This window comes from Salvia splendens, chromosome 13 (assembly GCF_004379255.2).
Source record: "Salvia splendens isolate huo1 chromosome 13, SspV2, whole genome shotgun sequence".
Taxonomy (NCBI): Eukaryota; Viridiplantae; Streptophyta; class Magnoliopsida; order Lamiales; family Lamiaceae; genus Salvia; species Salvia splendens.
Genome location: NC_056044.1, coordinates 1,842,147 through 1,913,594, shown reverse-complemented (window position 1 = coordinate 1,913,594; position 71,448 = coordinate 1,842,147). Strand labels below are relative to the sequence as shown.

Here is a 71,448-nt window from a genome sequence, read left to right as displayed (position 1 = left end):
TAATTTACCCTCCTCTTCGAAGTGACTAGGTGCTTTCTATGCTTGTTGATGATTAATAACAATATTTTGATTGGCAGACGGATTGGGAGGGCGGCTTTTATCCACTCACGATGCATTTCAGCGAAGACTATCCTAGCAAACCGCCCAAGTGCAAGTTCCCTCCGAATTTCTTCCACCCTAATATATACCCGTCCGGGACAGTATGTTTGTCAATCCTCAGTGAGGACAGTGTAAGTAGTTCAAACACTATGATTCAACTCTTTTTTCTTTTCTTCTTTAGATAACTTCTGTATTAAACTTACGAAACTGTCTTCCGTTAGGGTTGGAGACCTGCCATCTCGGTGAAGCAAGTTCTAATTGGCATTCAGGACTTACTAGACCAGCCTAATCCAAGCGATCCTGCTCAAACCGATGGCTATCACCTTTTCATGCAGGTGATTTTCCATTCTCACAACGACCATTCATTCGTTTTCTAAATCCTGCACCATCGTTGCTACATTGTACCGTCTCTGAAATGTCGTTGTGTATGTGTGCAGCAACCTGAAGAGTACAGGAGTCGGGTTCGCCAACAGGCCAAGCAGTATCCGTCTCCCGTCTAGGGTTAGATTTCTCGTTGATTGTTTTGCAAGAACAAATACTCTTCTACAGGAAGCAAGAACCAAATATCTTTAATTTCTTTTTCTTAATGAAAATTTTCAGTATTTTTACATTCAATATGTGTTGGTCATTCATACACTTTACTCTCCCCATTGATTAAAAAAAATATGCAAATTCACATCTCACATTCACAAAAAGAATCAGGTGGTTACAATAAAAAAAATATATAAAAATATTCTAGTGAATATTTGGAGTAGTATAGCCTGTATAGGGTGATCTTCCAGAACTTTCCAGAACAATTTCAAACAAATCACCCTCAGATTCTTGATCATACTCTTCCATAGCTTTGATGCTATTGACTGTGTTATTATTGCTTCTGGCTGCACTTCTCTGCATCCACAGCGAATCGATCCTCCCCATCGAGAAAAGCTCCTTGCTATCCTCGTACCCGAGGGCAGGGGAGGCTCCCATGAAGCAAGGGTTGGGAGTCCGATGCTGATTCGCAGGCGCGAATCTAAAAGGGCTCTGCCCGAGGTTCACCAGCACCACGACATCCCCACTGGCTGCCAGGGTCGGGTAGAGGGGGGTGCTGTAGTCCTCGCTCTTGCAGTGGATCTCGTGGACTACTTTGGAGTCGACCGTGAAGAAAACCTTCCTCTGTCCCGGGTTGTAGCCGCACCCGACCACCTTGTCCGTCTTTCCCCAGCTTGCGGGTTCGGACTCTGGCACAAGCTTCGTTCCTGAATCGAGTCGAACGTACAATCGTTTAAGATCATAGTTGAATTATTGAGTTGTTGATGATTCACATATATTTATTTGATTGATGATAAAATTAAACCTACTGTATCAAGATCATATATGAATGGAATAATTATTAGATGGGTCAATGAGGGTTGGTATCTTTAAGTTCAATGTCACCTAACATGAGTCAAAATCAGATTGAAGCAAAATCAAGAATTTGTCTTTTGCATTATTGGAGAATCTTGAGATGCTATTTCTTTATGTCCATTTTTTAAGTTTTGGTTTGTCTTCTATTCTATCATTCTTTGTGTGTGGAAAATGAATGTTTTATCATTCTTTATGTCACAATATTCACTTTTTGGGGGGACAAACTTTTCGTAAAAGACTAATTGGAACAAGTGGAGTATTTGATCAAACAGAACCATGTATTTTAGAATCATTTCAAGTGACCTCTGCCTCTAAAATTGATGCATTTTTTGCTAAATAAGAAAACAAAAAGGAAAAAAAATCTTTTTTAAACAAAACGTTGCTTTGAAAATTATATCTTCTTAACAATGAGAGAAAAACTGTTTTTTTATGATTTAATTTTTTTTGTAGTTTCTCTCAATCATTTTCAAAGCCATGCATCATATTGTTATTAAAAAAAATTCATCTAGAGAAAGAGATTTAATTACCATTTAGAAAAATAGCGCCGGTGGAATTGAAGCCAATCGACGCCGGAAAACTTCCCGGAAACCTCACCGGAATCGGATTCACCCCAGTGAGCCCCACACACACCAAACACCTTCAATTTTCGAGTCGTGTTTCCCAATTATACCCTCCTCCACCTTGCTCCTCCTCTGGCTATGGCCACAATTCAACGAATCCCCACCATTCTTCGCGTTAAAATCCTCATCAATCAGCTTAATCCGATCATCCCCCTCCGATCTCCCTCTCCTCTCCCTCCTCCCCTCACTTCCCCCGTCGCCGCACGCCACCACCGTCACCTCAAAATACGCCTCCTGCGGGAACGACGAATTCCCCAAATTCGGCCCCGGCAGCGGCAGCCCCGCCCTAACTACCTCCACCGCCGACGGATTCAATCGGATTTTCTGCATAAAATCCGCCGATCCCTCGCACACCTCCCACCCGATCTCCACGCCGCGATCTTCGCCGCCGTCAGCGGCGGCGGCGCACGCGCCGAGCAGCGACTTCACCGACGGCGACGACTGCACTGCAGTCGTCGCCGCCGCCGCGAAGGCGAACCGCGGCCACCCGCTCTCCACCGCGTCGGTGACGAGGGCGGGGTGGTCCGCCCAGATGAACGGCGGCGGCGCGCCACGCCGGAAGAGGTAGTAATTCGATTTCCGCGACGCCTCGGCCGGGGCCGATGCGTCGTGGTGAGGGCTCACTTGGTGAAGCCGTGTGATGCCGTTTTGTAAATTCGGCCCTCGTTCGGCTTCGTCGTCGCTCGTTGAGCGATGAAGCCGAACGCACGCTCCTACTGTTATAAATAGTACGAGTGCGACGAGACCGGAGGAGACTGCTATAAGAGCTATGAGCATCTCGAATTTCTATAATTCGATCGCAAGCTTTTTTTGATTTGATTGCGTTTTTGATGGAACGCAAGAGTGGACTATGAAGGGTTCAAGAAAGGCAGCATGGAGAGAGAGAAGTGGTAATATATAATGTGAAATATGCAAAGGTGGAAATATTTGTTGAAAGGGAGGTTTTATTTATTGACATTTAAATTTGAATCCTATTTAATTTATGATTTGTTACAACACATATGCAACATTGAATAATTTATGTGTTAATTAGAACCGACTCCAAATTCTTGGCAAAGACTAAGAGCATCTCCAATGGTAAATAGGTTAGTCATATGCTAGCCACAAACTTCTCATGTCACATCATCACGACTAAAACTTCTCATGTCACATCACCAGGACAAGCAACTAGACAAGCAATAGGCTAGCCACAATTAACAAAATTAAAAAAAAAATAAATAATTAACAATCACATGAAATACGAAATTAAATTTACGACATTGATACGAGAAAATTCAATAATTTCATTTAAATTAAAAAAAAGTACATTAAAAAAATTACATAATTAAAAAAACCCCTCTTCCACACACGAATTACGGAATTACATAATTAAAAATTACAATCGCGCAAATACGGAATTAAATTTACGACACAGATACGGGAAAATGCAATAATTTTATTTAAATTTAAAAAGTAAATTATAAAAAAAATTACATAATTAAAAAAAATCGGCTTGCCGATTCCGAGCCTGCAATGACGGCTAGCGGATCGACTAGCGCCAGCGAATCGGCTAGAGCTCGCCGATCAGCTAGTCTAAATTGTCGCAATGGAGGCTAGCGGATCGGCTAGCGCCCTCGGTCTGCTAGCCTATCCGCTAGCCTCCATTGGAGATGCTCGATTTGTTGACTCAATTGTAGTGTGTATGATATGAGAGAGAGAGGGAGAGAGAGGTGTGTTTGGAAGGTATTTTGAACGACGTGAGGAGACATGAACTAAAAACATATTGGGACAACGTGATCGAAGAGACAAATTAAAGGAATGAAGCACAATGCTTTTACTTGATTAAAGAGAGTGTGGTTTTTGGTCGAGGACAGCTGAGATTTTGTATATCTTTTTATTGTGTTGTTTTTTGCATATCATCATTGCCAAAAAGAAGTCTCTATTCCTAGCTAGAATTGACTTTTTTTCCCTTTGACATTGTTAAAATGTTTTATATACATTGTCTTCATCCATGCAAAACTAGATCTAGATATAAAAACACAGAATAAAATGATATATATGACATTTTTAGGTCGCTGTTAGTTTATTTTTAAGTCATTTTAATTAATGATGCCCTAAAATGATCTAACAATAACATCAAATCCAGATTTTATAAAATGACCTAAAATTGATTAATAATGACCCTCCGTGATTGACCATCAGATCGCATAATCTTAGGGCCACGATTTGAGGTGCATTTCTGGATTTAGATGCATTATTGTTTTTATCAAAATCCTCTATATATATATATAGATGTATTCATTTCCTTTTTGTATCTTTTGTTTTATTGTTCTTTTTAATCTCAGCTCCACGATTTTGTCATCCGACGGTTAGATTGATGTCACGTGTCATTTATATATATATATATATAGAGAGAGAGAGAGAGGCGGTTATAGAAGGGGAAGTCTTGAAAGGGTTATACGTTAAATGAATGAGAAATTAAAGATGATCGAAGTGTATTGGTTGAACCTCCGAATAGGGTCATAAAATTTTGTTGTATAAACAACTAGAAGTAATTTATGATAGAAGATGACAAATACAAGAGTTGAGTTTGAATCTTATAACAATGTCGTCTTCTCTTTATGCAAAAAATAACAATCATTGCCCTAGAATTTATTTAATTTAAAATAGATTGCTTATAGATAAAGTTTTTGATATATAAAACAAAAATTTCTAAGTGGACTACTTTATAAATACGAAATCAGTCAGTTTAATTTAAGAATATATGTAAACCTGGCTTTTAGTTATTCTAATCCTATGGTGAGAACAAAAATGATTAGAATGGAACTTTGAAAGCAACATAGGAACGAAGATAAAATAAAAATATAGAATTGACATTTTATAGAGTAAAAAATAATCATAATACTAGTATATAGTGGGAATATAGTGAGAACGGAATATATTTTGTGATTTGCAAATATGTACATGTACACTAGGCTGATGATAGCAGGATAACTTTATTTAGTCCAATTTTTATATTTATTTTTGTGGATTGGATATTGATTTTTTCAGCCAAGTCCAATATAACCAAACAAATCCTTATTAATTAATTTATTACTAATACATTTCCTATGGAAAAAATAAAGAAGAAAAGAAAAGTATTTGATGTGTTTAGAATTATGAAGTAGCGTTACACTCAAGGTATCGGCAGACCTTTTCTAGATGACTCACAAGAAATAAAAGTCTAGTAGTACTGTAGTAATATTAGCTAGCAAATGGTGCAAAAATTTCACAATATTTCGAACGTGTACATTGCACACCTACTTAGACCAAACCCCCCAAATTCATAGCAATGGGCGTGTAACAAGCGTTAAATAACTATGTTTGGGTCAACTGATCCCATTGTCGGCCTGTATAAGAGAACTCAATTAAATTTGGTTTTTGGAATTTTCATCGTTCTCTTGTCGTGGCAGTTTTGAGCAACAAACTCATCACACATATAATGGGTGAAGAAAGTTGAAAGCTATATCCAAATGTTGTCCAACTCTTTGTAATAAGATTGAGAATGAAGTGATGACAACTCAACCTAAGAAGAAGATCATCAAGCTTTCAAGTTATCAAGATTTCTTTTGACAAATAAAAGATCTTTCCAATATATTAGTATATCGTTTCATTAGGGAAGATATAGTAAATTATCTCGAATTTTCTTTGTTGATTGTTTCTCAAGTCATATCAAGATAGTCGAATTGCCATGGGTTTTGAAATTCTTGTAGCCTTTTAAAGCCATAGAGAAATAATATAAGCATTTTCTCATTCCATATCTTCAAAAATACTCTAAACCCTAGCACTTCCACTAGAGTTCGGCAACTCTTAATCGTACAAGTGGTCTCTCTCTGTAAGTTTGTAACAACTAATGCTTTTGTCATTGCCACCTACATGTGTTGCATCGCCTCTGTCTTACGGCACTATCGATATATCATTGTTTTATCTCTTTAATCCACCATAGTCTTTAACTATTTTATATGATGAATAATGTTTTACTACAAATCAAATTAATATTTCAATTGTGTAAGTTATGGAGTATTTGACACTTTCTTCATTAAAATAATGTTCATATAATTGTATTAATAATTAATTACATTTCAATCTTGTTATAAACAGTCTAAGTCAAAAGTATTGGACCAAAACAGCAAGATAATCCAAAATCCTACTATGAAATATAGTTATAAATTAAAAGGGAAAGGGAAAGGGAAAGGAGAAGAATAAAAAGAGCATAAATCCAAGGGAATTGATGTAAGATGGTTTAACTAATATTTTATTATCTTTTCTTTCTAATTAACTATTTAACATTTGCCCCTTTTCAGTTAACTAATCCTGGCAAAATAGTCGGTACGTTTATAAATTGTTTTCCTCGATATTGAAAGTTACATGTCAACATAGTCCAAAGTTTGTAATATTATTTTTCACTATTTAAATCTCAATATTTGGACATTCTTGTAAATACGACTAGCTTTCAAAATATTCCTATCATAATTTTATAACAAAAATATTTGTGTTCCTCTTAATTTGTGCACTAGTTCGTAACTTTTTTTATACATTCATCGGATTTCAAAACTCAAAATCAATTGATTATCTCTGCAGCACTTTTTCATCTAAATTGTTTTTCCATACTCTTGTTATGTGTATTTTGTTTGAAACTTCTTATTTGTCTTTGAATTATCGTGAGATCACTTTTAATTGATGGAAGAACTTAATAGAGTCTTTAAGAATACATTATTTCTTGCAAAATATTTGCTTTTATCTATATATTGATTTCGTTATTCTTTCAAATATTTATGTTGTAAATTATGTATTGCTATTTTGCCAAACGTTAACCTTTATAGCTTGAGCATTACGGGCTTTATGCATTTTTATACACATATCAAAAGGTTGTTTTTGAACAAAAATAATCACCTTTTTTAATTTTTAACCATGACTCCAACATTAGTCGCCACCGCAATTTATAAAATAACTTACGAAATAATTTTATTTATTTATGCAACACATCTTAATTGATAAGTAGAATACTATATATAGAAAATTGATCGGTTAATCAATAATGGAAGTAGTATTATCAATTTAATAGTGTTTTTTAATAGTTAAATTAACATAAAATTTAAAGATCGCGCGAGACCTTTGGCCTTAGGCATTATTAACCTCTTTCGCTTGACCAACTCAGACACACATTTAATAGTAACTTCTTAGCTTGAAAAAATGTGGTTCTGGTATTTGTATTTCACGGGAAAATGTTCTCGATTTGATTTTGTGGTAGTCAATCATGATCTACTAATGAATTACTAGTACTTAAAAATTTAAATAACACAAGTACATCTAAATTATAATTTTAAAAAAATGAAAAAAGATTTAGTTGAATACTTTATAAATATAAAAAAAAAGTACAGTAATAAGTTGAATTGAAATTCAATGTTAAAAATCAAAATATAGAATATCCTAAGAAATGAAAAATGGAGGATTTCTTCCCTATCTTCACTGCCAACAAACTCCCAAAATCGAGCTCCAAATCCTCCAAAAATGTCGATTCCGATCAATTCCCTTAAACCCCAATTGCAATCGATCGCCTTCCCCACTCGCGCAATCACACACAAACCCATCACTCTAAAACCCCCAATTCCGCTCCGCACCAAACCCTACCAATGGCGCCCCGTGAAATCCTGCTTCTCGAGCCAAGAAATCGACATGGTGAAGACCAAGGACGGAGTCTACGCCGCCAAGGCGAAGAAAGTCGTCATCTTGTGGGACCTCGACAACAAGCCGCCGCGCGGCCCGCCGTACGAGGCGGCGCAGGCCCTGAAATCAATGGCGAAGAAATTCGGCGACGTGATCGACATCGCCGCCTACGCCAACCGCCACGCCTTCATCCACCTGCCCGAGTGGGTCGTCCAGGGCCGCCGCGAGGAGCGCCGCCTCGACGCCCTCGAGCGGAGGGGGCTGTCGACGCCGGCGGAGCCCTACATTTGCTCCGTCTGCGGGAGGAAATGCAAGACCAACATGGATTTGAAGAAGCATTTCCGGCAGCTCCACGAGAGGGAGAGGCAGAAGAAGATGAATCGGATGCGGAGCTTGAAGGGGAAGAAGCGGAGGAATTTCAAGGAGAGGTTTATCGATGGGAACGAGAAGTACAACGAGGCCGCGAGGCGTTTGGTGACGCCTAAAGTCGGGTATGGGCTGGCGCAGGAGCTGAGGCGGGCCGGGGTGTATGTGAAGACGGTGCAGGATAAGCCTCAGGCGGCCGATTGGGCGCTGAAGAGGCAGATGATGCACTCGATGAGCAGGGGGGTGGATTGGATCGTGCTGGTGTCGGATGATTCGGACTTCTCGGAGATGCTGAGGAAGGCGAGAGAGGCGAATTTGGGGACCGTGGTGGTGGGGGATCAGGATAGGGCGTTGGGGAGGCATGCTGATGTTTGGGTGCAGTGGAATAGGGTGGAGAATGGGGAGATTCAAGAGAGTGATTTGGAGTTGAGGAAGAGGGAGTGGAGGGAGTGTGATGATGATGGTGATGAGAGGGGTGAGAGGTTTTCGGTTAGTGACTTTGGTGGGGATTTGGCTTCTGTAGAGCTGGGTTTGGATGAGATCATTGGAGCTATGGGGATAAATGGTGTTAGAGTTTCATCGTTTTCGGAGGGAGAGGAGGAGGAGGATGGTGATTATGATTTTGATGATGAGGGTGATTACCTATTGGATAGTGATGATGAGGGGTTTCAAGATGAAAATGGTGTATGTTTGTGAATAGCAAAACCAGAGCAAAAAGATTGTTTTTTCACACTATTAGCTTGTGTAATTAGGTACTTGGCTGATTGTTGGAAGCACGATTTGGTATCGAGGTCTAATTGATTGCTCTTTGGGATAGCTTGCTGGATTTTGAGTGAGTTATCTAAGAATGACATTGGTGGAGTATCTGATTTTGCTTAGTTGGAATTGGATTCTATTGAGTCTGTGACGGTTCAAAATCTTGGTTTTGAAAGTCATTTTCCACATTATTGTGGCCTTTTGGATACTTTTACACTTATGCATTATTGTGATATGTTTTGCATTCTGTTGATTATATGTTCAAGAACAGACATTGCAATTCTTTAGTTGAAGAAAAGGTCAATGGAAATTCATAAATGATAGTCAAGGTCACAGTGGAATATACTATAATAGTTAAAGGAGTAGTATTCACACATGAGCTTATGATGTACATTTATTGCTTCTTAGAGTTCCATCTCATAAATTGTAAATGGCAAACATGATTTGGTTGAATGAAATAATAAGGTATAGCATATTCCACTGCAAAATATTGCTGTTATTGATACTCTTCATGTAAGTCTTAGATGCATTTTTGTTCAGACTTTCATTATCTTAAAATTGCATCAAGAATAAGTTTTAGAGGCTACTTTCGAAACTAATATATGATGTAACTATGGTATAAATTCTCTGTATTATTTACAGTCTGTTTGCTGATGGTTGATAGCATGAATTTGATGTAGAATCTTGTAAAGCTGAGTGTTTTTTGGTAGAAGAGTCGATGCAACTTGAAGAAAAAGTAGGGCGAATCAGGAATAATACGAACTTGGACTAAAGAAAAAGGTAAGACCTACAGAGGTTGGACATGAAATTATTGACTACATCTGCTCATATGTCTGTGAATTTCAGCATTTTTCTGTTCGTTCGTATTAGTACGAATTGTTGGAGGGAGTCACGCTATCTCATGTTATGCGATTGTGGAGATATGCAAGCAATGGAATCTCAGGAGGTACGCATTTCTGGCTTGTAAATGTTAACACCTATTTGATTGCCTGTCGTTTGAATTCCAGCGCCTATGGCAGAAGATGTTTACGTTGAAATATTCAGTGACTGTTGTTTATCAACTTTGCTGCAATGCTTATATAACTGCTTAGGACAGTAAGTGATCCAGTTCAATTTCATTTCGAGTTAACTCCTGATATGGATATGAGCTATAGAGTTCCCCTGACATGGATATGAGCTAGTTCCCCTCTTGTTGCCTCTTTTGTACTCCCTCCGTTCCGTTCTATAAGAGTGTAGACATTTTTTTCTGGCATGGAGATTAAGAAAAATAAGTGTAATTATTAAAAAATATATAATAAAGTACGAGAGGAAAAAATATAGAGAATAAAATAATAGAGTGAGAAAAGTGAGAGTCAGTGTTACTTTTACTAAAAAAAAAGAAATAACTCTATTACTATGAACGTCCAAAATATATAAAAAAAATTCTTTTTTATGGTTAAATGAATATAAATTTAAAGGTCTCGATCCTTAAAAGAATGATTATGTTATTATGGAACGGAGGGAATAGTCATTTTCTTTTTCAGTTCTTATTTTTTTATCCTTTTCATCTTCAATTGATATTTTGGTTTTGGGTCATCTCAATTCGCACCTTTCCGCCATCCATTATTATTTTTGAAGTGTAAATAGTATTCAAGGAAAACAATTTTATAATACAGTTGGATTAAGCATTTGGGTTCTTAACCATGTCCGCAAATGTATTAGATTTATTTGTGTTTGGTCCCACTATATCAAATCATGTGATATTATTCAATAATTATTATTTTGATTAGACATATTTCTCATGATGTGAAGATAATAGTGCAACAAATATTTATGGTTGGGATGGGCCTCCTTGAATCTTTCAATTCATTGTCTTAATATAAGCAAAGATAAAATCCAACATCTTTCATTTTCTTGATGAGCAAATAAAAGTACAATAAAATTAAAGGGTTTATAGTGTTATGTGTCTCAATTTTCCGTAAATTTAAAAAAATATATCCAATTAATGTTTTTATCAAATGTTTCAGTTTTAAAATGGTTCCATGAAAAAAAATTGCATTGTGTTTATCAAAATGATTCAATTTTTCAGCGTTTTCCATAAAAATTTTACAAAATCCGATGATGGAAAGTTGATTTATCTCGTTATAGTCTTAGGTGGATTTTTTTTCCACCTCATCATATAAAACGATGTTGTTTGAAAAAAAGGAGAGATTAATAGTATTGTGCCTCTAATTTTTTGAATATTTCATAAAATGTCCCCAACTATAAGTGTGTTCTAGAAAGAAGAAAGGCGAAAGTTGGAGATAGATACTATTAGCCCTTTTGATTGTTTGCTAAATACGATGTCGTTTGATGTATTGAAGGTGTGAGAAATTGTGTAGTACTATTACGTATCAAGTCGAAGGTTTTAGTTAAACTGGGAGACAAAAAAAAGAAAAGACTTATTTTGTATCTTAGGTCGCGAATTAAAATCTAGTGTCCGAATTTCTCCCCACGATGAAATTTTTGATTGATCGTTTGAGTGACATCAGATATTAGGTTTGTTGTTCTCGGATCCACGATCATGCTTTTTAGGCTAGTGCTATTATTTTCATGATATGCTATGGCCTCAAAGTTCATTTTTGTTGTGTTTTTTGTTGGTTGTTGCTACGGTTTTTGTTTGCTTTAGATATATTGGACATTGTCGTTGTTTGTTTTATTGTTTGGTGTGGGGTAATATTGTTATCTTTTTTGTTTGGATTTATGCGGTATGACTCTTGACTGCTTGTCATGAACCTTTGCTTAATGTTTGCATGTTCGCGCCTTTTTCTCTTAGTACAAAAATGGATTAGTCAAATAGGTCATGTTCCAAACTAAGTATTATTTTGTAAAGCTTAGACCTTATTAAAACAGTCTTTAAAGTCAAATTAAAATATGATATTTGCTACAATACTATAACATATCGTGAGAAAATATTCGACGTACACACTCATATTGATATAATATAGAATAAATTCACATTCATGAACTTGAATTTACAACTAGATTTTTGACTATGGTCCACAAAAATTGACAGTGAAATTTGCAACTTAGCTTCTTGTGTATTATTAGACCATCAATGTCAACGTTGTATAACAACTTTGTATTAATTTGCCGAATTAGGCTTCATTTACTTCAAAAATTTGTGGATGGGATCAATTTGTGATTAAAAATATAATTGGTCCTTTATTTTTATTTTGCCGACATGAGTACTTGTGTTACGAATTCTTGATGCCATTTGGATATTTTATTCAAATAGTAACATTTTTATGTTTTAATTACTTGAAGAGTCTTGTAACTGCATATAAATATTAGTATAGTAAAACAGAATAAAAATAAAGATCAAAAAGTGATTATTAATTTACTACTGAGTGGGGTAAGATCTGCTCTCGAGACTCAAAAAAGATTTTCCACACATTTGTCAACAATCTATAAATAAATATTAATTACCGCATTAAATCTACAAAACAACGTGCTTATCCTAAACTCAACCTTACTTAAAAGTCTTAAATAGGATAAATTAGCAGAAAAAATATGAAATTTCATTACATATTGCCTAGTTTGATAATTTAAAAATCAGTTATAATTATAAAATTAAGAAAGTTGGATTTATTTACAATTATTTTATAATGGAGTTTTTGCTAAATTGTAAGTACTACTCCACTAGTATGACAATAAAAAATCATATTGAAATGTTACCAGAGATTATTTGTACGAGTTCATGTGATCGTAAAGTCAAATTAAATCAACCTATTTTGGATGTATTCTCTACTTCTCTAGTGAAAATTACATTAGTTTGGGCAATATATATGTATGATAAAAGTGCGTATTTTCATAATATACGAGAGAAAATGCATATATGTTTGATTCAAATATTCTCTTCGTGACATAGACTCACGCTCAAACTTCTATAGTTTGTCACAAACACACTATCAAGAAGACCAAGTCCATATTTTTCTGATAAATAAGAGTGTCCACAATAGTTTGGACATTCTAGGCCAAATCATATTTTTTTGTCCACAACCACAAAAAAGTTGCCCACTCCAATAGTGGACAAGCAACAGTCACAAATCACATTATTTTTTCAATTGTTGGCACAAATCACATTATTTTATCACAAATCAGAATATTTTATCACAAAAAACAGAAAAAAAATAGTTTTCTGGGCAGAGCCGCAGCCCTACCCCCCCCCCCCCCCCCCCCCACCCCCCCCCCCCCCACGCCGACTAGTCGGCCCACACCCGTCACCCCCGTGGTGGCCCTCCATTTCCGCAGCTATAGGGAGCCGTGACTCCCTATTGCGGACATTCTAAATGAACCCATGATTTCTGGTAGACTCGAACCCATGATTTTTGGTTTCATATATTAACATCTCTATCGCTTGACCAACTCATATACATAAGACTAAGTCCATATTTAATTCTTCTTTCGTCCGCTATTAAAGCCCTATAATGCCATTTGAGACGTCCATCATTGAGTGTTTCATTTTATTTTACTATTATTGCTTTTTGATAGGGATGTTAATGGGAACTCGCTCGGATTGGGCCAACACGCTTGAGTTTTTGGGCTATTCGATTATGGATAATTCAAGTAATAATTTTTTTCCATTTTTAAAGTGTCAACCCTTACCCTAAATCATTGGGTTTCGGGCTAATCGCACTAGAAAAATGTAATGATTTTGTAACAAATACTATACAACACTATATTTCTATTGAAAATTTTATATCTATAATAACTTATAGTACAAAAGTGCTTCGATTGATATTAACTCGTAGTTCTCAGACCTCAAATGATATTTTCAAAATTCACGGATCTAAAATGATAGTTTTACAAAGTTCGTGGACCATAAAAAATTTTTGCTCTTTTTTTTATTAGGATCAATGGTGTGATATATGAGTCAATAGATATGCATGCAATAACTTCGTTTCTATCTCATCGTATCCCATTCTGTTTTACGAGCGTTGAAAATAATCGTGAATAGCTAAGGCGATGAGGCTTCTTTTTGTATATTCTTATCTCTCTATCTCTATATCTGAGACGCTTGGATTTTACGAGACTCAATGGACTTATAGAAGCGAAATGCTATCCCGACCTATCCCCACTCAAATAACGACATAATGTTTACTCGTTCAGATAACAATCAACGCGAATCTTTAGAAAATAGAAAATTGCTCTAAATAAAAAGTGGGAAATTTTGCACAATTATATATTACATGCATTCAAATTTTATTTCGGAAAATAAACCATGTATGCCAGGTTGTATCCTGAATCATGTAATCAATGTTAATTACTAATTCTCAATGCTGAATAAATTATATAAGTATGTGATTTATTTTTAAAATCTCATCCTTTATTGATCATGATTCGTACTAATAATAATTGCTACAACTTTTATTGATGCCCAATTAAACATTTAATCTCGGTGCAAAATTAGTCAGTGACTTCTCAACTAATAGTATGATGCATTCTCTCTATCGTTTATTGCCTTCTGGAATTATTTATAATAATTGTGGAATTGCATATTCTAAAAAAAATAAGAAATTATGAAAAGACATCATGGAACCTACGTTCTTTAAAAACAAATAGTAACAAATATTTGTTGGTAGTTTCTTATATTTCTTAATGGAATTGAAATAATTCATTCATATTGTTGGCTGTTTGTATGTGTTGTGTGTGAGAGAGACTGCGGCGAATGCTGATGTAACATGTTATTAAAATCAAGTACTAGTTTTTTTTCAATAATTTCATTTGAACTAAATTCTTTCTCCATATTCATATAAATGACTAATTATACTAATATTTTTTGGTATTTATTTACTAATATATGCATGCACAAATGCATATATATAACGTGTTTTTGAATTTTTTAGCACGCTAAATTCATATATTTGGATCAAACCTCTGAATTGCATTTGAAGGAAACCAAAAAATCATTAAATTTATGTAATCGAATTTAAAAAAATTAGAAATATAAGTACTACTACTAAAATTTCGTGGTTAGATGTCGGCGTAAAAATTATACACTCATCATAATGAAATAAATGGTGTGGCGGCGCCGCCTACCTTCATTCAATTGGATTATAACTTCACACATGGACACATTTTATTCACCATAATTACTCCTTAATTAACATAAATTGTGAATATAATTAACTCACAATTTCTATAATTTTTCTGGTCAAACATCAAATATAAATCAATTTAATCAAATTTGTATTTTTAATTTCATTTTTCTTAAATAATCAAGAATATATAAATATGTGATTCTGAATCTTATTCTAGAATAAATAGTATTATTATAAGTTAGACATAAATTCATTCGAATTCTACGTAAACTGTGATTTGCAAAAATCATAGTTACAATACTGAAGGAAAGTAAATACCGATGTCAATTGTAAATAAGTGCGATTTTCCTTTTTTAGATAAGCCTTTCTTTTTTTCTTTCTTTTTCTCCATTCATTTGAATGCACAATGTGCTTAGTAAGTGATGACTAACTACTACAGTATTTATTTATTTATTTATTTTAGGAGAAAAACTATTCAAATTCGAAACATAAACACATATATATTAAGTGAAAATGTAATTAGATAGGAAAAAAAAGAGGAATACAAATAAGTGACTACTTTTAACAAATCCTATCTATATTAAGTTGTTATAAGGCATCCATAGGCAACATTATCCCATAACCTCACTTTCTCATAATTCCTTTTTATCATACTATTATATATATATATATATATATATTGAATAAAAATAACTTTATTTTTTATTTTCATAAAATTTAAAAATAATGATAATTAACATACGCAACTGCGTTCCACTTAGCATATTTTTGTAACACACTACGTACGCGACTCCCGCACGCAAGTTCGTGCTTGAGCACAAGAATGGGATGGCCAAGCTTAAACGCGGCCACCCATTTTCATTTTCGATTTTCATCTATATACATACATCCACATTTCTCGCACTCTCTACATTCTCTATAATTTATCATTGCTCACTTCAAAATTTCTTATTCCAAGTTACGACCCTTAAGTCCTTCGGTTTTACTTTTAAGCACGTTTCTCACACATTGACTCCTAATGCCCATACGACTACGAAACTACACGCCATCAAGTCGAGCCGAACCCTCCAATACTTCACACTCGTGTTTCGTTACGCATCACCCTTGTTACGTTGTTGATGCCCTGAGTAGCAATAACATAACACAAGTAATAAATCACAAATAAATAAATTTAAAAATAAAAAATAAATAAAGTAAAATATAAATAATAAAAGCTAATATTAATATTAATAAATAAAAAAACATAGTAATCCACGAACCCTCTCCTTCTCCACCTCCATATAAATACCACACATCACCTTACTCCATCATTTCATTCTTCTTCTTCCTCTTCCTCTTCCTCTCATCTTTTCTCTCACTCCCAATCTAACCCTAACCTAATTCAATTTTCCCCCCAAATTCTCCCAAAACCTCAATCCATGGAAGCCGCCGTCTGCTTCTCCCCTTCCTCCACCTCCTCCTCCTCCTCCTCGCCCCCCAACAAGCGCAAGCTCGCCGCCGAGAAGCCCTACCGCGGAATCCGTATGCGCAAGTGGGGGAAATGGGTCGCCGAAATCAGAGAGCCCAACAAGCGCTCCCGAATCTGGCTCGGCTCCTACTCCACCCCAATCGCCGCCGCCCGCGCCTACGACACCGCCGTCTTCCACCTCCGCGGCCCCTCCGGCCGCCTCAATTTCCCCGAATCCGCCCCCGACTACGCCGCCGACCTCCAGAAAGACCTCTCCGCCGCCGCCATCAGGAAAAAAGCCACCGAGGTCGGCGCCAGATTCGACGCTTTGATCGCCTCCGGCCGCGCCCCCGCCGCCCCGATCAAATCGGGCCGGGCCGACCACAAGCCCGATTTGAATGAGTATCCGAGTCCTGAGTCTTCGGAGGAGAATTGAGTTTGTTTTTTTTGGGGATTTTTTATTTTAAAAAAAAGGAGATGTATATCTATAAGGGGAAATTGGATTATAGAGAAAAAAATCTTGCTTGGTTTTAAATGTAGTTTGGTGATTATTGGAGATTAAACTGTCTAATTCTTAGTTGGATTAGCAATGGGAATTAATTTTGTCGTTTTCTCTCTTTGGAAAAATGGGAGTTTATTTTTTGGCCTATTCGATTTAACTGTTTCATTGATTATGATGAATCGTGATAGAGAAAGATAGGTAGAGAAATTGGTCGAATCAATATTTGCCGAATTTATATTACTACTAATTTTGATTCATTTAGAGCTTCTACTCCATCGGTTAATTGATGCGTATTTATTTAATTTTAAGATTAAATTAGTCATTTCTTATTTTAATAAAAGACAAATAATTTAAATTATTTAATGCATCCATTTTATTATCTCTTTTATTTTTTCTACTCCATTTAATTACTAAAACCATTTTTGTGAATGTCAAGTCGAAAATTAGTGAATCATTTATTTATTTTATTCTTTTTTTAATTACTGTATATAACCTTTTTAAATCTCTTGTAGAAAAATGAGTTGATTAATTTGGGATGTAGGATAAATCTCGTGTAAGAACAAATGATTTAATTAATTTCGTGTCAAAAAGAATTGAATTGATTAATTTTGGGGATGTAGGGGATAAATCTTAAGTAACAAAGGTTAATTATCTATAAAATCATAAATTCTGATAAAATTCAGGTTTTTCCATAAATTTTAAAATTCTAAATAATAAAATTTGAAATTTTCTTAATTGTTGGAAGTGAGGCAAAGAGTGAATAATTAGAAAATTAATGAGAGATGACAAATAAAGATTAGTGGTCCTATTATGGTTGGGTTGGAAGGTTTGTGAGGACTGCTCTAGTGGGCGGTGAGTGGTGTATAATGGGCAGGTGGGCGGTGATTCATTTTTTTAATCTTTTTTTTTATGATTTTGTTACATTATTATATTTGCTAATTACACACCTCATGAATGTACTTCATGCTAATTATATTTGCTAATCTAATCTTCTTCTATTTCTTATCAGAACAATCTACTCTCACTTTCTTTCCACGTGAGAATCTATTTTTTTTATTGTTATTTGATGGAAATTATAAATTACTAGTAAATACTCCACTATTTAAGATAACAAAATACTAGTAGAAAGACAGTTATCCTTCTCTGTGATTGGGTGGCTCTCAAATATTGTAAATATATGGGATCAAATGTCAATTATCATTATCCAATAGTCAAATTTTATGTAGTAATAGAACATTTCCTTCTTTTGTAGAAAATACAAATAGAAATGCAGAATTAATGTATACTTAGCTACAATATTCACACATTTATTTGTGCACTTCTATTTTATATACGTAAACTTTCATGTATGTAACAACATGACCTTTTTAAATTTGTAACTTTATAATATTGGTGATACGAAGGTTGAACACATACACATATTCACTAATTTAATTCAATGCTCCAGTATATATCAATTTCACTTTATAGCATAATTATTCGAGCATTCAAATTATAGTATATGAATACTCCACAAATTATTATTAATATTATTTATTAGAGTATAGTCACCGCTATTATAATAATTTTTTAATATGAGATAAAAAAAATAGTTGGTAGAACATTCATTAATCAATATTGCAGCAATGACTTTTGGAAATTATTTTATAATAAGCATTATTTTATTTTCTTATAACATAAAGACTTGGATTATTTAATTATAGTATATAATATTATGCCATGTATTTTATATAAGCATAATCTATAAGTGAATAAAGTTTTGATTTTTATGTTATTATACAATTAACGGCACAAACAATAGTAATTTTTAAGATATTCGAAAATAAACTTAATATATAAAATAAAATAAACAATGGTAATATAAATTAAACAAGTCCAGTGATCATAGATAATAGTAGTATAAATTAATTTGTCAATGTACATGTATTCGTTTTGGGGGACCAATTAAATGCCCGTCACCAATAAAATATGAAAGAAATACAACATTTTTATCAGTCACTAACCATTTATATTTATTCTTTTCTACGTACATAAAACTATCTTGTAGTGTTTTATTATTTCCTGAAGAAATTGTAAAAAAAAAATATATTGAAACAAACTGACAGACGATATTTACTCATTTAAATATTTTAAGAAATGAAGGAATCATGCATCAATAAATTATCAATTGATCATTACCATGAGGACTTTGAAATATATTAATTATCTATTTACCAATTAATTAATTTATAATAAGCTATTCGAGTCCGATTCAATCTTTGAAATTTCTGTTTATTTATTCATTAAAAAAATTTATTAATCCTAATTGAATATAACTAACGTTTACGAAAATAGATAATCATAAATTTCGGCCACAGATGAATTGTGATTTTGGAAAATTTAGGAAAACGACATTAATATTATAAGGTAAAAATTCGAGTATGAACCTACAATCGATCATAATTAACAAAATTTCCCATCACTGATTGTCAAATCGATTCGTTCAATCATGAATATCTCTCTCATTTAGGAATTATTTTAGAGCAATTTGGAGTATTTAAAATCTAACTGTACAAAGTCAAATTCTTGAAAGACTTATTTTAAACATCTACATTATGGCTGTCTCTAAACATCGCTAAAAAAGAAAAAAATATATAAAAAATCTGAAAACTTTTAATTGTTTTAAAATTTTAAATTTAGTAATTTAAAATATAAAATAGATATAAAAATATTTAGGCATGGACCATCACCAACGTACATTTATCTTTATTCATAAATAAATATGTCTAAGATTTTGGACCACATTAAGCGACATGCTTTGTTCAGACGGCATCAATAATAAATTAATAATTGTAAAAGTACTAAATAATCCCATGGTCGGTCCAACAAAATTAATTTAAGCTGCTGGTGACGACAAATAATGTCATAGTCACATTATTAAACGAATATATATAATATAAGTCTGTATATACATATACTCCAAACTATGATATGGACTGTTAAAAAATATCAACGACAAAATTGTAGCAACAGAAAATGTCAACACAACATCAACCGTTGACACTGTGTTGACATTTTCTGTTGCTATTATTTTTTCATCTGTTGACATTTTCTAACGGTCCAGATCATAGTTTTGAATTTATATAATATTTAGAGTTTGCATTTGATTACACTCCTATTAGTATAATAGATACATTTCAGTTTAAAGGGATCACTTTGAGAGAACGAAGAGAAAAACAAATTAATGGTTAGTTGTTTGCTTTAGTACTTCAAAGACATATTAAAACGGTGAATCCATCCTTATAGAGTTTTATTAATGGACGGATGAAAATGACAAAATGAGATATTTATTGATTGACCTTACATATTTTTGAAGATTGATGGGTGTATGTAAAATACTCCTAGAAGTGAAGGAAAGCCGGAGTTGTTGGCATAGTTGGTGAGATCCAAAGCCATTGTCGTTGATGTCTTTTATCCGAATACTACTTACCATATTAAACAATATACCAAAAATAATGTGATAGCGATAATCCATAAAAAAAAAAAAGGTCGACATATTGAAAAACACAAATACGTACAAAAATGAGCAAATCCCATCCATTTTAGATACTTTTATGTACATCCATTTGTTATATTTTTGGCCCGAGCAAAAATCAACTTCCCAAGACACATTAAAACTTTTATAGCACAAATCTTGAAAAGAAATACTAATAGAGGAAAGAGAGTACACTAAATCTAACTACACTAATTGAGAGAGAAAAATAATCAATAATGATTCTACATTTACCTTGTTGATCATTGTGATTAAACTCTGTCCTATTCAAAAAGAAATATCTTACTACATCTGTCTCCTAAAAATAGAAACTATTTTTATTTTGGTCCGTTCTTTATAAATAGAAACTTTTTTAATTTTCTATTTTAGGAAGTGAACCCCACAATCTACTAACACTACTTCAATTACTTTTTCTCTTCTTCTATCTTATGTTACTCAATTTTCTCTTCCTTTCTGTTACTTTATTAATTCTCTTATCTTATTTTACCAATTGTGTATTAAAACCTTTGTCATTTCAAATGTTTCTATTTTTTTGAATACGGAGGTAGTATATCAACTAAAGCTAAAGAAGTTCAATTTTTGACTCTGGTTTGATTTACATGTCTATATGTGAAATGAAACTATACATTATATACAATAATTGTAGCTGTAAAATATTCCAAACTAGCATTTGAAAATATACGTACTTCTCTCATGATTTTTGGGTGATAGTAATAAATTTTTGGGGCGTTCAAGTCAAAGAGCAGAGCTATACTCTCATTAAAAATTGAGGAAATAAAATCTATAAAATGACGAAAAAATAGGTCGGTTGATTTCATTGATTAATGAATGAAAAAACAGCTGTGTGTGTGTGTGTTGCTTAGGTGTTCCTAAGAAGTGGCGACGAAGCCTATGTTATTTAAAGACAAGCTTAAATTGCTTGACGGCTATTTTGACAAACACTATGCCATTTAGTTTTGGCATTATTCAGTGTACCATATAAGTAGGAGCAATAAAATAGGCATTGAATTCAATTCGTACCGATAATAGTTTGTGGTCGAATACTATATATACTTGTCGTTTACTAAAATACAACTTTATTGATGAGGTACCAAATGGATCATGAAATCATATAAATAAGAGAACACATTTTTTTTATTATCTAACTTCCAAAAATGGTGCATCAATCCATGTGAGGAATCATGGGGCTTGAGAAGTACTATAAACTATTGGAGAACTTGCTTCCGAAAATAATATATGATGGTTTGTTTATGGGCCTTTAGCATAAGTTGTAAAGACCATCGGGAATCCGAATCTAAAAAGTCTTTTCTTGGTATTTAGAGCATCCACAGTGGTGCGGATGTCCCGGCGGACATCCCAAAAACACCTCCTGCCACGTCATAAGGACTTCTCACTGCACTGCCATGTCATAAGGATATCCCGCTGCACAGTGGCGGACATCCCCAAGGACATCCCGACGGACTTCCCACAATAATAAAAAATAATAAAATAATCGGGACGTCTGCGCGGACGTCCGTGGAGTCAACGCAATGGAGGACGTCCGTATCCGCGTCACCGCTGCATAATGGCGGACGTCCCGAGGGGAACTACGGCACGCCGGTCGGACGTCCGCGGGCGCCATTGTGGATGCTTGTCGAGCATGACAAATCAAATAAGCAATTGCGCACGTGGTGGGACTACATTTCTCCATGCCGCCTTCCTACAATTCCATAAATGAACTGATAGGCGTATGTGATCTAAAGATATGAGTAACATGCAAATGAAAATCAGAAATAGAAAATGAAAGAGACCAAATAAGCAATTGTGCATGTGGTGGGGCCACATTTCTCCACGCCACCTTTCCATAATTCTGTGAATGAATGTAATCCAAGATATGAGTAAACAATTTCACTCAATTCTCATCTCAGACAAACATATTTCTCCTCCATGATAAACTTCCAATGCCATTCATCCCTTTCTTTACAATTTCTTGCACTTCTTTACTAAAACTTTTAAGGTTTACATCCGACTCCACTTACTTGAATTTTTATTAAAAAGGCCCATGAATAATATTTTTTTTTATTTTTTGATATTATTTTCGATTTTAAAAAAAAAGAAAAAATTGAATTTCCAATGGATATGCCGTTGGCCAATCAGAACAAGCCACGTCGGCTGCTCGCTAGCACGGACGTGCTTGATGCATCGAGCAGCGCCGTACCAGCGGCAAGAGCATAGCGGCGGACGAGCAATTGCTCGGCGCTGTGGATGCTCTAAATCATCGTTATCAATAACTATTTACTGATGGGACAAGAAGCCTTCAGGATGGCTCGTGGTGTTCTAGGAATGAAAATTCCAATTTGAGAATAAATTCTTAGGTCAGAAGGTGATGGTCCACACGTGTAACATTCAAGGTAAGCCTGTTGTCACTGCGACGCACAGATGTTGGAGTCGACGATCAAGTCTCCAAGGCCAACTCGAGCAGCAGCCACAGACGTCGACACGGAACAGCAGAGATCAGATCAATTCTCATCCCAGTGGTGTGAAGTGCTTGGGTTGGCATTTGAAGTATTGGAGGATGAAAACAAGCTGCTGAAGGGCCACAGAAGAGGAACCGAGAACTGTCTCCCTCTTTCGTTCCTATCACCATTGTCTGTCTGTCCATTGCTGCTGTCGTTTCTTGACCCCTCAGAGTCTTCACAAGGAAATTGATGCCTGCAGATGGGGCAAGAGGTATGAAGCTCGAGCCATGGCAGGATACACTTACTGTGGAACTTATGCTTGCAAGGCATCTCCGTAACTACTCATCCAAACAAACGGAGCACTGCAGAGTGTCCTCAATTTTCACAGTGCGTAGAGCTTCAACTGCCTCCTTGCGAGCTGGAGGTGACCCGTACCTATTTGGATCATTCTCTGACAAATGCTGCAGCAACAAGTCGAGCCCTGGTCCAATGAAATAATCCCCCAGGGAGTCAACAGGAGCACGACTTATGGACTCATTTCCCGATCCCTGAACAATGATGGTCTGGTTAAAGGGATTTATGAGAATCATAGGCTCATTATCTCCGCCCGTATTAGTCCCTTGATCAGTCTCTGGCTCAGATAGTATCCCAGCCCGCATGCCTCCTCCTCCTCATAGCCTCCAGTTCACGGTCAAGCTCCTCCTCCCCGTGATGGTGGCGCCTTCCAAACTCTTCATCATTGTCCTTGTCGTTTTCATTTTCATTGTCACTCTCCTCAAACCCCATGCGCCTCATATGGCGCCTACGCCGTTGGTTGCCCATCATACCGAGTAGGATTGGCGTTGAAGATCAGGAGGAGGGCTATCATTTTGTGAAGAGGCCATTTCCTCAACAAAGCCACTTTGGCAGATGGGGCATTTTATTGAATCAATCTCCTAGGTTGGTGTTAGAAAATATAATGCGTAAAATAAAAGATTATTGCGGAAAGTAAAAGACGGAAATAACTTTAAAGACTACATTGTGAATGACTTGAATTCTATTCTCTATATGGTTACACAACTATATATAGACTCTAATTCTAGCTAAACATGGAAAATATATTCTAATTATACTAATATCCTTTTTATTTGATTTTCCATAATCTTCATTGATTTCCTTCTTTATTCTTGTCATATCTTCATCACTTGCTTTCTTGTTCTCCAATTAATTAATTTCCTTATTCCAACACTCCCCCTCAAGTTAAGTATCGAGTTTTTCGACACTTAACTTGCACGATCTTTAATTTGATAAATAATTTATACTCGTATTTAAGAGTTCTTCAATTTCCATTGACAGTTTATGCTCGTATCATAGAGCTTCTTCAATTCATCATTGATAGTTTATACTCGTATCAAAGAGTTCTTCAATTTTTCGTTGACGGTTTTAACTCGTGTCAAGGAGTCAATCTAGACAATTTTAACTCGTGTCAGGGAGCTTGTTTAAACAGTTTTTACTCATATTTAGGAGTCATCTTAGATAGTTTTTACTCGTATCTAGGAGCCACTTAGATAGTTTTAACTCATATCTAGGAGCCATCTTAGACAGTTTTGACTCTTGTCGAGGAGCTAATTCTGACAGTTTTGACTCTTGTCGAGGAGCTCATTTGGACAGTTTTGACTCATGTCGAGGAGCTAAATCAGACAGTTTTGACTCTTGTCGAGGAGTTAATCTAGACAGTTTTTGCTCTTGTCTAGGAGCCATTTTAGACCATTCTCGGTCCCCCTCGTTGCGCAGACGTTGGCCTCGTCTTCGTCATTGGCAATTATCTCATTGATTCGGAGATTGAATCGTTTGGCAGTGGCTGATATCTCCCCCTCGGCCAAACGCTTCATCCATTATAACATGAGTTCGCAGCCTCTCAAGGGTGCCACCTCTTCGGAAGTAGCTTCTCCTCTATTGGTCGGCTTCTGCTCGTTTCTCCTTCACAAACCGTGAACTCCTTATCTTGACTACTGTTATTTTCTCTTCGGTTGCAGTCAGCCTTCTTCTCCGGGGATGGCGACTCCTCCTTCTGATGAGCCGCCTCCTTCTGGTTTCTCGGTACTGTGGGTGGAACTCTCCGGCAGTGGTACTACTCTCCCCCTCAGCCGGATGGTTCATTAAACAGGGTTGATCCCGTTGGTGCTGCAACACAATCGCCTCTTCTCTTGGCAATGTTTTCACGACCTCCACTACCTCCACGGTCTCCTCCCATTAGCGTTTGCCTTTCTAGACGGTCTGCTCGTTCCTTTCCGGTGGTCGATCACGTATTCGCCTTCCTTCTCGTCTTCCCCAGTACCCATAATTTTAGTAGCAATTCTATTTGGCTCCTAATTCTTGTGGATCAACTGCACCAGATGCACTCCTAATTTTAGTAGCAATTTTGTTTGGGTCAACCAGCCACGATGGCTGCTTTCTCGGTTGCTTCTTCTTCTCCGGACCATTTATGCCTGAAGCTATCTTCTCTTCTATGGCATAGGCACTACTCCAATCATCTCGAATAATTATCCGGTTGGGGATAACCTCTCCCCCTCTGCCGGATAATTCTTCGACTGCTTTACCTTTCTGGGGTTGTCTTGCTACCAATCTTTCCTGGCTCCACCGACATATGGGCTGCTCCTTTGGGTCATCTATGGCTTTCACTACCATTATAGATTTGGAGAGGAGTTGTTCGGCCGTATTCTTCCTCTCCCCCTCGGCCGGACAAACTGTGGAATCATTCTCTGTTTTCTTCTCTTGGTTTCAAGCTTTAGTTAATTGAGTGGATTATCAAACACAAGGTCTGCTGCTGCACCTAATTTGAGCTTTGGTCAACCAAACAAATTCCAGAACGATACTCAGCCATCTAGCTTTCAAACAAACAATTCCCTTCTTCTCCTCTACAAAATTGTTCGGCTATTTAGTTCCTCACCTCACAAAAGATCTCGGTATCAGGAGCGACTACACAGTACTCCGCAGGATCAGTCAATAATTTTAAACTCTACACTTCTCATTCCACCCCTAACAAGGAACAGGTCACCTTTTCTCACTAGCCAATAAGCCTCCAAGAAATATGGCTTCAGGTAGGCATCAAATAGATTCCCAGTAACCCCTTCGACTGTGTCATCAATGGGAAGTATGTGGACACGCTTCCCATACTTCACATCAGCATATGGCTAGGCTTCTTTTTTTTGTTTTTTTATAGAGACAGCGAACGATCCCTATGATCGAACCTGCTCTGATACCATGTTAGAAAATATAATGCGTAAAATAAAAGATTATTGCTGAAAGTAAAAGACGGAAAGAACTTTAAAGACTACATTGTGAATGACTTGAATTTTATTCTCTACATGGTTACACAACTATATATAGACTCTAATTCTAGCTAAACATGGAAAATATATTCTAATTATACTAATATCCTTTTTATTTGATTTTCCATAATCTTCATTGATTTCCTTCTTTATTCTTGTCATATCTTCATCACTTGCCTTCTTGTTCTCCAATTAATTAATTTCCTTATTCCAACGGTTAGATTCACATTCTGTGAAACACATATGGCACTGACTCAACTTTATTTTACCCAAATAATACCCGCAAGTGTACGGGGTTATTGTAGCATTTAGCAAACAAGAGTATATCGTATCCCACAGAGACAATTAAGTGTAAACCTAAGTACCATGAACAAATTTCAACTACTATCCAGATGATAAGAAATTTTGGTTTTAAAACTAACAACTAATGAAAACATGTAAATGCAAAGATTAAAATAGAACACTTAAACAAGAAAGCAATTAAGCAAGTTGTGTAAGGTGATGGAGAAATATGCAGAATTCAAGCATCCGATGCACAACTCATAGCCTAACCCAATTGAAACCGATTTACCATTTAAATTCTCCAGAATTGTTGAATCAATCACAATTGTAGATTAAACCCCTCCCGAGGTGAGAAATCTGTAGATTAGGTGTAATAAGTGAAGTCCCCTTCTAAATCTTAGACCTAACTCCCAAAGGTTTGATTAGATTAAATATCTCACTCATAATCTCAACTCTCCCGAGTTTTATTGAATTAAGGCGTGAATTATTCTTCTTTCAAGATTAAATATTTCATCTCCCGATTACTCTAAGAAATCCTACACTCCCAATTGGTGATCAAGCAATTGATAGGAAAAAGCGCAAGAATAATTCAAACAATTACAAGAGCAAGATAAAAACGAAGTCAATTGGATTAAATCTATGAATCAATGCATCTTCACCAAGAATTCTACACAAAGTGTTTAGCTACTCATGTTCAAAGTAAAAAACAAACAAAAACTAAAGAAAACAAAAGAATTCATGATACGGAATACAATTGGCGGATGAATTGAAGCTTGAATCTCCAATCTTCTTCCAAGAGTGCTTCCTAGAGAGAGAGAGGGTGTTTTTGCGGCTTGTAGAGAATGATTTTTCGTTGCCCTAGCTTCTCTCTTTTATTTTTCCTTCAAAAAAATCACGTTTGGGCTAAAAATCGTCAGTCAGACGGACCCGGCCGGGTGGAATTATTGCACATAAAATCCACCCGGTCGGGTAGAAGTCTCTGGACTCTTTATGAACAAAATTGGCCACCCGGCCGGGTGGAATTATTGCACATAAAATTCACCCGGCCGGGTAGCTCCTGGCAGTCCGCGCGGCTTTCGTAGATCGGTCATATCTCTCTCATCCAAACTCCGATTGGGGCGTGTGAGGTACCCACGTGAAGCTCTTTCGATGATGAAGACAATGGTACTCTCAAAATAGGATTCGGACCCCATATTGATAGGCAGATTAACGTTTGAAGTAGACCCTAGTCACGGCTTGGCTCATTTTGACCCTTTTTTACCTATTTTAACTTCAAACACTTGATAAACTCATCAAAGCACCTTTATAGTGAAATATGAACGTAAACTCAAGTAATATGCATTTAAAAACCAATTATCACCACGTTTAACGCCCAATAAAACAGTTAAAATACGAGTTTATCAGGCACCAATATCTTGGTGCCTCAACTTCCTCCATTCTTGTTTCACCAAGACTTGATTTTTTTTTATCAATTGCTAAATTGATTTTCACCAGGAACAAGAAAATGAAAGAATTTTGTTGTTGTTTGAAGCTCTCTCCTCTCCTTTGCGGTTAGTAGGAGTATTATGTAATTTGGTATGGAAAATGGAAGAGAGGAAGAATGTTTGACTTTTCTTTTTGGTTTGCCCAAATCAAGATGACCCATTACTAAAAATGGAAATACCTTTCTCTCTACTTTATATCTTCTCCCTTACTTTCGGCCATCCGCATCCATGTCTCAATACCGTCTCATCCCTTCATTATTCATGGGCCTCACTGCACTTTTTACCCCATCTCTTATCTAAGGGACAACACATGCATCCATCCATCTCTTAACCATCTCATCCATTAACTATTCATTCAATTTCATTTTTTATTTTTATTTCCAACAAATTCAATTAATAAAAACACACTTCATTAAATTTAAGAAAATTACAATTTAAAATCCTAAAAAAAAAATAAAAAGACATAATTTAAAATACTAGAAATTAAAAATTGCACCCTTAAATTATAAAAACTACTCCGCCAGCGAATCATCCCCCGAAGGCGGTGGCGGTGCCCTCAAGCTAGGCGGAGGCGGAATACCAAGTTGATTTGCCAGATACTCAATGCCGGCAAGATGGGCTTGATATTTGGGAGGCGTCATGCGAGAAGTGTCTGCCAGGGGCGGACGCAGAAATAAACAAGAGTAGGGGCTAAATTTTCAAAATTTTATAAAAAATAAATTTTCATGTAATTTAAAATATTATGAGGGGCTTTTATATACCTGTTCAAAATATGAAAAAATTTTAAAATTTTATAATAGAAAAAAATTAAAAATTTGGATTCATTAGGGGCTTAAGCCCTCCCCTCTTTATATGTGGGTCCGCCAATGGTGTCAGCCATCGTGGCGGTGAAGTACATGGACATTAGGCAGGACGGCGGCCCTTGGGTGCCCGCCTGGCTTGATTCGCCTCGGCCCCTCCCCTTCCCTCTAGCCGCCTTCGCCGCCTTGTTCCCTTGCGGCCGACGTCGTGTACCGGAGGAGCCCCCTGCATCAGATGTCGGGAACTCAGCCTCTTGTGAGGCGTTGCCTTCCCCGCCATCACTAGACGAGTATTGGTCACCCGCCGTATGCTTCATGCGTTTTGAGATCGAGCTCGTGCTAGAATCGACACCGCCAACCCACCTATCAAGATGTTTGACCGCCTCCCAAACATCAGAAAATTTGAAATCTTTGCCGGTGTCGGATTTAAAGACTCGCAAAGCTGCTCTCAGAATGTCGGCTCCACTGGCTCCGCTTCCCTCTTGTAGATCCCACAAAATCTTTTGACATCTCTGTCGGCTCGCTCAAAATGAGCGCGAAGCATCTTGTGGTTGTGGCTGAAGGCCCCCTTCGGCCTTTTTGCGTTGTATACTTGAGTGATCTTTTCCCAAAAACACTTGCGGGTTTGTTGATTCCCGAGGATGATATCGTTCGACGTGCTGATCCAAGCGACGAAGAGAACCATCGTCTCCGCTAGTGTGTATGGACGACGACCGCCGTCCTCACCGCCCTCCACCGCCTCTGAAGTGTGTTCCTCCGGAATATCCTCCCTAATTTGGGATAAACCCTGCGTTTGCGTTTGCGTGCTCCTCGGACCGGCGGGACGATAGTATGCATCAACTGAAAAAGATGGTGTTTGGTACGCCGGCGTCGCCGAGCCTTGGGTGGACGGCGACGTACGGGAACCGGAAGCACCCAAAACATTGTACATGCTTCCCCAGTCGAACGCGTTCAAGTCGTAGCCGCCGCCCTCGCCGCCGGAGTTTCCGTCACCGGACATTTTTGCAGAAATCGGAGAGGAAAGAGAGATGGTGTTTGTGAGGGTGTAGTATTTGTGTGTGGAAAAAATGGTGGGGGAATTGGGTTATTTATAGACGAATGTGGGAAAAAAAGAAAAAAAAAGGGTAAAAAACGGCGGATGCTCTTACACTTTTCACTTTACACACAAAATAAAATTGCATAAATTCTCATGCCGCCCAAGGAAGGGGTCATCTTCTTTGGGACGGAGAGAGTACTATTTACAGAAAAAAATATATAGAGGAAAAAGATTGAAGGTATACACGTTATTTAAAGTTGTTAATCAAATTGAAATTTGAGTACAGATAAATTAAGTGATGGTATTTTATTTTTTCAAAGTAATTTTATTTTTCAATCATTGAATTGAAGCATTAGTGGATGTGGTGATGATGAGATACAGTGCACGTGACCACACTGCGCTTCACCCGTGCAGGCGGGAAGTGAACACTACGCAACACACCAATTATTTGCCTCTCTATAGCAGAATATAAATATTTGATCACATTTTACATATCTTATTTATTATAAATATAAAATTTACCTGAATACTTGTGACATACGTTTGCTCACGTATACCTCTCATGTAATTATTAGGTCAACATTTATTTCCAGTATTCTACTTCCTCCATTCCATAAATTTTATTACACTTTACGCGGGTACAAGTTTTAAAAAATAGGAGTATAATTTAAAGTTAGTCGAACGTGACTCTTACCTTTATATAATTTTATAATAAAATATGAGTAATAATAAGTTAGTGGAGTATGAGATCTATTACAAAAAATAATAAAAAATGAAATATGCAAATTTTCTGGAATTGACGAAAAAGAAAAAATTGACAAACTTTCTGGGTGGGACGGAGGTTGTGTTTATTCTTCAATTGAGTTTAAGTTAAGTTACTCGTATTCCTAATACCTTTTGTGACAATACCGAATTACAAAATAATAGTAGTAAAACATTTACCCTTTTAGCAAATCATTCCTTATAATATTTTTTATTTTATTTGCCTATTTTAGTCTCTCTCTATATATTTCTCACTAAATATCATTTACTCTTTCGCTATGTATATAGTTTTTCTTTTTTCTCATTTTGGTGCAAATATCTATTGAAATACTTAAATGTATACAAATAATTTCAGAAAATATGTGATCATTCAGAAAATATTGAGGAAGATTTAGGCATCGGAATGCTAAATGCTGTTAGTGGGAAAATGAAAGGAAAAAGGTTGTAAAAAGATGAAACAATTTGGACTTTGTGAGGTCAAGATTTAACTCTTTGAGTGAGTGCAACAATACCACTAAAGGGGCTGAAATCCCTAGAAAAATCCTTCCCACCTTCATCAAATATTTTTAGAATTTTGAAATAAGTCGAATAAATATGGAATTTCGACTTAGTATTAATTTTGCCAAAAAAATGGAAACGAATTATTGTATTTAAATATGGATGAGTTTTGTATACCCACTTTACTACGTTCGGAAAAAAATAACCAATCATTTTTTATGTTTCAGTTAGTACTCTAAATAATAGGATTAGTACTTCAATCTTGTTCCAATTTCCTTAGAACACCACTTATCAAATGGGAAGTAAAAATAATGAAGTTTGGTTAAATTAAAGTATGACCTCAATTTCAGAAATCAACCAAAACTATGTCGTCTAATTATTATATGTAAAAGATTTTTGGTGAAATATTGACCTAATAGTAGATAGAAATTATATGTAGACGCCATCAACGATTAGTTAAACTATGTCGTCTAATCACACAAAAAATGATGTTGTTTGGTTGAAAAACAATAATGCACATAGGTTTTTTTGTCGTGAGATAATTGCGAACAAATCCAAAGTTCATATTTTTAGGACAGTTCCTATAATTGCGGACTAGCTAAAATTGACCAAACTTCATAATTTTTTTATAGTTTCCATTAACAATTGACTTAATCATTCTCTTTTTGATAGTTTCCATTAACAATTGACTTAATCATTCTCTTTAGATATTAAAAACAAACAAATAAAAGCAAAAGGAATAAATCAAGATGGGTGTAAACACAAAATTGGAATTCAAAAAAGAAAAACCAGAGAAGGTGTAGACTTTATTTGAGTGCCATCCATTCATGAAATTCCTTTCCTTTGGACTGTCATGCATTTGCAAATATACCCTTTCCAACACATAACCCTTTTTGCACCCACTTTTCCTTACACACATGACAAATTTCTTGCAACGTGACATCCTCTTAATTGTTACTACCACACAATCCATTTCTTTTCTCTCATAAATAAAAATAAGAGATTGTGGGGAGAAAAAGGAGGGTAATTCAAAATCAAACGGGGAATAACTTTCAATCAAGGCAATGATTGTTTAGAGGATTCACTTTAATTTGATCATAATTGAAATGGGTCGATGTAAATAAAATTTAGCTATCAACTTCCAAGATTAAAAATGTTTCCCAACGCAAAGGGAAAAACTAGGTTTAGATTTAATAAGGTGGTCATATAACATTTTATTATCCAAAAATATAATAATGATTTTACTATAAATACATGAACCAAGAAAATGTAATTAGCTACATACATATACTTGTGCGGAAGGGGTATATAACCATTTTTATTACTATATACCTGTCTATGGAATACAACATTAACACAAGTTTTAATGCAAAATGATATAATAAAAAAAATAAAGAAAACAATTTATAAAAATATTATTAATGGTTGTATTAAAATTAAAAAATAAAATTATTTTCCGTGGACGAAGATACATATCATTAGAAATTGTAAATGAAATCCACAAATATATATCACCCACATCTCTATTAGTTAATAAATCATGTCATTACTTATGATAGTAATGTATAGAAGTTCTAAAAAGGAGATAATTAAGTGCCCACGGGTGAATCGATATTGATATATCATTAGTTATAAGTAGGCTTTCCATATCCTTACCCACTAGTTATCTTCCAATTAATAATTTTTTCTTATCAAATTAATTGAGAATGGATTATAACAACATTGATTTGTTCAGAATTATTTTGATCATCACTTAATTACTCACTTTTTTGCTAAATTCTCTATGAATAAGAGGTCGGATCTCGAGCATAATGGTGAATTCAAATGGGATCGAAAGATCGACTGACCTGCTGCTATCAACCCGTAAAGATCTACAGTATTAAATTTAATATACTCCGTACAAAGTTATCATTGATTTTACGGTGTGGTAATTTCGCTCAACCCAAGAAACACCATTTTCCAACTCTCTCACTATATGATACTTTAGAATTTTTTTTGTTTAACTACAGGTGTTCTGAACATCGCCTTTGACAGAATCAGATTAATTCTACTTGACCGGATTTGCAGATTAGGCCGAAAGTTTTTAGCTGATGGTGGGGTTTGAATCCCTCAAGATCACTACAGCTCCATGCTAACAATTGCGCTAAGTATCAATGTATAAATATAAATGATGGAAAAATGTGTTTGTTTTAGCAATGATGGATTCCCACCGTTTCTTCCACTGAGTGGGCCTAATCCTATTGATCATGCTATCCAACTTCCAACCCCACTTTATCTTTGACCCATTATTATTTCTATAAATCAAATCATGAAGTGTCTTATTGAACATCTCCCACTAGCTACATATCAAGCTTCATTCTTCAAATTACATGAATATCTAAATTTCAAGTCTAATATTGTGCGAAAAATTGGATACAGAAAATGTTGAAGTTAGGTCTCTCTGTCCCCAATTTCTGAATGTTCAGTCTAAATTGAATACAATCCTAAATGCTGGGGATTAAATTATAAATAACCTTTAATTAAGACATTAATTATGCACAATAAAAAATCAAATTCTAAATACTAAACCATAAACTCCACCAAGAGAACATTACGATTTGAATAATCCAAGCCCCTTGGCCTAGCGGTAAAGGGTGCTGGATACCGCGTCCATCCTGGAGGTCTCGAGTTCGAACCCTGGGTGGCGTAATTTGTCTTTCCTCCTTGTTATAGGAGTTGATTTGTAATTTCCTCCTTCATATATATGATATAAATATATGAAGTTAATTTTTTTTTTTTTTTAAAAAAAACATTACGATTTGAATAGTCTATTTGATGAGCAAAAACCTTTTGGAACGACACATGATTACGAAAAAAAGTTGATTTATTACAATTTTAGCAAATTTTTATTGGGAACTTTATATTCATGTAGTCGGCGAGATGAGTATAAAGTATTTCTCTTTACCAAAACGATTACAAGCAAAATTTGTGAGGTTATATTATTTGAATTAGCAAATTAGAAGTGGATGTTGTTCTAAATTTCAATGAGATAAATATATCGTTACAAGACGTATACACATAATATCAATTAAATTATTTATCATTATAAAGTTGGGATCACCGAAATCAAAATATACCAACTGCATTTTAACAAAGTCTAGATCTTGATTGCATTTAATCCAAAGTTCTTAACTCTAATTACGTAATTAAGTTTGACTTCCATATATTTTCACGTGAAGTGATTAATGTATATCATCGACAAAATAAGTAATCATTTTGCAATAAAGAATTCCTATAACCAGACACAAAGGTCATGCCCATAGAAATGAACGGATTAATATTAATAATTTTATTAACGCGATTTAGCAAAATGTTTGTTCTTTTTTGTAGCAAAACCTTTTCTGCCCGATTAGTCCGTAATTATCGTAACTAATGACACTTCACGTGTCTAATGACTAAAAATAGTATCTACAAATTGGTTTTCTCTTAATTTCTTAAATAATTGTAGAAAAAGGTAACGAAAATCATTATCTTTTGAATAAGTAAAAAATAATTAGTTTCCTATAAACCGACCAAATAAATTAACAAGTTAACAATCTATTAAGAAATCAACACCAATTAAGAATTTTTTTCAGGAAATAAACACATACATGTTATCTTCATCATTGTCATTGCATTGGTAAGTTAAATGCCTTTCTTGTTCGATAATTGATAAGATAATAATCACTATTTTTGAAATTAAATACTTGACACTTGCTATCATCCACTATGAACTACTTTATCAAATAATTTATGTTTGACTCTGTGTAGTACATGAATGTTGAGACCAGATGTCCGAAATCATGCAAGATTTTGTTCTCTAACAATAAAAAAAACATGATTTTATTTATTTTATTTTATTTTATTTTATTTTTCTTTGAATGTGAGTGGTGGAATTAAACTATTTGGGGAACTAACAGTTCCCAATAATTAAAACAGAATGAAAGATATGTGCATACAATTTACAAATACACTACTTTTGGATTTATATGAGTGTTTGTGCACGCATTATTATATTACTATAGTTCCTCACTTTCATTACTCTATTTATTTACTCCACTTATTTTAAATTGAAATATATTTTACTATAAACCAATGCAAGACCATACACACTATATAGAATGATTGTCAGTAGTCAACATATTTTAATTTCGGTTGCCTCCATCTGTTATATACATTAATTCACTAGTAAAAAGGGAATGATAGGTTTTTTTATTTGTTTAATAAGTATATCAGTCATTTTCTTTGTTTCTGATTTTCATTTTTAGGAAGATCAAATATGTTTACAAATTTATTTGGTTTATAAACTGAAGCTACTATAAAATACTAGTTGCTCTTCACAATCAATGTGAGACACTACTCACTAAACTACATACTAGTTGCCCTTCACAATCGTTCACAATCGATGTGAGATACTAGAGTCACTAAACTCATACTAAAGTCTGTAACAATTTACCTCTTTTAAGGTCAGCATCATCATCGGTCACAACTAATTCCTTTGTCAGTTCACTACTCTAAGTTATACATAAGTCAATTATGACAAGCTTTTTTCTTATATCACAATTATGAGATGTTCGGCCTCTCAATGAAAACCTTAATAATTATAGATTAAACAAAAAAATCATCAAAAAAATTTGATTTATAAATCTCAACCTAGTTGTTATTCACACGGCTGATGTGAGACATTAGAAACTGAAAACATATAATTATAATCAAAATAAAACAATTCTATATAGTTTGTGGAGCCAAACTGATTTCAAATTTCAATACTAGAAAGACGGCATTTAACTGTTGAATCACACCACACACATTGGTATCTTGAAAAGGCCACTAGAAAAAAGAAAGAAAGGCATTTGCATTTTCAAGTTATTGGGATTGTGGGTTCACTTTTGCACATTTTCCCTCCAACTTTACACTGATAAAAGTTTGAAAAAAAGAGAAAAAGAAAAGAAAAGACAAATGAGAGAATGTGAAGAGAAAGAGGCACCGAAAAGCATAGTAGAGAACCTCATCATGAAAGCAAAGAAAATTAGAACTTGGATTGGGACTATCCAACCACACGCACATACTATTATATACCATTTCATTCACTCACACGCACGCCTCTTCAATAATGATCTACCCCCAATAATTATCTTAGATGTGTAACTAAAAGATTGAATTCACATATAGTATATGTTAGTAGTATTGAGTTTAGTAGATCAACTAGTGGGCCCCTCTATCATGGACTAGTTTTATGATGAAATCTGATTAGTAGGATTTGGTTGGTTTATCTTCACCTGTGTGACAAGTACTTTTCAACGAATACAATGGACTCACATGTGCAGGATTGTCCACTGTCGAAAATGTGAAGTAATTAATTACATATATCAATTTAAATAGTTAGTGAGTAACTTGTCGAGTTAGTACTTGATTTTAAGATATATGGAACCTCATTAGGATTTTGGTTAATCAATTTTTCACAATATCACATATTCTTGAGTCAATATGATCATATCTAGTATTCGTAAAATCTAACGAGTCAGATCAAGTTGGACTCAGTCGAAATTTCCTGCAATGGGCAAAAACCTAATGAAACAATTTTAAATCTTTCATTTTTTTTACACAAAACATATTCAACTTAAAAAAAAAGGTTTTACTTTTTTTTATCTCTAGACACCAACTTTTTTCTCTTTATAGACATGGAAATCATAAAGTCAACCTCACCTCATCATTTGGTCTTGGTTAATAATCAATCACTCACTCCACTCTCATTTTCTCCTCAACCTTTGCCTTTCTTTCTCAAATCACTACATCACCTTTTCCTATATAACCATCACCCAATTAGCCATCAAAACTCATACCTCAAACATTTTTTCTCCATGGGAATTCAAGCTATGAAGGTGCATCAACTGCCACGTGGACTCATCTGGGACCACGACCCCCCTTCCCTCACCCTCGGCTGCAAGCGCTTCCGCCCCCTCGGCCTCAAGCTCTCTGCCGTCGACGACACGCTCTCCACCACCACCACCACCGCCACCGCCGCATTCGATCTCAAGAGCTTCATCAAACCCGATCAATGTAGTCCAACAAACGCAGACGTTCAAAAGAAAGAGTCATCTCAGGTAATAATATAAACAACTCCCACTTTCATAAATAATTCAATCAATGTATTACGTAATTAATTAAATAAAATTGCATGGCAAATCTCCCACGATTGGTACCTAACTAACACTACTTAATTTACATAATTTAAGAATTTAACACTTTGTATATCATGGCTTAGATAGAGACTATTAATATAAGAGACTAATTTATTTTATGATTTTGACAATATAATTGAAAATCAAGCTCGATAATTTTTTTAATTTTGGCAATAGAATTAAAAATTATCAATCTCAATAATTTTTACTATATGATTTTGGCAGTTACATACACACTTCTATGCAACTAAGCTAATAACCATATACTATCGTCGAATTTTAGGTATTTCGTATCAGTTGTACGAAATTATAAAAGTAGTCGAGAGTTTACCAATATTTTTTTCTGCGTCCGCTAACAATACCCTTATAATTCCTCACTCGAAAGAGTGTTTAATCTCATATTCCGTCACCAACTTGGACAAAATAACCATAATATATTAAATTATGGGATCAAAATATTTTTTAGGATATTCATATCTTGAGCCACCTAATTTGACAAAATATTAAGCAAAAAAAAGGCATTATTTCAAAAAAGCATGTTGAAAACTGAGGCATATATATTGAAATTGTATATATATATAGGTAGAGGCGGCGCAGCCAGGCGGAACGCGGTGGAATCCGACGCAGGAGCAGATCGGAACTCTCGACATGCTCTACCGGAGCGGCATGCGAACTCCCAACGCCCAACAGATCGAGCAGATCACAGCGCAGCTCAGCAAATACGGCAAGATCGAAGGCAAAAACGTGTTTTACTGGTTTCAAAACCACAAAGCGCGCGAGCGTCAGAAGCAAAAGCGCACTAGCCTCGGCCTCTCTCCCCGAACGCCTCCCTTCCCCGCTTCTCCTCTCTTCCTCTCGTCGCCCAATAAGGTGCGTTGGTTGACCTAATTAGTCACAGACTACTGACGTGTACTGATGAAATGAAATATGTTAGTAACATCAATTATATATGTGATGTGTACTGATGAAATGAAATATGTTAGTAACATCAATTATATATGTGATGTGTACTGATGAAATGAAATATGTTAGTAACATCAATTATATATGTGACGTGTACTGATGAAATGAAATATGTTAGTAACATTAATTTTAAATCTGACGTGTACTGATGAAATGAAATATTTAATGCAGGAAGAGGAGAATAATCGTAACAAGAGGAAGTGCGTTTTCGATGAAGTGAACGAGTATTGTAGAGAAGAGGAAGAGCAAGAGGGAGATAGGACATTGAAGCTTTTCCCTTTGCACCCTGAAGGGAGGGCTTCTTTGAGGGATTATTGTTGGGATTGATTAATTAGAGTTAATTTTAACTTAATTTAATCTTTTTTTTTGCTTTTGGTTGATCCTGAGAGAAGATGGTGTCTTTGTAGCTTCTTTATCTGTGATTTTCTTTGAATGTGAAGGGAATATCTTCTCTTTGTTGATCAATTATGAATTGTTTATGATTCGTGTGTGACGATCTAGAAATGTTAAACTTTTGAGTTCAACTATTAACTTTGAAGTTGAATAGTGCTAAAAGTATAATGCAACTGCTAGTGAAGTGACGCACAAAAAATTGAGTATATATATATATACACAGAGCGGAAAATAAAAATGAATAGTATCGTAACATAGAACTATGAGCAAATACCAATTTGTACATATCTAATGGGTATTAGTACTACAATTTAATGGATATGAGAACAGACACATGGCAACCAATTTGTACAGATTATAAACATGGAGGGTGTTTTAGTCAATTAATATTGTCGGTATTTTACCCGATCACAAGGACGGATTTAGGTGGAGTCGTGCATCATCGACCAAGCACACCATCGATCCAAGAGTATTATCATAGAATTTCAGACATTGCAGCAACATCTGCCCCTCCGTTGCCAACTGCGCTACGCCCCTGCGGGCGAATTTCAGACATCAGACTATGACCCTATGGTAGTTCCATTTCCGCTCGACCATTCTCTTTTGTGGTGTTATTTAATACTTGAAAATATTTGATCCCAAATTATTAAATAAATCTAAGACCAATAAAAATTCTTCGTTAAATTGAAGATCAATTCAAATCTCCAATTTAATCTAATACTAGATGACACCCAGTTAAATCGAAAATCTATTCAGGATCTAAATTACTTAAATGAATGAAAATTAATTTGAATTTCAAATTATACGATCAAAATAATTAATCTTTAGTTGCATTAAAGATCAATTATAAATAAATAATGGAAGTTTAATTATAAGTAGATTAACAATATTATTAAATTATAAAATATCATACTATAGTTATGTAATATAACAAACTGTTAACAGAATTATAATTATTGATAATACAATTATCATTGATAATTAATCTATAGTAGTATCACAAATGTTGGATCATATTATACATGTAAAAATTGACACTGCATATTGTGTATACATAAAAAATCGAAATGTTCAATTATAATGTCATAATAATAAACTATTAACTTATACAATGGATGAATATAAAGTACTTACTTTATAAACTAAGGTAGAGGGAAGAGTTGTCTTAAGAGTTTTGATACTTTTAAAGTGAGTTAATTATTAAGTGAACTCATTTAATTTTCAGCTAAAAGATAAATTATGGCTGGCCATAATATGACCATTTAGCATCACTCTAAGGATTAATATATCCACAATTAATTTCTGTTATTCAGTATAGTATCAGCCAAACCTTAAACAATACTAGCTCTGATTCTATTATTGACAGTTCCAAATCGTCGATCAACCGATGGAACAATTTGGTTGGGAATTGAAGCAGACAAATAAAAATGCACCAACTAAATAAGCTGGCCAATAATATTTGTCTTGCTTCCAATAACTGCTATATGAATGATATTAATTATTTTTATTATTTTTAAAATCTTGTTTCTTCCAAAATGATGTAATACTATTATGTTAAATAAGAATTTCAATAAATAGTTGTATTACTAAATGTGTAGAAATAGGCGATTTATTTGATTAAAATAATTGTGTTTATGAGATTAAAATACAACATACCTAGATGGTATGGAGTCTTGCCCTAAAAAAATATTAATTTTGGTCTAATTCTGAGTTCACGAATTTGAAAATAAGCCGCAATTGTTCAACAAACAAATAATTTTGATGAAATTGTATCTAATACAACAGCACAAAAATTACACGTTACAAGCAATTCTTTTTTGCATGGATTAATTGAAAAAAATCTAACTTTATGATTTTTTTAAAAATGGCAGAATCGATTGATCAAATTTTATACTACTACTATTTACTCTTTAACTAATTATGCTTTATGCACCAAGTAGTACTTACATTAAACTACTTAACAAATTAAACAAATCAGAAAATAGTTTTAAAATTACCAAAAAAAAGAAGAAAATACATTAAAAATATTCGGAATATAAATACTGGCAACAGGTATTGTCCGTTACTCCCTCGTTCGCATTGTAAGTGGCTCGTTACTTTTGGGCACGTAGGTAATGGGGATATCTGTGATGGCAGGCACAAGATAACATAATGAACCTTGCATTGGCGAACGGGTGGGGAGAGAAGCACAGGCTATTCGTGAAGTGGAAATACCTCGAAGCAAAGGTATGTTAACGAGGATTCGTTTAGATAAGTGTTATAGCAATTGATGGTTGTTAGGGTGCAGGCTGCAGCATACAACTACCACGGCCTGATTCTGGACGAGGGGAACACGGAGAAGTCTCAAAGAGAGCAACAAGGCCTGTGAAGCTTTTCATGCATCAGCCCCCTTATCTAGGTAGATATAATGTTTCTATTTGCTCAACCAAACACGGAACTCATTTTTAGATAACAATTAAGTCATTTTCAGATCAGTTTAGTTCATAACATTTTTAGATTATTTTAGTTCATACGAGTTCATTCCATTGTATGAGCTGAAAGCCTAAAACATCTTAAAATGGCATAATTGGTATCTAAAAATGCCTTCATGTTTTTAATTTCATCCTTCCATTTTTTATTTAACGGTTAAGATTTGGTGGTTATGGAAATATATGAATCTGTGTAGGAATATGAAGTTTCTGTCTGAAAAGATTCCAAAGGATACTTGTAGCAAAGTGAGAATCAACAAGGATCTTTACTCCCACGACAAGTAAGTCAGCCGCCCCCCTCGTCTCGTCTTTACTCATCAATGACGATGGTGTTTTGTTGTAGGATAATGGAGACAGCGCCGGATTTCACTCTGGCCCTCCCCTCAAGCAGGATGAGTACCAGCTTCCCGAGGTGGATCTTTCGTGGAATCAACAAGAGTAGATGATGATATTGGCATGACCAAAATGGTTGTCAAAATTTATGAATTGTGTGGTGTTTTGCTCTGTAAAATTCACATTTTAGCGTAGATCTCAGTGTGTGCAAGTATGCTACGGTAGCATAATATTTTCAACCATTTTCTCTGCTCAATTCCAGCTTCATAAGTTCGAATTTCACCAACGCCTCTTTCTTTCCTAGATATATAATCTATTTTCATTTCTTTTAATTTCGTCATCTTAAACAAGTTTATTGGTTTTACATCTCATGGATAACATATGGTTTAAGTTAGTAAATAATGTAGGTGTATGATCATCTAAATTGGTGAATATTGAATTTTGTAATCGAAGAAGGTGATTCAATTGCAACTCAATAATAAATAATAAAAAATTGGGTTGGGATAAATTATTGAAAAATTATTAATTTTGGTCTAATTCTGAGTTCACGAATTTGAAAATAAGTCGCAATTGTTCAACGAACATTTAATTTTGATGATATTGTATCTAATACAACAAGTCAACAACACAAAAATTACACATTACAAGCAATTCTTTTTTGAATGGATTAATTGAAAAAAAATCTAAATTTATGATTTTTTTTAAAAATGGCAGAATCAAATTTTTCAAAAATTTTATATTTACTCTTTAAATAATTATGCTTTATGCACAAGTAGTACTTACATTAAACTACTTGACAAATTAAACAAACCAGAAAATAGTTTTAAAATTACCAAAAAAAGAAGAAAATATATTAAAAATATTCGGAATATAAATTGGACTGACCGAAATAGCGAAAATTGAGCGTCGAGAAGATGGAGAGAGAAAGCACGCGCCTCCGCCGCTTCGCCGGAGGAAGATGCGAAGAGAAGGTGCGATTCCCTCATCGATCAACTCCAGCACATACCAAGGAATAAGCTCTCTCCCTCCTCAAAGACCACACTATGCCGTTTAATCAACTCAGAGCTCACTTTTCTCCACCGTATTTCCGCCGCCGCGGCGTCTGATCTCAATTCTCCTCCTCTCAGGTACACAGCACTGCTGTGCCCCTGAGAGCGTCAGGAGGCCAACCGTCCAGCAAAGGCATTTGCAGCAACAACGTGGGGTGGATCCCCTGCGGTGCACAGCACTGCTGTGCCCCTCACAAAACAATTTTTTAATAATAAAAAAAAATATATTTTTTTATTCTCCACTATGTGCACAGCACAGCAGGGGATCCAAATCCCAACAACGTCTGGGTTTGGGGTCGGGTTCTGGTCAGGGTCTGGCTTGGTCTTGGGATCAGGCTTAGGCTTAGGCTTGGGCTTGCCTGGTGGCACCGTCGGAATTGGTGATGGATCTCCATTTTCTAGTCCTAGCGAGGCTCGTGGCCGAGTAGGCATCGCTATTTCAACATCTGGATATATCTTCTTATGGGGTTGTGCCATTGGAGGTGCGCTGCTCTAACTTGTTATGTTGAACTAAATTATGTATTGGTATAATGTGTCTGTCATTAAGATTTGTGGTGTATATATAAGTGCATGTGTGTAGGATAATTGGTCAGCTTTCTTACCTGACAAAACAGAAGGCAGCAAGTGCATGTGTTACTTTTATTATTTTTCATTGGAGGGGAGATAAGAGGGAAGATGTTGCAAGTCAAGTCCAAGTCCAAGTCCAATTGTATGTGTGCGCTTGTATGCAAAAATTAACAACTTGGTAATTTGTAAAAGCTCTAACACATGTTTTTTCCTAATCTGCAAATACAGTTGATCAAACAATCTGTACAAGTCATCATCAGTGTTATGAGGATTGGGGCAAAACTGCACAATCAGTTCAGTTCGGTTACCAATATACTGTTCGGCGATTAGGGACCGATATGCTGTTCGGTGATCTGACGAACTGCAATCATGCTCGGTGATTGGTCGAGTTTGTAGTCGTGCTCAGGGATTAACCGAACTCAATGTTCGGTGTTGAGCTCGGTGCTCAGTGCTCGGTGTTGGTGTTCGGTGTTGGCCGAACTTAAACGTGTTCGGTGTTGGCCGAACTTAAACGAGTTCGGAGTTGACAGTTGTTATTAACTGATGCACGTCGTCGGATGCGACTAGTTAGTTAGCTTTAAATGAAAGCCGTTAGGTTTGAACTAGTTGTTAGATAAGTGTTAGTTAAATAGAGCCGAGCTGTGGAAAAAGAAAAGAGAATTTTTCATCCAAGAGTTTTGTAATCTTCCACACAAATAAAACACAAGATTTCCATTGACTCTCCAAGAATTGTTTTCTTGCTTATTCATTTTCATATCAAGTATTCGTTCTTCTCGTTCCGGAATCGATCTCGTTGTGATAACAAGATTGAGTCGCGTATCTGATACCATTACAAATTGGCGCCGTCTGTGGGAATCGAAGAAGGACGACGAATTCAACAATGTCTACCGCAAAGTTCGACGTTGAGAAATTCACCGGCGAAAATGATTTCGGCCTGTGGAGATTGAAGATGAGAGCTGTTCTGATGCAGCAAGGCGTCTGGGATTATGTGAAATCCAAGACGGACAAGAAAGAGATTCAAGGGATGGATGCGGCGAAATGTCAAGAACTGGAATACAAGGCGTATAGCTCGATTGTCTTGTGCCTCAGCGATAGAGTCTTGAGGGAGGTTCAGAAAGAAGATGATGCCGCGGGAGTGTGGGAGAAATTGGAGAAAATATATATGGAGAAGTCAATCTCCAATAGGTTGCATCTCAAGCAAAGATTGTTCAACTTTAGATTTTCTGACTCCAAGAATCTGGCGGATCAGCTGGAAGATTTTCGAAAGTATATAGATGATCTTGAGGGTGTGGATGATCCCATGAAAGATGAGGATAAAGCTTTGATGTTATTGAATGCTCTGCCTCAGAGTTTTGAGCAATTCAAAGACTCAATACTTCTTGGAAGGGATTCGAAAGTGACTTTGGAGGAGGTATTTTCTGCATTAAAACTGAAGGCAATGCAGAAATGTGTCAGCAAGCCAATCGATCAAGCTGCTGAAAGCCTAAATGTGAAGGCAACTTCAAAGAAACAATTCAAATTCAAGAAACCCCCATCTGACAAGTGGAAGCCAAGATCATCTAAGGAAGGAGATCAAAAGGAATCTAGAAGCTGCTTCTGGTGTAAGAAACCAGGACACATCAAGCAAAATTGTTTTGCTTGGAAGAAAAAGCAATCTGAAAATCACAAAGGAGATGGTACAGCAGCTATCACTGAGGAAATTGAAGAGGCAAGAGCTCTCAATGTGGTAGAGGATAGCCCATTATCAAGGCTATGGATCATGGACTCAGGCTGCAGTTTCCATATGTCCTCCAATCTCGACTGGTTCCAAGATTTAAAGGAATCTGAAGGCTCGGTGTTGCTGGGAGATGACCATGTGTGTGATGTAAGGGGTGTTGGGAGCATATGTTTGAGGATGGACAATGGAATTTTCAGAACTCTCACTGATGTGAGATACATCCCATCCATTAAAAGGAATCTTATATCCTTGGGTCTTCTTGAGAAGAATGGCTATGAATTGACTCTCTTTGGTGGAGAGATGCTTGTCAAAAAGGATGGCCAAATGATCATGAAGGCTGTCAGAAACAATGTGCTCTATTATCTGAAAGCTGAGGCAGTTGCTGGAACAGCTAACAACACACAAAAGACCATCAATTGGCATGCTAGGCTGGGCCATGTGGGGGACACTGGGCTGATGCAGCTGGTAAAGCAAGGCATTATTCAGATGGCTAATTCAGAGATACAAAGAGCCATTGGATCGTGTGAAGAATGCATTCTTGGCAAAAACAAGAAGCTGCCATATGGAGTGGGCAAACATAACTCAACACAACCTCTCCAATATGTTCACAGTGACATATGGGGCCCTGCACCAGTAAATAGCATTGGAGGAGGCAGGTATTTCTTATCATTTGTTGATGATTTTTCAAGAAAGGTTTGGATAATGATCATGAAAGAAAAGTCAGAGACCTTCAAGAAATTTCAGGAGTGGTGTACTGCAGTTGAGCTAGAAAAGGGGAAGCCTTTGAGATGCCTAAGAACTGACAATGGGCTGGAATTTTTGTCCCATGAGTTTGATGAGTTTTGCAAGAGAAAAGGAATTAAAAGGCATAGAACGGTGCCACACAACCCACAACAAAATGGGGTCGCCGAGAGAATAAATAGAACCATTCTTGAAAGGGTAAGATGCATGTTGATAGCATCTGGAATGTCAAAACCATTTTGGGCAGAAGCAGCCTCCACAGCTGTTGTTTTAATCAACAAATGCCCCTCTGCTGCCATTGAAAATCAGACTCTGGATAGTAGATGGTATGGATCTTATGGAGACTATTCAAAATTAAGACCATTTGGGTGTAGAGCATATGCTCACATCAAACAAGGAAAGCTGGAACCAAGGGCTCTCAGATGTGTGATGATAGGCTATCAGGTTGGAGTTAAAGGTTACAGATTATGGTGCTGTGAGGAAGGGAATAAGAAGGTTGTCATCAGTAGGGATGTTATTTTCAGGGAATCTGAAATGCCTTTCTTCATGAAGCAAGTTCAGACTGTTGAGTTTGAGGTGGAGGGTCAGAGGGAATCCTCATCTGATGCTGTAAGAAGTCCACCAGATACTGTGAGAAATTCACAAGAAACCAGTGTTGGTGGATCCTCTGAACATGAAAGTAACATCAAGACTCCACAGAGACTGGTTGCAAGAGACAGAACCAGAAGAAGGATCAAGCTCCCTTCCAGATTTCAGGATTTTGATATGATGCACTATGCACTGGCCATAGCTGAGGAGATGGACTATCATGAGCCTTCAAATTACAAGGAAGCAATAAGGAGTCCGGAGAAGGATCAGTGGCTATTAGCCATGCAGGAGGAGATTGATAGCTTGTACAAAAATCACACATGGATTTTGGTGTTGAGGCCAACTGATCAGAAAACAGTTGGTTGTAAATGGATTTTTAAGAAGAAAATTGAGGCCTTCAACAACAATCAAATCAGATTTAAAGCCAGGTTGGTGGCCAAAGGCTTTACACAAAAGGAGGGAGTAGATTATAATGAAATATTCTCCCCTGTGGTAAAGCATAGCTCCATCAGGATTCTACTTGCCATTGTTGCTCAGAGAAATTGGGAATTGCAGCAACTCGATGTCAAAACAGCCTTTCTTCATGGAGAGCTCGAAGAGAAAATTTACATGGAGCAGCCTCCTGGTTTTGTCCAACCAGGAAATGAAGGAAAGGTGTGTTTGCTGAAAAGAAGCTTGTATGGTCTAAAACAAAGTTCAAGACAGTGGTATCTCAGGTTCAATGAGTTCATGCATAAGATCGGTTTTGAGAAGTCTTTGTATGATCATTGTGTCTTCATCAAGAGAAGAGGTGGAGTTGCTGTGGCATATCTACTATTGTATGTAGATGATATGCTGATCTCTGCAGAGCATAAGGAAGAGGTGGAGTTAGTGAAAGGTGATCTGAAATCTGAATTTGATATGAAGGATCTTGGAGATGCAAAGAAGATCCTTGGAATGGAGATCATAAGGGATAGAGACAAGAAAAGGATATGGCTAACTCAGAAAGATTACATCAGGAATGTGATCAAGAAATTTCAGATGGATAAAAGCAAACCAGTGAGTGTGCCCCTGAGCCAGCAGTTTAAGCTCAGTGTAAATCAGTGCCCTAAAGATGATAGTCAGAGAAGAGAGATGGATAAAATCCCATATGCAAACATAGTGGGAAGCATCATGTACACCATGGTGTGTACAAGGCCAGACATCAGCCAAGCCATAAGTATTGTGAGCAGATACATGGCAGATCCAGGTATGGAGCATTGGCATGCTTTAAAATGGATACTAAGGTATCTGAATGATACTCAGGATTATGGCATACTGTTTGATGGAAGTAAGAATTTTGATGCACAGCCTCTATTGGGATATTGTGATTCTGATTTTGCTACTAACATTGACACAAGGAAGTCCCAATCCGGCTATGTTTTCTGCATGTATGGAGCTGCTGTAAGTTGGAAGTCGAGTTTGCAATCTGTGGTGGCACTCTCAACAACTGAGGCAGAATATATTTCCATGGCTGAGGCCGTAAAGGAGAGCATGTGGCTGAAAGGAATCTGCTCGGATTTTGGAGTTGATCAAGGAGCTGTGACTGTATTATGTGATTCAAATAGTGCCATATGTTTGTCAAAACATCAGACATTCCATGAGAGGAGCAAGCATGTGGATGTTAAACTTCATTTTGTGAGGGATGAAGTTGAAATGGGCTCAGTGAAGATTGAAAAGGTAGCTACTGAGCACAATGCAGCTGATATGCTAACAAAGGTGTTGCCCGGACTTAAGTTGAAGTATTGCATGGATTTGGTGAATCTGATTCAGCTGGAGTGATTGTGGAAGATGGATGAAATCTATGGATTGTCCAGTTATGTCCCAAGGTGGAGATTTGTTATGAGGATTGGGGCAAAACTGCACAATCAGTTCAGTTCGGTTACCAATATACTGTTCGGCGATTAGGGACCGATATGCTGTTCGGTGATCTGACGAACTGCAATCATGCTCGGTGATTGGTCGAGTTTGTAGTCGTGCTCAGGGATTAACCGAACTCAATGTTCGGTGTTGAGCTCGGTGCTCAGTGCTCGGTGTTGGTGTTCGGTGTTGGCCGAACTTAAACGTGTTCGGTGTTGGCCGAACTTAAACGAGTTCGGAGTTGACAGTTGTTATTAACTGATGCACGTCGTCGGATGCGACTAGTTAGTTAGCTTTAAATGAAAGCCGTTAGGTTTGAACTAGTTGTTAGATAAGTGTTAGTTAAATAGAGCCGAGCTGTGGAAAAAGAAAAGAGAATTTTTCATCCAAGAGTTTTGTAATCTTCCACACAAATAAAACACAAGATTTCCATTGACTCTCCAAGAATTGTTTTCTTGCTTATTCATTTTCATATCAAGTATTCGTTCTTCTCGTTCCGGAATCGATCTCGTTGTGATAACAAGATTGAGTCGCGTATCTGATACCATTACAATCAGGCTACACCATTTCCATGTAATAATGTATTGAATCTATTGATGGTTTAGAAACCAGACAGCTAAATAAAACAAGCCAAGCCAATAGTGTTTATTTAAGACTTAGAAGTGAAGCCATCAAATACAAAAGTACCCTAACCTGTTTTGCTGTTCCAACATAATCATGCGATCAACTCAAAATGGCTTCAACTGGTAACTTTGATCACTCTGTTGGTTGCATTGCATTCATAACCTCTACCCTCATCTATATTTTTTAAGCATCAGATTGTTCGTTAAATAGCTACTGATCTCAATAACAATAGTATAGTGTTCCAATATCAGTTTCTGCCGCTACATATTTGAATTGAATCATTATCTCCATGAACTGGTTTGAAATACAAGTACTAGGATTTATCGAAACAGGGGATCTTCTTTATCTCAAAACATACTATATAAACAAACTGGATTGAAGTCGATGCTTTGGAAGATGCCTCAACTTAGCGTGTATTTGGTATCCATGGTTACTTAGATAAGTAAACCTATGAGAATTGTTGAGATTATTTTGATTGTGTTTGGTATGTTGTTTATAGCATTGCTTAAACTCATACAAAATTACTGAATAACCTTGATAAAAGTAAGTTGACAATTATATAGAAGATGTGATATTATAACATCATGATGTATTTTTATTTTCAACAGCCGCTATATGTAGTGTACATATTACAGCTTTGTGTAGCCATAGCACTTGTCCCAAATGATTTGAGCCCTGCCAGGGTCTAGCTTATCGTCGCAAAGGTGCATACTCTCAAATTGTTTAACGAGGCCGTGAAAGAAGCAGCCAGCGTTAAGTGTGATGATAAAGTAGCCGCAACATTTATCCGGAACGTCCACTGCATCAGATGCATTTTTGCACATTTCATGGTAATATGAATCCAGACAATCCGGAGGCAAAAGCTTAGAACATTCTGGATCTTGATAATCCAATCCATCAGTGAGAACACCTAATATATGAAAACCTAGGATCAAAATAATTGTCTTGGATTGAGGAGTCATGTTTTACTTAGTTTTTAGCCTCTCCATCTTGTTGTTTATATAGTGTTATTTGATGAAAATAGATAATTTATCACAACGTAATAACCGACGACATTTACAAATTAATGCATTTAAGTATTGTGAGGTAGTACATGATGAAGTTAGATAATTTATCATAACATAATTTAACCGACGAAACTTACAAATGAATGCGTCTATTGCTGTTATTACTAATGAGAATGAGAAGTAAGTGTAATTTATTATCTGTAACAGATTCAATACAAAAATATCAACCAAGTGGAATTTATTAGATAAACAAATCTCCTATTAAATACATAATCCAATTCCTATGCAGACTGTAGTTCGACTTGAGAAAGAATCGCAAAGAAAACTTGAATAGGAGTTTATAAAATGCTCTATGACTTGATTGCAAAATAATACTGATATTGATAAAATAAGTTGAATGGCACCCATATTAACTTGATAGATAACATTTTTCTTAAACATAAATTTAAATATACTTACAATGGAAAAATAGATAAACTTAATGGATCTGTACTATATCGGGCAGTTAATTGGATGTAAATTTTGAGTGTCTATAAGGCGAACACTGCTTCTTTCGAAATACCAATCACCTAACACTTGCTGAATTGTCTGTAATAAAAACAAAAAAAATATCATAAAAGTTAAATAATTTAATTCGTGACATATATCAAAATGTGAATTCACTGTTTGAGAGATAAATGCAAATAAAATCATAAAACTTGCCTTATTTTGCAAAGTCGGTATTCTTTGCCAATTGGATGGATAGTAAATAAAATCATGGGCATAGCACGATGTGATGAATAATCCTCTTGATGGATTATCATCTAGTTTCTCCAATGTTTCCAGAAACGTGGTCTGAAAATCTGTGATTAAATTCAAAGGATTATGGAGGACAAGATCAATCGAAAAAAAAATTATGCACTATTAATAGTTTTAACTGGAAATAGAAATAGTAATAACAATAATTATTATGAATTTGGATTACCCATTATGATATGTTGTTGATTTTCTGTGCAACTTGAAAGCTTGCTAAATTCTGTAGTGCAATTCTTCCAACCCACTTCGTTAGGCGAATTTGGTGCTACGTAATTGAATATCTGAAAAATTACACAAATAAATATACAATTTTAATTGTAGGACATAGGAAGAATAATATAAATGTAAACAGAACTTACTTGATATTTGTCAAAATCTGAGTTTAGCAAAAACAATGGCGTCCGGATATCATTGACCACATTTTCCGGGAAAAAACACTGAGATTTTAAAAGAAAACAATTAATTAGTCATGTGTCAAATATAATAATGACAGAATCAACTTTATATAAGTGTATATATATATCCATTTAACCAATTCTGGAGCAAGTCTTTGTGTGCATGACTCCGGTAGAAATTGGGCTAATTCCTGAAGAAAAGAAATGATGTTAAGTCGATCATGTTAATGTGAGATGAAACTATAACATGGAAAGTACTAATTTTTAGAATTATAGTAATTATTATAAAATACACAAAAATCCTTACATGAAATAAAACTACTTTGCGAAAGTTGGCTATGGCATTGTCATGAGCTCCACGGAGATGTTCCCTATTGGTTCAAACACAAAAATATATAGTTAAGTGTACAATAACAAACTTTAATTACTAAATTTTCATTTGAATCTTACGCTCGAATAAAGAAGCCAGAATCTGAAATGCATTTTACACGACAGGCACCAGGTAGGAAAGAATGGAAACGATCACAATTTAGGATCGTCGCCAACCCACCTGCCGAGTTTCCTATGAGTAAAGCCTGTCAACAAAATCACCAAAACACTTGTTATGCCATGATTAAATGACAATTAATATTGTGTAATAATGTAATTAGGTTAGAACAAATCATACATTTTCAGCATTACTCATTCCTTGAGTACTCATGAGCTCTTCAATTACAGAGGTGAAGATTCTCCGGCCTCTTAGATGGAGATTTGTTTCCTAACAATAATAAAAAATTGTAATTATAACTAGTTTTTTACTATTTAACCTTATGAAACAAAAACAATTAAATTGTCATAGACATACCGGATTGACGGCTTCAACATCTGCCATAAATGAAGCACCGTCACAGTACTGGATCGCAACAAAATTCTAGTTATAAAAATCTGAAACAAAAATCAACCAGTTATTATGAAATTTATTGTTACAAGCAAATATTATAGGCAAAGAGAGATAAAATTTTATAATAACTCAACCACATACAAACATAGAATTCATTCATGTAAACTCAACTATTTAATCCATGTATAGATGTGATTTCATATTACCTGGATTTATTGTTTTGTTATGACTTTGGAAAGTACCCAAAGATATATGTAGAGGAGGATGATCTTTGTTGGACCCTAACCCTGTGCTGCTTCTATTGAGGCATCCTTCTTTTGTAGCACACCATGCTCCTCCCTAATATGAAAAATGTCAATCTCTAATTAGGTAAACTAATCAAATAACACAACTAAATTATCATAGCATACACATATATGTAGGAAAAAAAATTAAGATGAAATATTTAGGGCACATATAATACTCTCTTATATACTAGTATTAGTTTGAGGGCTAACCGGTAGATAAACCTTCCAACTATTGATTCCATCTCCGAATCCCTTGGAAAAGTGCAATTATATTGTTTTATCATCAAATCATAACTAAAATACTAGCATTAGTAGTAATAAATAAATTATTGGAAAGTAGTACAAGTTTTACCGGCCCCTTTTGTTATGGCATCTGCTATGAACGTGATATTTAGTTGGTGGGGAGTGTTTTGAGCGTCGACTTGAGATACGATGAAGACGAGCACATAAAGTATAATTTTGAAGCATATGGAGACCGTGACTTGGTTGTGGCTAATGCTACCCATCTTTCACGAACAAAAAAAATTGGTTAAACTATCTGATAGCAGCATATCATATGGAGTACTATTAAGTTAAGAGTAGTAAAATTTGCAGAAATAACCAGCCAATTTATTAGAAGGAAACAAACTGCAGTGATGAAAATATTGCAACGCAACGATGATAAAAAGAAGCAAGAGTAGCAGCAACATGAAGACATATGAACAGGAAACAAGCAGCCTAGTAGAAATTCAGATTACTATATATACCAGAAAATTGAAGTGAGAAGTATTGTATGAAGTTGATGCAACAAAATCCCCAAATCGAAACCCTAACAAAAGCAAGATGAGGCTCAATCCAACAAGTCACAACCTCAAATCAGGAGAGAGAGAGAGAGAGAGTGATGGAGAGTGGTGTGAGCGAATGGGAAGAGGGGAAATTGAGGAGTGGTGAAGAGAGAGAAACAGACGCAGTGAAGAATAAAGTAGTAGTAGTAGCAGCAGCAGCAGTAGTACTAGTAGGTACTCCACTCCACTACCAACAGGAGAAGGGAGGGAAATGAGCGTGAATACTCATTTCTAAAAACTTTGATGGAGTACTATTTTTTTTACAAAAGAGAGGAGTGTATGCTGTGATCATTTTGCGTAATTGAATGCAAAAGTTATATATACCAGAATATTGAAGTGAGGAGTGTCAGCAAAATCCCCAAATCGAAACCGAACGCAAGAGAGAGAATAGATGGTGGAACAATGTAGTTGAGAATGGAGTAAGAGAGGGAGGGAAATGGGCTCAAATATAGCTTCCAAGTTGTTAGTTGCCACAATGGTTGCCGCAGAGCTTAACGAAGAGGAAGAAGAAGGAAGAAGAAGGAAAACTTTCTGTTTTAATAAAAGTGCTATTACGCTTCTACTATTAAAAACATGTTTTTATTATTATTATTATTATTATTATTATTATTATTATTATTATTATTATTATTATTATTATTTCAGTTTATACAAACTTGTTTTTTCCTACTATCCATTGTAGGCAAAAAATACAATTAAAATTCAATTAAGTAATTTCAAAGTTGCTATTGGGAGAGAATACTGAATTATGAGGCATTGCGTAATAATTAGGCTTAGGCATAATAAGATATTGAAGAAAAGATATAGTAGTACAGTAGGTATTTGGTCAGGCAGCATAGCCAAATCAGGATGGGATGCATTGCAAAATAAACAGGAAAGTAAGATATTCAATAATAGATATGTATGGTTAGGTAGCATAACCAATTCATTGAATTGCATTTCCTAGTATAGAATTTGTTGAATTTATTTAACAAATGCTGACAATGAACATGCTTCACCCCAACCCATATATATTTTCCTAGTTTAGCTATAGTTCAATTTATTCTAAGGGGGTGTTCAAGTTTCCAGAAATGGTGAGAAATAGGGTGAATTCTTGGGCTTAAATGATGTTCATGTTTCACTGAATATTTCTGGAGAGCCCGATCAGAAATAGAAGGCCCGCACTGTAGGGCTGTGTAATACCCTTAAATCAATTCTCCTCCAGGACATGGTTTTTAAATTCTGCTTTGAAGATTGTGCCCAGAAATGGAGTTCCATTTACTAATTTGGCCCTTGACATCTAGGCAGCAGAATTTGAGTTGGGGGTATTATGGTCTCACAACCTATGTGAGATTAAAATAATAATTTCCGCCGGGACATTTCTTGGTTCATTTCGTAAAACATGAACACCCTAATTACTTTCAATTTTTCATATATGAACAGTGCCAATTTTGGCTTAGATTTTAATCTGACGAACCCATTTCGTGTAAAATGAACAAGCCCTAAGATTGATGATTGATGACACAGCCCATACCTTTTTCCTAGTTTTAGTTTAGCTGAATTTAATCATTCGAAGGAAGATGTTGAATGCTGATGGAGAAGAATTATTGAAAAGATAGCTAACTCTCTTTTTGTCTATAATCATTAAAATGAATTAGGTTTGCATTTCCTAGTAAAGAAGATCAATCATATTTGAGGGATCGATTATTAATATTATGTACCCCATTTATGAATGAATCGATCATATTTTCAATTATTATGTACGAAGATCAATTATCATATGATTTTCAATTACTATGTCTATGTACCTCTTACAAATTGATCTTAGTACTCTCAATTATTATGTACGAAGATCAATACATGCATGGGGAGTAGGCAGGGATTCCCCCAATCACAGGTGGACAACGTGCCCCTACATGGATTTGCTGTCGGCGGACAACCCCTCCTCTCGAGACTCAGTTCACTGCGATCGAGACGTTATTGTTGGAGGATTCGGGGCTGTCGACGATCTGGGAATCTCCCACCGATGCACCGACGCCGACAGGGAGAAGGGGGAGGGGAAGGGGACGGGGCAGGGGACGGGGTACTACATCGCCTGCAGCGGTGTACGATAGTGGGGCGGGGGCCGCTGAGGTGGGGGAGGGGTCCAACGGGAACAAGAGGATCGTCTGGAGCATGGAGAAGTGCATTGCGCTGGCGAAGACGTGTATCAGTGTAGTGGAGGATCCATGATAAGGCCTATTTCATGCATCAGTTTACGGGTAAAATGTTATCTACTTGATCAGTTTATCGCGCAAAACAAGTGTTAATTGTGCAGGAATGCCACTTGATCAAAGGCAACCAGGACAAACTGATCAGATCAGCACAGAAGGCGAATAAGGCCAAAATTGAAAGAAATTGATCAAGGTAGAATCAAGTGGTTAGCCGGGGGGGACCACCGCATTCTAGAAGAAGAGCACGTGTGGCTGATGCGTTGGATAGGATCATCAATCCGTTATCAAGGACGAAAGAAAATCCTTATTCAATTGCTGAGGGACCACTGCCTTCTAGAAGAAGGGGCACCTGTCAATCAATGAAGCGCGCGATCCTAGCGTGAGCGAATATTCGCTGACGAAATTGTTATCTTAGCTAAAGATCGTTGCGACGTGCCTATAAAAGGAGGATGCGGCACCACAATAAAAAAAAAAGTTCGGAAGTTTTAGTTCTTTTAGTTCTCTCTTTTTCTCCAGTTTCCTTAGTTTAGCTTAGAATTCTAGAAATGGTCAGTTAGACGGAGTGCGAGCAAAGGGAGCGCGACAGAGTAGTCAATATCTGTTCTGCGCCGTTTCAAATTTCCATCTGAGAGAACCTCTCGGCTTTTACTCGCTTTCTTACTTCTCAGTTTTAGTTGTTCAGTTTAATCCCTGGTTGTTTCGTAGTTAAGAGCTAGTTCGTGTTTTGTATTCCGCATGTTTGTAGCATTGTTTTGAGATCTTATATAAAATCAAAGTCGTTCTGTTTTCGGAAATCGCGTTCACTGTCGCAGTTTAGCTTTTGTCTTGAAATATCTGATTAAGTGTTTGAATCGTTATAATGTTGGATGTTGAAGTTAGTTGTGTTTCCGTAGCTTGATTAGGTAGTTAGTTCCTTATTCTAGCCTGTCGTTACTTGTTCGATTACTTGACGTCAGCATGATTATTCCCTTGATCAAGTAGTTAGTGTACATCTTTCCTAGCGCAATCCAGTAGTTAAAACTCCCAAATTAAAGTGTGGCAGCAGCCGACCCCTGTTCACTATTCACACACTCAACGCACCATTTTTCTCTGTGGGATCGACCCCACAGAGAAATTTATCAACGACGAGTTCTAACCTTATGATTTTATCAACGACGAGTTCTAACCTTATAAATTTCATTTCTTGGATTCGTCATGATGATGATTTTATCTTCTAACAATATCATGACGAGATATCACAATGCACATATAATTAAGTTAATAACTCACAGAACATCTATGGCAATATGTATATCTATCAATCTATGTTGAGTTCGGTTGATCACTGAATTACTCAAGGCATGAGACTCAGTTACACAACGGCTACTTACTCAAGAGTTTGTTAAAAGTTGGTTGTGAAGATGAACGGCTGAGATGTGGAGCGAGAAGTGAAGGAATCGGAGCCGTTCAATGCATATATAATAGAGAGTTTCTGTTAAAATAAGAGAAGAGAAGAAACCGTGAGATACAAGAGAAGAGAGAGTTTATTCACCATGTCAAGATCCTTGAGAGTTCTTTGAGTGTGTGAGGTTCACATCGAGTTTTGTGAGAGTTATCTTCTTTGTACTGTGTATTCGTAGTTACGCACAGATTGTCTTTTCTTCTTCATCTTGTAAACCCGTGGGGAAGGAATAAGATCAAGAGCACTTCCCGTGGATGTAGACTTTTACGTCGAACCACGTAAATCCGGTGTCATTGTTTTGCTTCTTGTGTTGCTGCGTTTCCGATCATACAAACCATCTTCGACTTTCAATTGGCGCCGTCTGTGGGAACCGAGTATGGCGATGGCGCGATACGAGACAGAGAAATTCAATGGCAGAAATGATTTCGCATTATGGCAGATCAAGATGAAGGCTCTACTCACCGCTCAAGGGCTCGATGATGCTCTTGAACCGCTCAAACTGGATGACGAGACGACTGATAAGAAGCCTGAAGTATTCAAGAAAGCTCGAAGCGCTATAATTCTCAATCTAGACGACAAAGTCATTAGAGAAGTTGCGAAAGAGGATTCTGCTGCAGGAATGTGGAAGAAATTGGAAGAGCTCTACATGACGAAGTCCCTAGCTAACAGGTTGTATCTCAAGCAACGTTTATATTCTTTTAGATTCTCTGAGGATAAAGGGATTTCGGATCAACTTGATCATTTCAACAAGATAGTCGATGATCTTGAAAATGTTGATGCCAAGCTAGAGGAGGAAGACAATGCTATTGCCTTGTTGAATGCTCTCCCAAAATCTTTCGAGCATTTTAGAGATACCATGTTGTATGGCAGAGAAAAAGCCATCACACTTTGGGAAGTTCAGTCAGCCCTAAAGTCCAAGGAGTTGCAGAAAGCGGGTGGCGTTCAGGAGAGAGCAGGTGACGTTTTGAACGTCAAGAAATTCAGGTCCAATGGGAAGAACAAAAGTAGCAAACCCCAATTCCAAAAGAAGAAAGATAAGGATGAAAGGAAAGAGTCCAGATCTTGTTTCCATTGCAATAAACCTGGCCACTTGAAGAAGAATTGTTATGCTTGGAAAAGAAAGCAAGAAGAGGAGACTAAAGCCCAAGGGTCATCTGATGTCACCCAAGAGAAGGAGGATCTGCATGTTCTGAATGTATCAGAATCCGATATTGAAGAGAGCTGGATTGTTGATTCAGGGTGCAGTTACCACATCTGCTCTCACAGAGAATGGTTTGAAGAAATCAAGCCGGCTCAGGGGTCAGTCATTTTAGGTAATGATCAGACATGTCTTGTGCAGGGAATAGGAAAGATCAAGCTGAAATTGAGAGATGGAGGAACAAGGATACTCACTGATGTGAGATTGATTCCAGAGATCAAAAGAAACTTGATATCTCTTGGGGTGTTGCAGTCAAAAGGGTGTGGTTTTAGATCACATGGAGAGAACCTTGAGATTTATAAAGGCTCTCAAATAATACTGACAGCAATGAGAGTAAGAAGCCTGTATTACCTGGATGCAAAAGCTGTCACTGGACAAGCTCATTCGGTTCAGAAAGTTGAGACAGATTTATGGCATAAGAGGCTGGGACATGTTGGTCTAAAGGGAATGAAGATGCTTGAGAAACAGGGCCTGATCCAGTGTTCAGATATTGAAAGCTTCAAGAAATGTGAAGATTGCATAATGGGCAAAAGCAAGAAACTTCCATTTCCAAAAGCAAAGCATATTTCCAAAGCACCACTGGATTATGCTCATAGTGACCTATGGGGTCCGGCTCAACCTCAGACAGTAGGAGGAGGAAGGTATTTTATGTCCGTAATTGATGATTTTTCAAGAAAGCTATGGATTTTTGTGCTCAGGGAAAAATCAGAAGCTTTCAAAAGCTTCAAGATATGGCATACTCTGGTAGAAAGACAGAAAGGAGTGTCTCTCAAGTGTTTGAGGACTGATAATGGGCTGGAATATCTCTCAAATGAGTTTGACATCTTCTGCAAGGATAGAGGAATTCGAAGACACAAGACAGTAGCAAGGAATCCTCAACAAAATGGCATTGCGGAAAGGATGAACAGAACAATAATGGAGAGGGTTAGATGCATGTTCTTGACTTCTGATGTTCCCAAGAAGTTTTGGGGGGAGGCTGTCATGACAGCTTCTAAAGTAATCAACAAGTGCCCATCTTCTGCTATAGATTTTGAAATTCCAGACAAAAGATGGTATGGAGAATCTCCAGATTTTTGTAGACTCAAACCGTTTGGATGTAGAGCTTATGCTCATGTAAAAGGTGGAAAGCTGGATAGCAGGGCAATAAAGTGTATATTTCTGGGCTATCAAGATGGAGTCAAAGGATATAGGCTATGGGATCAGGAATCTCAGAAGCTGCTGGTGAGCAGGGATGTTATCTTCGATGAATTGAGCATGCCCTATGCTGAGTCAATCTCCAGATCAGGAGCCAGCAGTTCTAGCCTTGAGGTGGAGCCTCTGGATGTGAGTGCAGCTGAACCAGAAACTGATGTGCCTGAAGCTAATGTGCCCGGAAATGATCTCCGTAGTAATGGAGATACTTTGAGCAGTGGTGGCTCTTACAGATTGGCCAGAGATAGGCCTAGGAGAGCAACAAAACTCCCAGTAAAATACAATGATTATGAGATGCTTTTCTATGCACTGTGTGTTGCAGAGTCAGTTTTATATGATGAGCCTGCAAATTTCCAAGAAGCTATGAGAAGCTCTGAGAAGACACAATGGATGAAGGCTATGAAGGATGAAATAGACTCATTGTTGAAGAATAAAACTTGGGTATTGGTTGATAGATCAGCATTACAAAAGGCTGTGGGTTCAAAATGGATATTCAAGAAGAAAGTAGAAATGTCTCAGAAAGGGGAAATAAGGTTCAAAGCCCGGCTTGTAGCTAAGGGATACACTCAGGAAGAAGGAGTGGATTACAATGAGGTCTTCTCACCGGTTGTGAAGCATTGTTCTATAAGAATCATGCTAGCTGTGGTCACTCAACTAAATTGGGAGTTGCATCAGTTAGATGTAAAAACGGCTTTTCTAAATGGGGATTTGGAGGAGACAATCTTCATGGAACAGCCGGAGGGTTTTGTGATTAAGGGCCAGGAAGATAAAGTATGCTTGCTGAAAAAGAGTATATATGGATTAAAGCAAAGCAGCCGGCAATGGTATAAGAAGTTTGATTCTCACCTGGCAGAAATTGGCTTTCACAAATCTGCATATGATGACTGTGTGTATATAAGAAATAGAGATGGAAGAAAAGTTGCTTATCTGGTGCTGTACGTAGATGATATGCTTGTGGCAGCTGAGAACTTGACAGAAGTTCAAGCTATAAAAGAAGAGTTGATGCAGAGTTTTGAGATGAAAGATCTTGGTGAAGCAAAGAGGATCTTAGGCATGGACATCTGCAGAGACAGGAGTATTGGTGAACTTTGGCTTAATCAAACTGATTACATTCGAAGAGTAGTCAGTAGGTTCAAGATGCAAGATTCTGATGAGAAAGCAGTGCCAATGCCTCAGCATTTCAAGCTTTCAAAAGAGCAAATCCCAAGGTCCACTGAAGAGAAGGCTGAAATGGATGCTATTCCATATTCAAGTATTGTGGGGAGCATCATGTACAGCATGATATGTACAAGACCTGATTTATCTCATGCAATTAGTGTCACCAGCAGATTCATGAAAGAGCATGGAAAGGACCATTGGCTGGCATTGAAGTGGATTTTGAAGTATATGAAGGGATCTAAAAGCACTGGAATTCTGTACAAAAGGCAGAAAGAGAAGATTGAAGAACCACTAATGGGATATTGTGATTCAGATTATGCATCAAATGTGGATACAAGGAAGTCTCAGACAGGTTACATCTTCAATCTATATGGCAGTGCAATTAGCTGGAAGTCGTCCCTGCAATCTGTGGTAGCCTTGTCAACCACCGAGGCTGAATATATTGCCTTGACTGAAGCAGTAAAGGAAGCAACTTGGTTGAAGGGAATTATTGAAGATTTTGGTGTGAAGCAGAACTCAGTGGCTATCTTCTGTGATAACAATAGTGCTATCTGCTTGGCTAAACATCAAATTCATCATGAGAGGACAAAGCACATAGACATCAGACTTCACTTCATCAGGGACATCATTGATAGAGGGGAAGTCAGGGTAGAGAAAGTGGGGACTGAAGATAATGCTGCGGATATTCTTACCAAGCCACTGCCAGTAGCAAAGTTCAGACATTGTCTGAAACTGGTCAGTGTGGTTTCGTTTTAAGGTGGAGTAAAGGCAACAATGGAAGACTCTTGATCAATTCAATGCTCAAGGTGGAGATTGTTGAGTTCGGTTGATCACTGAATTACTCAAGGCATGAGACTCAGTTACACAACGGCTACTTACTCAAGAGTTTGTTAAAAGTTGGTTGTGAAGATGAACGGCTGAGATGTGGAGCGAGAAGTGAAGGAATCGGAGCCGTTCAATGCATATATAATAGAGAGTTTCTGTTAAAAGAAGAGAAGAGAAGAAACCGTGAGATACAAGAGAAAGAGAGAGTTTATTCACCATGTCAAGATCCTTGAGAGTTCTTTGAGTGTGTGAGGTTCACATCGAGTTTTGTGAGAGTTATCTTCTTTGTACTGTGTATTCGTAGTTACGCACAGATTGTCTTTTCTTCTTCATCTTGTAAACCCGTGGGGAAGGAATAAGATCAAGAGCACTTCCCGTGGATGTAGACTTTTACGTCGAACCACGTAAATCCGGTGTCATTGTTTTGTTTCTTGTGTTGCTGCGTTTCCGATCATACAAACCATCTTCGACTTTCAATCTATGCCTATATTTATCTATAGCGGTGCATTAAGGTCCAAATATCTCTTTAGTGTTACGACTAAATTAAAATATAGTTGTACTAGTTCTTAAAATATAAACTAGCCAATGATCATTTTTAGCTCTTAAGTTACTATTAAAATCTGAGATGAAAATTCATCATCTTATTACACAAATTTCGTGGTCACGAGGCACATGTCCTACTAATGATAATATATATAGTACTATAGCATTTAATCACTCTTTAACTTTTAATGATAGGAAAGGCCTTGAGAGGCCGGGCCTTGTGTAGAGAAAGCCCAAACACATCATCCATATCCACATCTTGTGCTTCCCAATCAAACTCATGTATCATCGACGCAACCATAAGATGCACCATCACGTGCGCCAGCGGCAGCCCGGGGCAAATTCTCCGGCCCGAGCCAAACGGAATAAGCACGAAATCCCGCCCTTTGTAGTCGACCGAGCCGCCAACAAACCTCTCGGGCTCAAACGACTCCGGGCCGGGCCATATGCTCGGGTCTCTCCCGATAGCCCACACGTTCACGAGTATCCGTGCGCCTCTCGGTATCGTGTAGCCGTTGATCTCCAGGTCGGCCTCCGCCTCGTGGGGGATTAGAAACGGGCCGGGCGGGTGCAGCCGGAAGCTCTCTTTGATCACTGCGTTTAGGTATGGTAGTTTTGGGATGTCGTTTTCTTGAACTTGTGCCCTCTCTCCGATCACACTTCTCAGCTCTTTCTTGGCTTTGGATAGCTTTTCGGGGTTGCGTATTAGCTCGGACATTGCCCATTGCACGGAATCCGTGGTTGTGTCCGCTCCCGCGATGATCAAGTCCTGTCGTATACGATGGATGAGATAGATAAAATTAACATAGTTCAACCGTATTAACCAGATTGAAAATAGTGACAGATCCAGTAAATAGAACTCGTGCGGTGGTTGACATCGGATAGCTAGGGCAGTGTGGTGGTGGACACTTGTTAATAGATGTTGGACATATAACAGAATTAAACCCCAACCCTTCAAGTTGTCGCATCATGAGGCCAACGATAACTCCAAAATGTGATTTTAGCAGAGTTTTTCAGTCTTCATGGCCGGCTATAGAGTTTTTCATTACTCCAATCCCACCAGAATCCGCCATTATATAAGCATGTATTGTCATTTTAGTCCATAACACAAAGTAGTGGAGTAACTCTTTTAATTTATTAGTAGTATTTATACACAATTAATACTATTGTTTTCTATCTAACCCAAAACCTATAGGTCATAGTCATAGCATGTCACAGTTGAAATCAAGGGTGTTTCCATAAATGCAAAATAAACGTATTTACTACTCTAATCCAAAGTCAAGCCTTGAAAATGTCAAATTAATAATATTCAATAAATCAATCCCGCGAAACCTTTATAAATGTCAAATTAGAAGTAATATTCAATAATTCAATCTCGTTTTTTGAAATTAACGATGTACCAACTATTCAATGCATGCTAGCAACCTAAAATATTCTTATATGTTCTCCAAACTACTAAATTACTAATGTGTCATTGTGGAAGGTGCACGACATTATTATTATTTTTATTATAGAAATAAAAAGAAAGTGATGTTCATGTATTAAATTCTTACACTAAGTAGGTGTTTGATTTCATGGAGGCTCAAGTAAGCTTCATCTTCTTGATTGAGATCGAGTAGTACTTCAAGCAAATCCGTCTTCCTCGTACAATCCCAAGACTTGCCCCTTTCTTCCAACCTTTTACTAATAATCTCATCAAATTTGTCAAGCATTTTTCCCAAGTAAACCTTTGCCTTGCGCTTGAGCCCTTGTGGATCCACCAATCTCAAAATCGGGAAGAAATCAGCAACGTTAGGAGTGCCGGAGATCTCCATAAGTCCCCGAATGATCTCCTTCACCTCCTCGTGGGACGAGCCAGAGTCGAGACTGGCAAAGTCGACAGAGAATAAAGTAGTAGAGATAAGATTCAGAGCCGTCACAAAGGCAACCTCCTCGAAATTCACCTCCCTTCCGCGTCCCTCCACCAAGTGATCGAGCAACTGGCGCAGCTTCTCTTGGCGGAGGGGTTCGCTCGCGTTGACCTTTTGCGCGGTGAACATGTGCTCCTTGGTGATCTTGCGCAGCTTGCGCCACTGGCTCCCCACGGGGAGCCAGGCCATGGAGGCCTCTGCGTGGCCCAGCGTCTGGGCCACGCAGGGCACTGCACGACTGGAGCATGTCTGGTCGTGCTTCTGCAGGATCTCCCTGGCGATCTCTGGCGAGGATGCCACGATCGTGGTGATGCTACCGAGCTTGAGGTGCATCAGGGGGCCGTAGGTCCGGGAGAGCTTTGCAAGACTGCGGTGGGGGTTACGACCGAGGAGGTGGATGTTACCTAGGATTGGTAACGGGGTGGGGCCCGGTGGGAGCTTCGACTTGGAACCAAACAGCTTTGGTCCCAAGAGAAGGAGAAGTAAAGTGGATAGAATGAACGAGAGTAGAATCAAAATTGTGAGGAAATCCATTGCCAATCAAGATTTGTGTTTGTGTTTGTAATTATGTGCATGTTATATATACTAATTCAGGATTTTTCTCGGTAAAATAAAAAATATTTGTTTTACTAGGGAAAATGTGAAAATGACTTTTATGTTTATAAAAAGTATTGTATGAAAAGGATTTAATTTATAGAGTACTTTTATTGATGACATCTTGTCGTTCGTAATATAGGAGTATCTTTTAAGGGATAGATTCAAAAGTTTCTAGAGTTCTAGATTTTGTCAACAAGGTATGTGATAATGTGAATGAAAATAATACTAGTCGTAGTAAGATTTTGTTTAGATATTTTACGTTGTTTCAGCCCAATAGTTTGGACTTGGTTTTATTCAAATTAGTTATGGGCCTAAATTTGTTATATTTTTATGGGCTACTTAGAACTTTCTTAATTGGGCTATTGTATTGATATTTGATATATAAGCATTGTTGGTTTAAAATTTAAGAAGAAATATATTGCTTATCTTTACTTTTTATTAAATTAATTATAAATACATCAAATAGGTGAACTTTGTTAGGTAATTAGATTAATGTCACACAATTAGTATTTACATGTGTATTAACAAATTATATATCCCAAGACCAACTTAAACCTGTACCCAAAAATTACAATATTCGTCTAGAAAAAAATAGTCGTATTTTGCTATTTTCATAAAAAATAATTATATATCTCTCTATCTCTTCTACTTTATCTATTTTTTCTTCTTTTGTCTTACTTTATCTTATACATTAAAATTCACATTTCCACAAATAAGACTATCTTTGTGCATGGAGGAAATATTTATCACCCGTCAAAAACCTTGAACTAATAATTCGAACCCTTTATCTTTTTTTTTGGTTTGACATATAGGTGTTCCTAATCCGCCTTTAATCTAATTTGACTAATCCTGTTTGACCTGATTTATAAATTAAGATCGAAAATCTCCCAACGAGTGATGAAGCTTGAACTGGTGACCTCAGAGTCCCTAATGCTCCGCGCTGCAACTATGCTTTAATTGAAAGTATTTTCCGAAATTGTAAGCCATTAACTCGAACCCCTATCCATTAACCGAATACGAATACTCTCTCCGTCCCCCAAATATTGTCCCACTTTGATCCGACACGGGTCTTAAGAAATGTAATGAAAAGTGAGTTGAAAAAATTAGTGGAATGTGAGTCTTACTTTTATATATATGTTTTATAATAAAATGTGAGCAGGAATGAGTTAGTGGAATATGAGGTTCACTACCAAAAATGGTAAAAAGTTAAATGAGACAAATTTTATGGGACAGACGGAAATAGAAAAAATGGGAGAGAGTACTACTTTCGAATTTCTAGCAAATAAAAACCCTTAAATTTATTTAGCCCGGCCCGGCCCGGGCCGGCCCCCTGAAGCACAGATCTAAGGGTTTATGGAACAGGAAGGGAGAATCTCCCTCTCTCTGACGCAACGCCCATTTCAATCCTGCTACCTAATGCCGGTAATCTTCTTCGTACTTGCTCATCATAGCAGTTGATAAGTTTAATTAACGAATGTGCTTCGTTGAATCTGGTCGATTTCCTCATCAATTGGAGGTTGATTTGAATGTGAGTGATATATCGTGTGATTGCACTTTTGGTTGCAGCTGGAATAATATTTCTGGCTTATCGTAGCCCTTTGTAGCCGGAATTTGGAGATGGCTTTGTCGATTTCTCGAAGAGTATTGCGTGCATTCGCTCCTGGCGACGTTTCTTCTCTGCCAATTTATGTATATAACGGTAGCCCCTTCCTGCAATCTCTCTATTTTTCTTGCGAATAATTAGTTTAATTTTGTGTTTTTTCTTGTTTGTAGTGAAAAAAGTTAGAGTCTTGTTGGTTGATTTCATCCATAGTGTACTTAGCTTTGTAATCAATATTCAGCTGTTTATTTCTTTTCTCTTCTGTTGTTTTCTTTGCTGTATTCAGCTTTGTTGATTGGTGCCAAGAGTCAATTCTTAGTATTTGGAAACTTTTGTTATGTGAATGGATTCTAAGCTCTTGCTGTGAAAAATTGATGCAGCACTTCGTGGTCATGATTGTGGCGATAGCTCGTATGTGATGAGATCTTCTGTTCTCGGAAAGGTAGAACGTGAATGCACATACACCTTACTGGGGTTGTTTTTAACTACATTGGTTTAGGATTAGACTAAATTACTTTTAGTGCTTCTTGCTGTGATTTTGTATTCATATGTTAAATGGAATACAAGTTGTAGCTAACACTTTATTTGTGCCAGGCGTCTTTGGATGTTTGCCGGAGGTACTCCACAACTATTTTGACACCGAATTCAATTGAAGGTGCATTTCCCTCGCATTTGTTGTCCTCTAAACATAAAAGTGTGGCCATTCCTGATCGGGAAATAGGTACATGGGCTCATTTTTTATGAATTGCTCTGTTATATATGACCTATATTTCTGACATCTCACTGCTTATGATTTAGTGGGAATATAAATTTAGAGTAATGGGTGATCTTTATATATCACTTGCTATCTAGTAGCATGCACATTTGTATTTAGTGCCCTTGTTTAAAATTGGTGAAGATGAAAGAAATGTAAATTGAAAGTAATTCCTTTTGTAATTGCTCATCATTTTTAGATTTTAGCTGTAAAAACATGGAGCAGTGTTGTTCATTTTCTTTTATTGGTGATGCAGGTCTCTGTCAGGATCTGGTTATTCCTGTTAATAATTTTCTTAATGAAGATAAAGGCTTTATGACATTGGGTGGTGATGTTTTAGATGTGCCAATTAGAAAGGATATTATTCATCGTGTCGTAAGGTGGCAACTAGCTAAGCGGCGGCAGGTGCGTCATTTTCATTCTTGTTCGTTAAAAGTCTTAAAGAATTGATGTCAACAATTCTTCTTAGTACAAGGAATGGCCAAATAGAAGCAGAATATAAGTCCTTGTCGCTGTTATTGGTCGATGCAGCTATTAATGAGAGATTTTTAATGGCTTGTCGGTCAAAACTCGCTGACTACTAATTTATTCTTCCTTATAATCTTATTTTTATGGTAAAGGTGTGTCAGGGCTCATTTGGCCTTTACTTTCCTTCCCCATTTGTAGCATTTGTTTTCATTAACGCACTCTTGGTTTTTGATTTAGTTCTACTGTGCTATGTTTTAGGGGACACATTCAACCAAAACGAGTAGTGAGGTTAGCGGGACTGGCAGAAAGCCTTGGCCCCAGAAGGGCACTGGTCGTGCAAGGCACGGAACACTCCGCGGTGCGCAGGTGAATATTTAGCTTGAGAGGTCCTATTAACGAGAAGCTGAAGTTGGCTACTCAGAATTTACATTATGTCAACGTACTGCCTTCCATTGTAAGTCTCGAATTTCTTTGTTGTCATTTTTTTTCTATGAACTTGATGAATGCTCCATTATTTTGGTAACAACTACGTGCACCGTTCATAATATAAAAGAAATTTCTTCTAACAATCACTCGTTTTCCAAATTTGGCACAAAGATGTGGTTCCTGCTTTTACTATTTTCGTTTTCTTTAACAATTGCCAACTCTTTCCCTCACTGATCCAACAATTCCAGGGTCTGAATGTTTACAGCATCCTTCAGCACGATACGCTAGTGATGTCTCGTGATGCTGTGAACCGAATAGTTGAAAGGATGAGAACTCCAATCAGTCGCTGATAGAGCTCGTGCATGCAGCCATCAGAACAGATGCTTGGGTACTTGGGTTTTCGTTTACCTCGACAGAAGGCTGTATTGAACACGTCGTCTTGAGGTATTTCTCATCTCCAGGAAAACTAGCTCTTGAACTGGGATTTCACACTGTTTATTGCTTGTGAGAACTCACATATTTTAGAGCTTAGCTATGTTAGTTTTCCTCTCATGGAAAGTGGAAACATATCATTACTTAGTTTTGATCAGATATTTTTTATTAAATATTTTTTGGTGTTCTAATTTTGGGTCTTATTTTTATAAAACTACATGTGATGTGTATATACAATTATACATCATATTTTACTTATTTTTAGTTTTAATACGATTTTAAATCTAGACATAGAAAACGTGACATCGGCGATATCTGTGGTTTGCAACATCGATTATCGAATTAAATAAATTTAGTTCGATTCACACTATTGAATACGACCATTTTATGTATATTACACACACTTCCATTAGCAAGATAGTTTTTCACAGGTAATATTGAAGAATCTAATTGTGACAACTCAATAAATCAAGAAATAGAAAGGATGGTATGATGCCAAGAAGGTTCCACTTTATAATGTGAGGGTGAAATAATTAATAAATTACTTAGGTGCATTGTTTGTGGTATCGGCTACATATATGACAAAATCAATGTCACGCCAAGTATATATAAATCTCATTCTCTTCAAATTGTTGCCTTTTCTGACTTCATAAGTTTAGAATTTTTGCCACAAAATTTATAATAAATGTAGTAGTTCCGGAATAGTTCTTTCTTCCCTTTTTTTTCTTGTTTTTTTAGCCGCACGCATGGGCTTGGCAGGCTCGTTCACCGTGGACTCGAACCCGACCCGATTCGGCCTGTCCTGTCTTGAATTGATTTTCTTTTTAAAAACAATAATTTTTATATTATCAAAATCGATAATATTTTTATTAAGTACAATAATCCCTTTTGAAACAATTCCTTTTAATCACAAGCAGTGTCGCTTTTTGATTAGGAAATACCATCACTTTTTAATCGCAAGAAATGTCACATAAATAATAATTTATGTTAGTAAGAAAACGAACTTTTATTTATAAGACTAATCACTTTTATTCATAACACTGATCTCTATTAGTAACTTTTAATCATAAGAAAAATTACTTTGAACAAAGTAACTTCAATCATGTTGTACTAGTTTTTGCTTTTATTTTTGTTATTATTCTAATTTTTATGAATTAAAGTATCATGGTACTTGGATTCGAATCATATGGATGGGTTCGAGTTTGATAGTATGTTGGAACTGAATTTGTTGAGTAAATCGACTGTATTTTAGTTTTTAATACGAGATTTAAAACTCAATTTTCCATAAAAATAAATAAATAAATAAATAAGAACAGCTAATATGTCAATTGGCAAATAGATAATGATTATGTGACATAGGAAAGGGAGAAATGGTAAAAGATGCTCCCACTAAGCAAATGTGATATGCTTGACTGCTTGAAGTTGAAGTGTTGGCAATTAAATTGAAAGTTGGGCCATTATAACATTTGCTACACATCATTATAATAATTATGTTAATTAGCTTCTTGTTTCACACCACTTTCCCATATCACTATCTTGGAAAACAATTGGCTCAACTTTTTAGGATATTATTATCATTTTAAAGTAATCTGACCCTCAAAAAGATTGTACAAATATAATTTGGCAAATACATTTCCAAGACTTCAAATGTATATTTTTATAGGGAGATTGATCAAAGTATAACTATTTTAAATATACAACTTGAGATTATGAATTTAATTTACTATATGGATGTAAAATGCAAACTTTAAATATTATACAAACTCCAAATTATGATTTGGCCTGTTGAAAACTGTCTAACGGATAATAAAATTACATCAACACAAAATGTCAACACAGTGTCAACGGTTGATGCTGTGTTGACATGTTGGCATTTTGTGTAGATGTAATTTTATTATCTGTTAACATTTTTCAACGGTCTAAATCATAGTTTGGAGTTCGTATAATATTTAGAGTTTACATTTTATCACTACTCATTTACTATAAGAGCTATTTAGTTTAATATAATAGTATCTTTATAGCAAACTAAATTTTATTTTAAGTTATGTATTAAGTAATGTTACCCTATATCATATATATGCACTAAAAACATGATTATAATATCCTAATACACACGTTTGGTCAAATTATAAATGAGCACGTTTTATGAGACCGAAATACATTTGTAAATTTTGCAAGAAATGGTCAAATTTGTACAAACAACTAGATATTATTGTGAAGAAATCTATATGTCGATACTATATACTAATTGTGATGGTGGTGGGGCCATGTAGTGATCTAGTTAGTAAAAAAAGCTTGATGTGCTTGGATTTATGATCATAGGGTTTCTATTTGGGGAAAATAATAATATGATTAAAAGTTAACTGCAGACGAGCCTAATAGAAAATAAAACAAGTAATGACTAATATAGAATACTATTGCAAAGATGTGTTTTCCAATGCTAATCACTTCTTAAAAATTCTGTGGTAAATAAATGTGGCTACGCAACTCATATTAGTATTTATCAATGTTTTAAATATATCTTCATATTTCCTTTTCATCTTAATTTGACCTTGAAAATATGCATCTTATTTTTTTTAGGGTATTTACTGCGATTTGTCCAAAAGCTTTCATTGAAAATAATAATTATCGATGTAATATAGGTTGGACCATTCGATGCAATTAGACCAAGAAATAAAGTTTTGGTTCAATTAGTCTAAACATTATCGAGCCAACCAATCATCGCTCGACAAGTCAATAATCATGTCATTATATTAAATCATGTTTCATTGCGGTTGTTTTGTTTTGAATTTGAAAAAAATCATTCGAATTCCTAACCCATTATTTGCAAAACATTTAATTTCATATGCCACTCTTTTCAATGTTTGAATAGTGATTGGCTACACTACACATGATTATTTTGGTGGTACAGTTAATGAAATATTAATTTCTAAAATATTGAAACTCCGGATATATGTATCATCTATATATGTACTCTAAATGTACATGTAATAAGTTTATACATACAAGAATGTGAGAATATGGAATTATTGAATACTCCGTATGTATAAAATTACTATTCATCATTATTGTAAGAACTATGTGAGTAAAAAATTATTATGACAACGGATGCATTTTGAATATCAAAGCAAGTTAATTTATAGTATTTAAGAAAAATTCTATTAAGGATTTGGACTGTATGTAACGAGATATTTCAGAATATGGGTCTTAATTCGACGTCCTTTCAGAATTTGGGATTAAATTCGTTAACCTTTCAGAATATGAGATCGAGATATGCAACTTTTTAGAATAAAGAATTTTTTAACTTTTTCTCTTTTTTATTTTTTTATTATAAAATATATGAATGGACCAAACTATCCACATAATATTTATGTATTGTTCTAAGTTAATCTTTGCAAAATCGTTATTCCTAATTAACCAATCAGAGTTCTCGACCGACATATATAACTGCAAGTGTCACAAAACGCTTTAGTTTAAGTAATTAGAACTATAACTGCCACAAATTTTAAAAATTAAATGCAAGAATGAATGCAAATTGTACGACAAAGTAAGTTAATCAAAATTTAAGTGAAATTATATTAAGTATCTCAATTATATGTAACACACATTAATCGTACAATCACACAACTCTGCATAAACTAATCTCTTATTCATTTTTACCTCCTTATTTTCTGTTTATATCACTATAACAACGAATATAATTATGTCATTGATATGCAAGTTTAAAAATAATCTCTATTCTTTCTTGACCAACCAAAGTAGTCGTCAACAAATATTCGTCATTATTTAAACAATATATACAAAAATTGTGTGAATAATAAAAATATTGTCATAAAAAGGAAAACTGATTATGAATAATGAGAGATAGGGAATACAACTTTAGATATTTATCATTATTACAAGATCTTTGTAAGTAAAAAAAATATTATTATGATAAG

General features: G+C 36.1%; 7 protein-coding genes and 1 pseudogene across 14 annotated transcripts in view; 5 read left to right on the top strand and 3 right to left on the bottom strand.

The window, feature by feature from the left end:
• Nucleotides 1–714, top strand: part of LOC121761385 (SUMO-conjugating enzyme SCE1-like) — a 2,030-nt gene extending 1,316 nt beyond the window's left edge. The window contains exons 3-5 of the mRNA XM_042157040.1: nt 78–230; nt 321–434; nt 537–714. Of these exons, the coding sequence (XP_042012974.1) occupies nt 78–230; nt 321–434; nt 537–599 (330 nt within the window). The 3' untranslated portion in view covers nt 600–714. The remainder of the gene's footprint in view (nt 1–77; nt 231–320; nt 435–536) is intronic.
• Nucleotides 715–753: 39 nt separating this feature from the next.
• LOC121762234 lies at nt 754–2,882 on the bottom strand. Its single transcript, XM_042158050.1, has 3 exons — nt 2,200–2,882; nt 2,013–2,122; nt 754–1,337 (listed from the first exon to the last, which is right to left on the bottom strand). The coding sequence occupies exons 1-3, from the start codon at nt 2,880–2,882 to the stop codon at nt 835–837; spliced, it is 1,296 nt and encodes a 431-aa protein (XP_042013984.1). The 3' UTR covers nt 754–834.
• Nucleotides 2,883–7,528: 4,646 nt separating this feature from the next.
• On the top strand, nt 7,529–13,644 carry LOC121761693. 6 transcript variants are annotated; one of them, XM_042157332.1, is made up of 3 exons: nt 7,529–9,692; nt 9,783–9,858; nt 13,425–13,644. In XM_042157332.1, the coding sequence occupies exon 1, from the start codon at nt 7,635–7,637 to the stop codon at nt 8,850–8,852; it is 1,218 nt and encodes a 405-aa protein (XP_042013266.1). In that variant the 5' UTR covers nt 7,529–7,634; the 3' UTR covers nt 8,853–9,692; nt 9,783–9,858; nt 13,425–13,644. The 6 variants fall into 6 exon arrangements, with proteins under 6 accessions (XP_042013266.1, XP_042013262.1, XP_042013264.1 ...); XM_042157328.1 differs by having other exon boundaries at nt 9,759–9,858; XM_042157330.1 differs by lacking the exon at nt 13,425–13,644 and having other exon boundaries at nt 7,529–8,908; nt 9,593–9,692; nt 9,759–12,187.
• Nucleotides 13,645–15,857: 2,213 nt separating this feature from the next.
• On the top strand, nt 15,858–17,048 carry LOC121761694 (ethylene-responsive transcription factor ERF011-like). The gene has a single exon (XM_042157333.1). The coding sequence runs from the start codon at nt 16,393–16,395 to the stop codon at nt 16,855–16,857; it is 465 nt and encodes a 154-aa protein (XP_042013267.1). The 5' UTR covers nt 15,858–16,392; the 3' UTR covers nt 16,858–17,048.
• Nucleotides 17,049–36,812: 19,764 nt separating this feature from the next.
• LOC121760058 (WUSCHEL-related homeobox 4-like) lies at nt 36,813–38,760 on the top strand. Its single transcript, XM_042155662.1, has 3 exons — nt 36,813–37,188; nt 37,849–38,136; nt 38,401–38,760. Exons 1-3 carry the CDS (start codon nt 36,946–36,948, stop codon nt 38,554–38,556), a joined length of 687 nt encoding a protein of 228 aa, XP_042011596.1. The 5' UTR covers nt 36,813–36,945; the 3' UTR covers nt 38,557–38,760.
• Nucleotides 38,761–49,125: 10,365 nt separating this feature from the next.
• LOC121760984 (pectin acetylesterase 8-like) lies at nt 49,126–53,297 on the bottom strand. 3 transcript variants are annotated; one of them, XM_042156564.1, is made up of 14 exons: nt 53,100–53,297; nt 52,698–52,759; nt 52,162–52,457; nt 51,871–52,003; nt 51,629–51,708; nt 51,452–51,541; nt 51,235–51,359; nt 51,092–51,155; nt 50,922–50,975; nt 50,749–50,826; nt 50,559–50,670; nt 50,297–50,436; nt 50,054–50,182; nt 49,126–49,497 (listed from the first exon to the last, which is right to left on the bottom strand). In XM_042156564.1, exons 5-13 carry the CDS (start codon nt 51,653–51,655, stop codon nt 50,087–50,089), a joined length of 786 nt encoding a protein of 261 aa, XP_042012498.1. In that variant the 5' UTR covers nt 51,656–51,708; nt 51,871–52,003; nt 52,162–52,457; nt 52,698–52,759; nt 53,100–53,297; the 3' UTR covers nt 49,126–49,497; nt 50,054–50,086. The 3 variants fall into 3 exon arrangements, with proteins under 3 accessions (XP_042012498.1, XP_042012499.1, XP_042012497.1); XM_042156565.1 differs by lacking the exon at nt 53,100–53,297 and having other exon boundaries at nt 52,162–52,203; nt 52,304–52,457; nt 52,698–53,018; XM_042156563.1 differs by lacking the exon at nt 52,698–52,759.
• Nucleotides 53,298–61,387: 8,090 nt separating this feature from the next.
• Nucleotides 61,388–63,767, bottom strand: LOC121761121 (cytochrome P450 76T24-like). Its single transcript, XM_042156716.1, has 2 exons — nt 62,877–63,767; nt 61,388–62,092 (listed from the first exon to the last, which is right to left on the bottom strand). The coding sequence occupies exons 1-2, from the start codon at nt 63,765–63,767 to the stop codon at nt 61,502–61,504; spliced, it is 1,482 nt and encodes a 493-aa protein (XP_042012650.1). The 3' UTR covers nt 61,388–61,501.
• Nucleotides 63,768–65,120: 1,353 nt separating this feature from the next.
• Nucleotides 65,121–67,783, top strand: LOC121760128 (annotated as a pseudogene).
• Nucleotides 67,784–71,448: the final 3,665 nt, after the last annotated feature.

What these genes read in the sequence shown, in the direction of transcription:
- LOC121761693 (XM_042157332.1), top strand. Translation starts at nt 7,635, where the DNA reads ATGTCGATTCCGATCAATTCCCTTAAACCCCAATTGCAATCGATCGCC.
- LOC121760058 (XM_042155662.1), top strand. Translation starts at nt 36,946, where the DNA reads ATGGGAATTCAAGCTATGAAGGTGCATCAACTGCCACGTGGACTCATC. An exon ending in AAAAGAAAGAGTCATCTCAG is followed by an intron (nt 37,189 to 37,848) that starts GTAATAATATAA and finishes ATATATATATAG; the next exon opens with GTAGAGGCGGCGCAGCCAGG. An exon ending in TCCTCTCGTCGCCCAATAAG is followed by an intron (nt 38,137 to 38,400) that starts GTGCGTTGGTTG and finishes TATTTAATGCAG; the next exon opens with GAAGAGGAGAATAATCGTAA.
- LOC121760984 (XM_042156564.1), bottom strand. Translation starts at nt 51,655, where the DNA reads ATGGCAGATGTTGAAGCCGTCAATCCG. An exon ending in GAATGAGTAATGCTGAAAAT is followed by an intron (nt 51,360 to 51,451) that starts GTATGATTTGTT and finishes TTTTGTTGACAG; the next exon opens with GCTTTACTCATAGGAAACTC. An exon ending in AAAGACTTGCTCCAGAATTG is followed by an intron (nt 50,827 to 50,921) that starts GTTAAATGGATA and finishes TTAAAATCTCAG; the next exon opens with TGTTTTTTCCCGGAAAATGT.
- LOC121761694 (XM_042157333.1), top strand. Translation starts at nt 16,393, where the DNA reads ATGGAAGCCGCCGTCTGCTTCTCCCCTTCCTCCACCTCCTCCTCCTCC.
- LOC121762234 (XM_042158050.1), bottom strand. Translation starts at nt 2,882, where the DNA reads ATGCTCATAGCTCTTATAGCAGTCTCCTCCGGTCTCGTCGCACTCGTA. An exon ending in GCGAAGAATGGTGGGGATTC is followed by an intron (nt 2,123 to 2,199) that starts GTTGAATTGTGG and finishes CGAAAATTGAAG; the next exon opens with GTGTTTGGTGTGTGTGGGGC. An exon ending in CGGCGCTATTTTTCTAAATG is followed by an intron (nt 1,338 to 2,012) that starts GTAATTAAATCT and finishes GACTCGATTCAG; the next exon opens with GAACGAAGCTTGTGCCAGAG.
- LOC121761121 (XM_042156716.1), bottom strand. Translation starts at nt 63,767, where the DNA reads ATGGATTTCCTCACAATTTTGATTCTACTCTCGTTCATTCTATCCACT. An exon ending in AAATCAAACACCTACTTAGT is followed by an intron (nt 62,093 to 62,876) that starts GTAAGAATTTAA and finishes CGTATACGACAG; the next exon opens with GACTTGATCATCGCGGGAGC.